Genomic DNA, 72,089 nt, shown 5'->3' with positions numbered 1-72,089 from the left:
TGACTTTCTTTAGCATTCAAAATATGTCATTGATTTAGAAATAGCAAGAATAATGAACTTTTACTTAATGATACTATGGAAAGAATAGGATTTATTAAAACATTAGGGGACAAGTAATTATCGATGAGCAAAGGTGGACATGCACATAAAATGCTGATTCTCTGACTGAGAAAAATAATATACGGATATAAAATATGTAAGATATTTATTGAACTCTGACCATTGGGTACATTTAAATTCTTTTGAGTAGGATATGAATGAGACTTATAGTAATGAATATATCAGTTTCTGCTTTTTAACTGAAGTATAAACTTCTTAAATTTTCTCTAGTTAGGCAAGAAACTGTTAATAAAATCAAGTTCTGAAATAGTTTGCTACAAAAATATCTTCAGACAACGAATAGTCAAGAGAATATCCTACTGGGAATATCGAAGCCTGATGCTGTTTTGTACAATGGCTATATTTTACAAAAGTAGTTTTGACCAACAATAAACAATGCTTGTGAAATGATTGCTTACATTTTAATTTGCTAGCTAGCACTTTGTTTACAGTCTTCGAAATGGTAGGTTCCAAAGCCCCTTTTCAAAATGTGCTTAATGATCTGAGAGAACACAGATTTGGCTATTGTAACAAGCTGTGTAGCTCTGTGATAATTAGAGGCAAGAGTGATCTTGTGATAATCTGCTATTTACTGTAGACCAAAATATGTCTTTGAGGAAAACTGCCATTATTGCCTTTACTTACTTCACAGATTAAGTCCAGTATCCTTGAAGCAAAAGTTATATCTGAAGAAGCTATATATGGACCCCATTCAAAGCAAGTAGACAAATAAGATGCCAGAAATCAAACACTGGCATTACGAGAAAAATTACTTAGTTTTCTAACATTTTTCTTGTGGCTTATGAATTTACAAATAGATTGAGGCAGTCAATCTATGTCATCTAATTGAAAATAAAGATATGTGCCTTAGGTAATAACACGGCTTATTTCAGAAAAACACTTTCAAACAGGGTTGAATAGAACTGAAGCAAAATACCTTATAGGGAAGAAAGAAAGAACATGGGCTAAAAGAAAAAAAAAAAAACAAATAAAACCAAAATCAAAACAAACAAACCTACCAAAGGAAACTAAGACAAAGAAAAGATAAAGCAATCCTAGGAATAGTAAATTTACTAGAACATGATAGATTAGGAAAATTAGATTACAGAGATTAAGCAGAAACAAATACACAAAATAACAAAAGCAGGATTAAACATGAACTTCTTATGGATCTTGGGAGCCCAGTCATTTCTGCTACTCTATACCATAATGGCATTGATGGGTGTGCTGGGATGTGGTAGGGAACTGAGATGTTCCCACCACTATATTAAAAAGATGATTAATTTTCATCACCAAAACATTGAACTAAAGACCCACATGATTGAAGAGGAAACAAATGAGGAAAAAAACTGGCTTTTAATTCTTTACATGTATGAGTGGAACAAAGGTAGACTAATACCCTAATTTAGTCTATCTAAAGTGAGAGTTCTGCCCAGGGGTGGCCTTTCCTGTGTTCCAGTTTCTGGCCAGGAGAGCAACTGAAGGAGGAGTCTTTCCTCAGTGTGGGCAGCAGTCTGCCTCTAGTAAGTAAAGCTTTTATCCTGACCTTCCAAACAGATTTTTTTCCCTAAGGAAACAACTGGAAATAAAAAATACAGTGTCAATTTTAAGAAATTATTTCAGTCTTTAATTTGCTATATTAACGTATTCAGTAAATTTTGAAAATGAGTAATAATGTATACTAAACGTATCTTTTCATTTGAATAATTCTACTTGCTTGGTTGTTATTTATAAAAGTACAAGAAACTGTATAATGCACTTGATTAAAAAAAAAAAAGTACAGTAAAAATCGCAATAAATGAGCTCCCTAAGCCTAAAACAATGTTTCAACACAAGAATATTCAGCATGGAAATATTGCTTCTGGCAGATGTGATGGAGCAAAAGTATGTTTTAAACTATATTTAATAATCTGCTTACTAAATTTGTTACATGGTACACACAGCATTTTCCCATTTTGTTTAATAACCTGGATATTTTGAATAAAAGCTTCTAATTTTATTCCCTGTTTTCAAAATATTTCTTTTTTGCTGTTAAGAAGTTTCACATTGAACTGTGTTTATCTTCTAGCATTTTTCTCAATAATGTAGTTTTAGATACATTTACTGAAATGACTTGGTATACTTTATAATATTGCTTGTATTGAAAAAATTATTTTCACTATTCTTTTTCTTCAGTTACATCATAAGACTGTATTATAATACATGAAACTTGGTGGTAAAAACTTTATTTTTTTCTTGAAAAACAATCATTGTGTATTTTATTTTTTCAATGCATGGGCTTTTAATTTGATCATTATCACATATTACTTTTTTTACTTGAATTTTAATTAATTAATTTTTTTATACAGCAGGTTCTTATTAGTCATCAATTTTATACACATCAGTGTATACATGTCAATCGCAATCGCTCAACTCATCACACCCTACCCCCACCCCCTGCCACTTTCCCCACCTTGGTGTCCATACGTTTGTTCTCTACATCTGTCTCTCAATTTCTGCCCAGCAAACCGGTTCATCTGTACCATTTTCTAGGTTCCACATATATGCGTTAATATACGAGATTTGTTTATCTCTTCCTGATTTACTTCACTCTGTATGACAGTCTCTAGATCCATCCACGTCTCAACAAATGACCCAATTTTGTTCCTTTTTATGGCTGAGTAATATTCCATTGTATATATATACCATATCTTCTTTATCCATTCGTCTGTCAAAGGGCATTTAGATTGCTTCCATGACCTGGCTATTGTAAATAGTGCTGCAATGAACATTGGGGTGCATGTCTCTTTTTGAATTATGGTTTTCTCTGGGTATATAGCCAGTAGTGGTATTGCTGGATCATACGGTAATTCTATTTTTAGTTTTCTGAGGAACCGCCATACTGTTCTCCATAGTCGCTGTATCAATTTACATTCCAACCAACAGTGCAAGAGGGTTCCCTTTTCTCCACACCCTCTCCAGCATTTGTTGTTTGTAGATTTTCTGATGATGCCCATTCTAACTGGTGTGAGATGATACCTCATAGTGGTTTTGATTTGCATTTCTCTAATAATTAGTGATGTTGTGCAGCTTTTAATGTGCTTCTCGGCCATCTGTCTATCTTCTTTGGAGAAATTTCTATTTAGGTGTTCTGCCCATTTTTGGATTGTGTTGTTTATTTTTTTAATTTTGAGCTGCATGAGCTGTTTATATATTTTGAAGATTAATCCTTTGTCCATTGATTCGTTTGCAAATATTTTCTCCCATTCTGAGGATTGTCTTTTTGTCTGGTTTATGGTTTCCTTTGCTGTGCAAAAGCTTTGAAGTTTCATTAGGTCCCATTTGTTTATTTTTGTTTTTACTTCCATTACTCTAGGAGGTGGATCAAAAAAGATCTTGCTGTGATATATGTCAAAGAGCATTCTTCCTATATTTTCCTCTAAGAGTTTTATAGTGTCCGGTCTTACATTTAGGTCTCTAATCCATTCTGAGTTTATTTTTGTGTATGGTGTAAAGGACTGTTCTAATTTCATTCTTTTACATATAAGTGTCTAGTTTTCCCAGCACCACTTATTAAAGATACTGTCTTTTCTCCACTGTATATCCTTGCCTCCTTTGTCATAGATTAGTTGACCATAGGTGCGTGGGTTTATCTCTGGGCTTTCTATCTTGTTCCACTGATCTATGTTTCTGTTTTTGTGCCAGTACCATATTGTCTAGATTACTGTAGCTTTGTAGTATAGTCTGAAGTCAGGGAGTCTGATTCCTCCAGCTCTGTTTTTTCCCTCAAGACTGCTTTGGCTATTCAGGGTCTTTTCTTTCTCCATACAAATTTTAAGATTTTTTGTTCTAGTTCTGTAAAAAGTGCCATTGGCAATTTGATAGGGATTGCATTAAATCTGTAGATTGCTTTGGGTAGTATAGTCATTTTCACAATGTTGATTCTTCCAATCCAAGAACATGGTATACCTCTCCATCTGTTGGTATCATCTTTAATTTCTTTCATCAGTGTCTTATAGTTTTCTGCATGCAGGTCTTTTGTCTCCCTAGGTAGGTTTATTCCTAGGTATTTTATTCTTTTTTTTGCAATGGTAAATGGGAGTGTTTCCTTAATTTCTCTTTCTGATTTTCATCATTAGTGTATAAGAATGCAAGAGATTTCTGTGCATTAATTTTCTATCAGGCAACTTTACCAAATTCATTGATTATCTCTAGTAGTTTTCTGGTGGCATCTTTTGGATTCTCTATGTATAATAGCATGTCATCTGCAAACAGTGACAGTTTTACTTCTTCTTTTCCAATTTGTATTCCTTTTATTTCTTTTTCTTCTCTGATTGCCATGGCAAGGACTTCCAAAACTGTGTTGAATAATAGTGGCGAGAGTGGACATCCTTGTCTTGTTCCTGATCTTAGAGGAAATGCTTTCAATTTTTCACCATTGAGAACGATGTTTGCTGTGGGTTTGTCATATATGGCCTTTATTATGTTGAGGTAGGTTGCCTCTATGCCCAGTTTCTGAAGAGATTTTATCACAAATGGATGTTGAATTTTGTCAAAAGCTTTTTCTGTAGCTATTGAGATGATCATATGGTTTTTATTCTTCACTTTGTTAATATGCTGTATCACATTGATTAATTTGAGTATATTGAAGAATCCGTGCATCCCCGGGATAAATCCCTCTTGATCTTGGTGTATGATCCTTTTAATGTGTTGTTGGATTCTGTTTGCTAGTATTTTGTTGAGAATTTTTGCATCTATATTCATCAGTTATATTGGTCTATAATTTTCTGTTTTTGTAGTATCTTTGTTTGGTTTTGGTATCAGGGTGAAGGTGGCCTCATAGAATGAGTTAAGGTGTGTTCCTTCTGCTGCAATTTTTTGGCAGAGCTTGAGAAGGATGGGTGTTAGCTCTTCTCTAAGTATTTGATAGAATTCACCTATGAAGCCATCTGGTCCTGGACTTTTGTTTGTTGGAAGATTTTTAATCACAATTTCAATTTCAATACTTGCGATTAGTATGTTCGTATTTTCTATTTCTTCCTGGTTCTGTCTTGGAAGGTTATACCTTTCTAAGAATTTGTCCATTTCTTCCAGGTTGTCCATTTTATTGGCATAGAGTTGCTTGTAGTATTCTCTTAGGGTGCTTTGTATTTCTGCAGTGTCTGTTGTAACTTCTCCTTTTCCATTTCTAATTTTATTGATTTGAGTCCTCTCCCTCTTTTCCTTGATGAGTCTGGCTAATGGTTTATCAATCTTGTTTATCTTCTCAAAGAACCAGCTTTTAGTTTTATTGATCTTTGCTATTGTTTTCTTTGTTTCTATTTCATTTATTTCCGCTCTGATCTTTATGATTTCTTTCCTTCTGCTAACTTTGGGTTTTCTTTGTGCTTCTTTCTCTAGTTCCTTTAGGTGTAAGGTTAGATTGTTTATTTGAGATTTTTCTTGTTTCTTGAGGTAGGCTTGTATAGCTATAAACTCCCCTCTTAGAACTGCTTTTTCTGCATCCCATAGGGTTTGGATCATCGTCTTCATTGTCATTTGTCTCTAGGTATTTTTTGACTTCCTCTTTGATTTCTTCAGTGATCTCTTGGTTATTTAGTACCGTATTGTTTAGCCTCCATGTGTTTGTGTATTTTACGTTTTTTTCCCTGTAATTCATTTCTACTCTCATAGCGTTGTGGTCAGAAAAGATGCTTGATATGATTTCAGTTTTCTTAAATTTACTGAAACTTGATTTGTGACCCAAGATGTGATCTATCCTGGAGAATGTTCCGTGCCCACTTGAGAAGAAAGTGTAATCTGCTGTTTTTCGATGGAATGTCCTATAAATATAAATAAAATCTATCTGGTCTATTGTGTCATTTAAAGCTTGTCTTTCCTTATTTATTTTCATTTTGGATGATCTGTCCATTGGTGTAAGTGAGGTGTTAAAGTCCCCACTATTACTGTTTTACTGTCGATTTCCTCTTTTATAGCTGTTAGTAGTTGCCTTATGTATTGAGGTGCTCCTATGTTGGGTGCATATATATTTATAATTGTTATATCTTCTTCTTGGATTGATCCCTTGATCATTATGTAGTGGCCTTCCTTGTCTCCTGTAACATTCTTTAATTTAAAGTCTATTTTGTCTGATATGAGCATTGTTACTCCAGCTTTCTTTTGATTTCCATTTGCATATACTATCTTTTTCCATCCTCTCACTTTCAGTCTGTATGTGTCCCTAGGTCTGAATTGTGTCTCTTGTAGACAGCATATATATGGGTCTTGTTTTTGTATCCATTCAGCAAGCCTGTGTCTTTTGGTTGGAGCATTTAATCTATTCATGTTTAAGTAATTATTGATATGTATGTTCCTATGACCATTTTCTTAATTGTTTTGGGTTTGTTTTTGTAGGTCCTTTTCTTCTCTTGTGTTTCCCACTGAGAGAAGTTCCTTTAGCATTTGTTGTAGAGCTGGTTTGGTGGTGCTGAATTCTCTTAGCTTTTGCTTGTCTGTAAAGCTTTTGATTTCTCCATTGAATCTGAATGAGATCCTTGCCGGATAGAGTAATCTTGATTGTAGGTTCTACCCTTTCCTCACTTTAAGTATATGATGCCACTCCCTTCTGTCTTGTAGAGTTTCTGCTGAGAAATCAGCTGTTAACCTTATGGGAGTTCCCTTGTATGTTATTTGTGATTTTTCCCTTGCTGCTTTCAATAATTTTTCTTTGTCTTTAATTTTTGCCAATTTGATTACTATGTGTCTCGATGTGTTTCTCCTTGGATTTATCCTGTGTGGGACTCTCTGTGCTTCTTGGACTTGGGTGGCTATTGCCTTTCCCATGTTAGAGAAGTTTTCGACTATAATCTCTTCAAATATTTTCTTGGGTCCTTTCTTTCTCTCTTCTCCTTCTGGGACCCCTATAATGCAAATGTTGTTGCGTTTAATGTTATCCCAGAGGTCTCTTAGGCTGTCTTCATTTCTTTTCATCCTTTTTTCTTTATTCTGTTCTGCAGCAGTGAATTCCACCATTCTGTCTTCCAGGTCAATTATCCGTTCTTCTGCCTTAGTTATTCTGCTATTGATTCCTTCTAGTGTAGTTTTCATTTCAGTTAATGTATTCTTCATCTCTGTTTGTTTGTTCTTTAATTATTCTAGGTCTTTGTTAAACATTTCTTGCATCTTCTTGATCTTTGCCTCCATTCTTTTTCCGAGGTCCTGAATCATCTTCACTATCATTAATCTGAATTCTTTTTCTGGAAGGTTGCCTATCTCCACTTCATTTAGGTGTTTTTCTGGGGTTTTATCTTGTTCCTTCATCTGGTGCATAGCCCTTTGCCTTTTCGTCTTGTCTATCTTTCTGTGAATGTGGTTTTTGTTCCACAGGCTGCAGGATTGTAGTTCTTGCTTCTCCTGTCTGCCCTCTGGTGGATGAGGCTATCTTAGGGGCTTGTGCAAGTTTCCTGATGGGAAGGACTGGTGGTGGGTAGAGCTGACTGTAGTTCTGGTGGGCATAGCTCAGTAAAGCTTTAACCCACTTGACTGCTGATGGGTGGGGCTGGGTTCCCTCCCTGTTGTTTCTTTGGCCTGAGGCAACCCGACACTGGAGACTACCTGGGCTCTTTGGTGGGGCTAATAGCAGACTCTGGGAGGGCTCACACCAAAGAATACTTCCCAGAACTTCTGCTGCCAGTGTCCTTGTCCCTACAGTGAGCCAGAGCCACCCCCTGCCTCTGCAGGAGACCCTCCAACACTAGCAGGTAGGCCTGGTTCAGTCTCTTATGCGGTCACTGCTCCTTCCCCCGGGTCCTGATGCACACACTACTTTGTGTGTGCCCTCCAAGAGTGGAGTCTCTGTTTCCCCCAGTCCTGTCAAAGTCCTGCAATCAAATCCCACCAGCCTTCAAAGTCTGATTCTCTAGGAATTCCTCCTCCTGTTTGCAGACCCCCCAGTTGGGAAGCCTGACGTGGGGCTCAGAACCTTCACTCCAGTGGGTGGACTTCTGTGGTATAAGTGTTCTCCAGTCTGTGAGTCACCCACCCAGCAGTTATGGGATTTGATTTTACTGTGATTGCGCCCCTCCTACCGTCTCACTGTGGCTTCTCCTTTGTCTTTGGATGTGGGGTATCTTTTTTGGTGAGTTCCACTGTCTTCCTGTTGATGACTGTCCAGCAGCTAGTTGTGATTCTGGTGTTCTCACATGAGGGAGTGAGAGCATGTCCTTCTACTCCTCCATCTTGGTTCAGGGCCTGGTCCACATGTTTGGTGGTAAAAACTTTTCACTCACACTTTGTCATGTCCTAATAGCTGAAGAGACTGTAATCTTACAGTTTTTAAGTTACATTTCAGCAGTGAATGGAGGTATATATGTGGGACATTGAGAATTACTGAGTGTGATGAGAGGGGCAAATCAAAGATTCTGGAACACATAAAGCCTCTAATGAATGTCAAGATGGATAAAGAGTCTCATGGCTGTCCTCAATATCTTCTAGAAAGTTTATAGCTCGACATCAATTACCTTTGAGATGATTTGGACTTGTGTACACATGACTTAACTCCATGCAAATTTTGCTTCTGAACCATACCCCCTAGGAAAAGTATTGAACCCATATAATCTTAAAGGGGCAAAGTAAAACATGGAGAAAAATAATTCCACTCGTTCTCTTTTCCCATTTACAAATGTTACAACAGCTTTTCATGTGCAATACACATGGATAAGAGACCCCACCCACACCCTCAATATATGTTTTGATTTATCCGAGATACTGACTCATTCAGCCTATCCTCTCAAAGCTTTCCCTGACTCCTAGCTCCCTGATATGCACCCTGCTTCAAGTTAACCTGTCCTAGGGTAGGGTTATGCAAAAGTGCAGGAAATCTCAGTTCTTATAGGCTAACAGTCTTTTATATTCCATGTTTAACCTGTTGGTGAGGAATAACTTTTATGAACAAGCTGTGTTCTTCCTGGTAAGGAAACAATTTTTCCTGTTTTGACCATCACAATCAATGGGTGTAAATCTTCAGGGCTGCACCCTACAGGCCTGTAAGCCTTATAATTGCCCAGCCCCGAAGGGCCCAGAGGCAGCAACAGAGACATCAGTGATTTACTGGGTAGGGGATCTTACAAGTTTGAAAAAAAGGTCCTGAAGAGACACCTCACTGTGGACAGCAGACAGCAGGCAGGACACTGCAGCAATCTTCACTACTCAGGGAGAAGGAGACTACCATTTACAGGGGGAATTCATGTCAGGTTGGCTTTTCAGTTACCAGGAAAACCAGAGACTGGGGCAGGGGGCAAGCATGTAGACAGTTACTAATTAAGCCTTATAATTAAGAGGATTGGATAGTCATGTGAGTGAAGCAGGGACTGGTCAAGCAGGAGATGTACAGAGAGCAGAAGAGCAGCCATCTTGAATATTCTGACCATACAGTAACAAATGGACATCCAAATCCCGGTATTTCTTTATCTCTTACTCCAGGCTTTAAACAATCTCAAAGTGCCATATAACTTTAGTTCTTTATGGAAACTGTTGTGTAGATTTCTTTGGAGCTAAATAATCTCTCTAAATCTAGCTTCTCCACTGACTTTCCTTGTGTAAATTTGGTGAATTGCATCATTGAATTTGTAAAATTTATTCCATCTGGGGGCAAGCTCTCTAGGGCCCATAGTTGCATAGAGCTCTCAATTTGTTTCTGAATTGAACCACCAAGCTCTGTGCTAGGAATCTTGGCTTCAGGAGAGCTCAAAGCAGAAATTCCCAGCAGGGGTTTTATGCCCTTCTAATCTCATAGGCAAGTCAGGCTATCTAAACTCTTATGCTAGATAAAAATCATTAATAAATAAAGTGACCTTGGGGGTTGCCATGGGAATTTCTGATTTCAAAAAGAACAACTTAAATCCCACCATCCTTATGCTGGCCAAGAGTCAAAACCAGACATCCAGCCCTTCCCAGTGAAGACAGAGCTTTTTTTCAATTCAGCTGTCAATCACCTCTATGCTATACAAGTGTTTGTTAGTTTATAAGTTAAGATTTCACCAAATACATTTTATACTTTCTAAAGAAATCTTAGTGTTCTGTCCTACATTATCAATTTGACAGGGTTACAATTATTTCTATGAGGTTATAACATACAGTCATACTCTGAGAACACAAAATTTTATATATATATATATATATATATTCAATAATATAGTAATATCCTAACCATAGAACTTAGTTTAGGTTTAAAACGTTTCAGTCGGCTCTTATTTTTCTCTAAATTTTATGAGTTATTAATATAAAGTTAATAATTTAATAATAGAAATAAAATTGGGTCTGTGCTTATTGAAAAAGTGCCAAATGTACAGTAATTTTGCTTTGAAGAGTTTAAATGCCTCATTCAATTTTTTTTTCCTAATTTTTCTGATGGAAAGATGCCAGACTAGATCTGAGCATGGTCAAAACGATTTAACTGCACTGAAATTCTCAGTTTTTTCTTACTATATTATTTTTGCCTTTCTCTCTGAACAAACCACCCACCATCACAGAATGTCATTGGTAAGCTCAAAAATACATGAAGTGAGGTAAATGCACCCCATATGCAATGCCAAATACTCATTAAACTCAAAATCCATTAAACTCAACTGTGGTGGGAAGCTGTGGAAGTAAAGGTGAAATGTTAGCTATTTCAGTGGAATAAAGCTGAAATGCTGAAAACACAGGAGTCCTTTTATCACAGATGAACTGCCACAAGGATAATTGGACCTACTCTTATTTAATTGAAAGGCTTTGGAGGTGAGTTTCTTTAAATGTAAACTGATGACACTGAAAACTTTGCAGTCTGTGGAGTTGATTGAAGTTTATCAGAAAGAATGCAGTTGGCCCATTTATTAAGTTACACTGGATCACCTTCCAGAGTTTTGTGTGTGTGTGATAGATGATTTTTATGAAAGAAATCTTACTATTTGAATTAATATGTTTGAAAATTCACATATGTCTGCTTAAAGTGATAAATAAGAATGAAAAAACTGAATTTTAAATTGAACATCTTTACAAAAATAATGTAGCTAAATTCCATCAATATGAGATGTTAGATACCAACATGCAATGTTTTATATCTTCCTATAAAGAGAATAAAATTTTGTATAAATTAAAAAAATACTTTACTTTCAATGATGACATTTTATTGCTCAGTCTCCAAAGAATGCTTTGAAATGCATAATTATTTTTAAAACCGAGCTTAATGTCAACCATTTTATTTCCTTTCCATGGAAAGTGAAAGGTCCAAATCTCAAAAGAGTTTTGGAACATTCGAAATAGTTTTGTCCATTTATAGTTCTGTTGCTATTATGTCTATGGAAATGTATTTCAAGTTTAAATAACAAGCCACATGAATGAGTCAGATGCTAAGTGAGGATTACTGCTTGCTCTGACTGTATTTTAACCTAAGAAGAAAAAGTGTCTCTAGAGGAGACTGATGTGGGAAAGCAGGAGTAGGGGTTTTAAATTTATTATTCTACCAATTTGTTTACTGATATTCAACACATGTTAATCTGCTTTATGACATTTTCATGTGGGAAAATTTTAACAGTTAAGATACTAATTGGTTCAATGAGCATTGAAGTGTAGAAATTACAGTTGTGTTCCTTTATTTTTTTTAAAGTAAATATATCTTTTTATTCTACAATTATAAGAGGAAGTAAGTGACTCTCCCAAGAGAGAGGCCAAAGTATATATCAAACTACAGTTTTTGTATTTGCTACTTGATTTTACAATTATTTGTGTAATTGCATGTTTTTCAAGCTAATATGTACTTGATTTGGCTTAAGAAACTCGTCATTTGTTCAGTCTTCTCCTATGAATGATTTTTTCATAAACAGATTACATTTCTTAATGTTTATGTACTTTTTTAGCATGATAAGACAATGTAATAATACAAAAACTTAAAGGTTGATATTTGTTTTGACAAGGAAATGAATCATGTAAAGGTGTTTCTTATATGGGCAATTGCTGCTTTTTTTTTTTTTTTTTTTTTGCGGTACGCGGGCCTCTCACTGTTGTGGCCTCTCTCGTTGCGGAGCACAGGCTCCAGACGCGCAGGCTCAGCGGCCATGGCTCACGGGCCCAGCCGCTCCGCGGCATGTGGGATCTTCCCAGACTGGGGCACGAACCCGCGTCCCCTGCATCGGCAGGCGGACTCTCAACCACTGTGCCACTAGGGAAGCCCAATGTAAATTTTACATGAAAGCTTCCCTCGTCTTCACAAACTCTGCCCTGCCATGTAATCAAATCAGTCCTCGGTACGTGATTGCAGACACTGGCGGCTTTGCATATAAACGTAGCAGGGTCCTGATGCGGGGGTTCTGAGCCTGGGATCCTCTCTTCCTCTGTGGTCCTGGCTTTTGTGCCTTATGTGGTCACTGGGCCTTGCTCCATCTACTTTAGAAGCAATAAAAAAATGGGCAAGATTTGCAGATGCTTCCAAGTTTCCAAGGACCAGCAAAGATAGCAGTCTGTTTAGAAATTTGAATTTTATTCATATGTCTATCGTAGGACTATAGTTATCATTTTCTGGGTTTTTTGTTTTGTTTTCGTTTTGTTTTTTATTGGAGTATAGTTGCTTTACAGTTGTGTTCCTTTAAACAGATCTTCCTTTGCTTTTTTTGAAATTGAGTTTTATTATTCCTCCCAAGAGACATAAATGAAGAATATTTTTAAAAAGTGAACTAAATTGAGAGAAAGAGACTCGCTTTTTTACCCTAAGTATCCTCACAAACTCTATTATTTTTATTACACCCATAAGAAGGAACCCCAGAACTGTGAAGACAACAGCCAAATGCAGTGAATAAAAGAGTTGTAGTCATATGTGATAATAATAACATGTGCACTGTGCTCAAAACATTACCTCAGTCTTCACAACAACCCTGTTTAAAAACGCAAAACAAAACAATGCAGAACAGTTGCTTTTTTATCCCCACTTCAAATGTCAACAAACTGACATTTAGAGAAGTCTTGATATTTTGTCCTATGAGGCATCTCCAGTAAATGATGTTGCATTAGTATTCTGACAACTATTTCAGTGATTTTTAAGTTTCATAATCGCTAAATTAAAAAAATACTTATATAAAAATATAAATTAAATTTTTAAATTATAAAAATATTAAAAATTATAAATTATATATAGGGAGAGGAAGGCTGGGGTTAAGACTTTGTTATATACACTTTCAATAGAATGGTTTAACTTTAAAATGAATTTTTAAGAGTGAAAAATTAGGAAGTAGCTAATCACTAAATTAAAATTCATCTCTCAAGCCAGAACTCTCCCCTGAATTCAGGGTTTCGAGGTTATATATCTCCCTGAAAATTTAGCACATATAAAATGATTTGTTATAAATGTTGCACAGAGAATAAAACTAGATAATGTGAAAAAGAGTTACCGGAATGGTTTGCGATTTGAGGTAGGATGTTCAGGAAAAACCTTTCTATGATGTGATTTGAGCCAACACCTGAAGGTGGTGATGGAGCAACCTCTAACAAAAATCTAAAAGAGCATTCCAGAAAGAGTACTTAGCAGGTTCTGAAGCCTGGGGTCAAGAATATGCTCAGCATTATTTAGAAAAAGCAGAGCAGCCAGTGTGGCTGGACAAAGCAAATGAGAATTTGTAAGAGTTAGAACTGAAACCTCATGGGAACAGTGTTGTGGTAAGAACCACACGTATGTTGCGGTTAAAAATTTGGGTAATATTCTCAGTGTAATGAAATATTTGGAGGGGGGGTTGTTGTGCTGAGAAGAAAAATAATGACTTGATTATTCCAACTGATTGTGAAGAATAAGATATAGAGAAACCAAGAGTGGAAGCAGGAAGGGGAAGTTTGGAGGCTCCTGTAGTGCTCGCATTGAGAGATGATGGTGACAAGGTGATTAGCAGTGAATGTGGTGATACATGATCCAGGATATATTTTGGGATTAAAGCCAAAGGATAATTCTTGATGATGGTTAAGATGTGACAAAAAGAAAGCATTTAAGGATGATTATAAGATTTTTAGTTCAAGCAACTGGTACAGTTTACTTACATGACGAAGCCGGCAGAGCAGCAGATAGAAGTGGAGTTCAAAAATAAAGACATTGATTTTGGAAATGTTGGGTGTTCATTTGACATACAAATAGAGATGTTCACTAGTCAGTTGGAGGTATGCTTCTAGAATTAAAGAAATATAACTTTGAATTCCTGATTATAGATGGCAGTGAGGCCATGGGTATAGATGAAAGCAAGGGAATTATTATAAATAGGGAAGAGAAGAGGTCATAGCACTGACCTCTGGGATGTTTCAATAATTTGGATAAATCGAGCAAAAGACAGTGAAAAGCAGGAGACCAATGAGGTAGCAAGAAAACCAGAGTGTGTGAACTCTGAAGCCAAGTGAAGAAAGGTTTCAAGAAACAGGGGGTAATACACTATGTCAAATGATGCCGCTAACTCAGGTGAGATAATGACTTAGTGACCACTGGATTTAGGGTTTTAGTTTGTTTTCAGAGTTGCCAAGAGGATTACATAAAATGCAAAGATAATTAACAAATAAATAAGATATTTAATTTTACTCTTTTCAATGTGAGAATAAAATCTAAGATACATGGGGAAGCCATCATTCCTAAGATACTTATGGGAGCCATCATATAAAATTTAATGTTTGAGAGAGTATTTGAAACAGCCCTCAAGAGACAAGTAAGATTTTAACAGATAGAGTTAGTGTGGAACAAAAGCAAAGGGACAGGGAATAATGAACTGTTTGTGTGGAATAGAGTATAGGAGATAGTGGTTGTGATAGATTGTCTACAAAGACAGCCACCAATAATTCCTTCCTTCTCTAGATCCACTGTAGAGAGATAATTCTATTACCTTCTCCCCTGACTTGCTTTGCTCGTCTTGTGACTTGCTTTAAGCTTTAAGTAATAGAACGTCTGTGTCCCCTGGGAACCCCGAGCCACTATGGAAAAAAGTCTCACACCCCACTCCCCGCCACATACCTACTGGAGAGAGAAGACACATGGACATGTCTTAGAAGATGTGAGATTACAAAGAAATAGAGGACTAGTCAGTGTCCAGAATTTTTGTCACCTCTTACCAACCACCATGCATGTGAGGAAGGCCATCTTGGATTCCTAGTCCCAGTTAAGCTGCCCTAGCTAACATCACAAGGAGAGACGAGGCAACCCAGAGGAAGCCTGCTTCGCTCCTGACCCACAGAGTCATGAGCAATAAAATGGTTGATTTAAGCTACTAACTTTTGAGCAGTTTGTTTTGCAGAAGGAGATAATTGATCCAGTAGTTGATTCTAAATTAGATTAAAATATTAATTGTATCATATTTTGTGAGTGTATGAATGAGGCCTAAACTCAAGGTGTATTTCTTATCAAGATGAGCTTTGAAGATAGTTTTAATGAAAAATGAGAAAATTAGTCAAGGGAATCAGCTTATACTATATATCTCTGCTTATAAAATAGTGAGTTAAAAAATATCCTGAAAGTTTTTGAAGACAGAAAAGAGGAAAAATCACAATAAAAATCAACATAACTGGGGATGCCCAATTATTTTAAATTTGTGTTAAGTACAATCAGACTTAATTAGGACAACAACATTAAAAAATAGTCCACAAAATTTTGGAAATTGAGGGTGAAGTGTAATCCCTATTTAGCTTGTGACAATAAAACTAATTGAAATTTTTAGTATCTGTAAAGTGTTTTAGGTTTCCCATATAAAATAAACTCATTTTATTATGGTCAAATACAGTTATTGCTTTTTGAAAAGCAGAAAATCTATTGAAGATGATTACCTATACAAAAAATGCAAAAATGAGACTTTTATGAAAATTTTAGTGTAAATAAATCAGACTTTTAATTTAAGCAGATTTTATTGAACTACATTTGTTGAATGTCACCCTATGAGTAAATTTCACAGAGGATTTCTCTTATTTTCACTTTTCTTCATACAAAATGGCTCTTCTCCAAAACTGAAAAAAATATTTTTTCCTACACAGCATGTTGGACTGATATGCAGCCTTTGCTTCCTGAAAGTATATTATTTCCTACAATTGTACTGCTCTAAAATCTGCAATTTTTATGTGTTATTAAGTCATGCATCTTATAGAACAGCAAGATTAAGCATAATCACAACTTAGGCTTTCATTATTTTTGTAAAGAATCCCAATATGCTATCTCAGAAAAAAAGCTTTTATAAAAATAATGTGAAAACTTACACTGAAGTGATCATCTAACCAGAGGGAAGAAATCAATGAGATATGATGAAAACATCATGTTTCATTTTCCCCCCAGACTCAATGCTCCTAACATGTTCTGACAATTGGATTTTTATTTTGAACAAATAATTCAGTCTTCATAAAGAAAACAACTCAACTGAATAAGAATAAAAGTTAACTTTAGTGCAATTTTTAAGAATCGATATGATCCTTCTGGCAAAGAGGGAACAACCCACTCACTCTAGCAAGGTGCATCAAACTAGGACACTTTTAAATAAATTGCCCTTGTCGCTAAGGAAATGACAACAAAATGATGTCGGGATCTATGGAATCATGGCATTGGCAAGGAGAACATAATTAGGAGGGTAATTTTTCTTTGCTTATCTGTAAATGGGCTTAGAGCTGGGTAAAATTGGAGTATTTGGGGGTAAGGGAAAGAGCAGAGGTGTTCTGCCCCGTAAATCATGGCTTTCATTTTCCACAACAAGAATGATGTCTTCTATGAATGTCCTCCATAGCATCTTCTTCAAAGAGAAAGTTTTTTTGTCTACGTTGAAAAATGTGTTGTTTAGTTTAGCCACCCTCATTAATGATCTTAGCTAGATGTTCTGGACAACTTGCTGCAGCTCCCATATCAGCAGTTGCTGCTTCACCATGCATTTCTATGTTATGGAGATGCTTCTTTCCATAAACTTTATGAACCAGCATCTGCTATCTTCACACTTTTCATCATCTGCAGCTTCCTTACCTCTTTAAGCCTTCATAAAATTGAAAGAGAATTAGGGTTTTGCTCTGCTTTAGGCTTTGGCTTAAGGGAATGTTATGATTGCTTTGATCTTCTATCCAGACCACTAAAACTTTCTCCACATCAGCAGTAAGAATGTTTTTCTTTCTTATCATTTCTCTATTCACTCACACCCTCATGTGTCATTTGAATCTTGAGCAAAGTGTGTTCTCTTTTCTTATACTTTCAAATGACATAACCTATTCATTGTGAATTATAAATGACAAAGTGATTATATAAAATTATCAACTCACAAAATGAAATCATTTAATGATTTGTAATTGTACCATTTGGATATTTCCCTTTGGTGCATAGCTCATCTACTTTTAAAAATGCCAATCATAGCTTTTTATATATTATCTAAAATCCTCCATGGGTTGATGTAGAATTTGGATTAAGTCCAAACTGCCAGCTCCCAGGCACTACAAGTCATAATGGCTGCCTCATTCTTCACCCTCAAGCCACTGTCCATTTGCTTACTATGGTCCAACTATACCAGACTTTATGTTTCTTCAATATACTATGTGTATTTCTAATTAGGACCTTTTGCTCCATAGATCTTTCTGTGGTGAATGCCTCAATTAAAATATTATTTCCTCAGAGTTGAATTCCTACAGAGAGGATTTCCTACAAATTAATGTGCCTCCTCAGACACTTCATTACCATCTTTTGTTTTCTTCTTATAACTTATTCCTAACTGAAATTACCTTCATCACTTATTTGATTATATATTTACTATATGTTTCTCTTACAATAAATTGCAGTCTTCACTGGAGCATGGATCTTGTCTGTCTTATTTCCCTTGCAGTATCAGCAAACTTAATGTTTCCAGACATACAGTTAATGCTAAAAATATGAGTTAAGTGAATTATGCAGAAAGTCAAAATAAGATGATCATTAAGACACAGAGGAGTTAAGAAGTGAAACTGAAACACTGAAAGGTAGCAAAAGAAATCTCCCAGTATTTATAATTTTTGTTTTTGTTTCTTTCGGTACGCAGGCCTCTCACTGTTGTGGCCTCTCCCGTTGCGGAGCACAGGCTCCGGACGTGCAGGCTCAGTGGCCATGGCTCACGGGCACAGCCGCTCTGCGGCATGTGGGATCTTCCCGGACCGGGGAACGAACCCGTGTCCCCTGCATCGGCAGGCGGACTCTCAACCACTGCACCACCAGGGAAGCCCTATAATTTTTGATGAGCCACTCTATGCTACTGGATTTATTTTCTGAGCTTTATATGATGTTATAAGAAATTACGTGCTTTCAGATGCTAACAGTGAGTACCACTGAGAGATAAGGATTAATTGTGTATAATAATATCTTATAAGTTGAATTATGGTCAAGTTCTGAGGCTCAAAACTAGAATGAGTTCTATCAAAATAATTGACAATTTAGGACATTGGTCCACTAAGCCTATTGCCCCAAGGATCTCTTGGACTAAACTCATGGGTGACAGATATGATACATCATAATTATTCAGAATAGATATTCACTCATGTGTTTATAATTTTAAGAGTATCTGAGTAGACTACCCTAGCAATATTTGGCCCTACATGAACTGACAGAGGTCTACTATTAGATATTAACCCCTTATATTTAAAATATTTTCATCTTTAGCAGTAATATTTGAAAACTGTCAGTATTTGTGGATATAGAAACACATTACATTTAGATCTAATATTAATATCATAAGATATGATGAAGAGCACCAGGTTAGCTGAGAGAAGAGCTCCAAGAGAATGAGAACTTGGCAAGGGGAACTGAAAGTAATTTGAGAGTATTGATATTTGGCTTCCTTGTATGGGTGGTTCCAAAAATAAGGTGGTAGCATAAAGGTTCCTGAAAGGTGAGCACACATCTGCTCAAAGATGAGTAGGTTATCAGCAGGAGGAGATGAATATTAAAATATTCAAAATAAGTGATTGCAATAATTCTAATAGGAACAAAACAGGATACATTTAGGGCCAAAAGAGAGAGCATATAATTTATCTTTTGATTTTAGAAGTGAATACATTAAATATATTTATGGAAACTCATAGTTCACAAAATAGTCTATTGTGATTTATAATTATTTCATTGCAGACTCACAATATTCTGTCAAATAATATTATATCCCTGTTATAGAGTTAAAAATATTTAGATTCCTAGATATTAAACACTTGGCCCAATTTACACCATTAATGTCTCTAAACCATATGTTCTATACTACTCTATTTTTTTAGTTTTGGAAAACTATATCTGATGTAACTACAGAAGGAAGAGAAGGAAGCTTTTAGTTCAATTGAGGGAGATAAGGATAATTCCGAATTGTGACTTTTGTCTTTGTATTGGTGCTTACTATCTCTACTTACTACTTTGAAGAATAATATTCAAAGTAGTTACACTGTAAAAATAAAGATAAGAAATCAATACATATAAGTTTTAAAAAATGAAAGGCTGTGAAAGGAAATTCCATGAAAATGGTTCATTTATTGAGTAACTCCTAGTCCTGTAGGCACACAGAGACAAACTTCATCAGAGAGGCTTCTCTTTTCTTATAAAATAATAAAGGCATCTTAGTGGCGCTTTGGGGCTTACCCTCTCATTTGGGATATAGTGATCAAACTAATCATTGTTTTAAAATTATAATATTAAATGATTTCTAGGTGAATTACCTTAATTTATTATTTAAGAGATACATTTCAATTATGTAAATGTATTTTTAATATGCTATGTTTGATTATATGTTCTTATTTAGGATATATTAATTTTATATAAAGAAAAATACATAAGGGTATGGAAACAGGAGATAAATCAGCTTGAAAACAGTAAATTAGGACAATTTAATACCTTTTTAACAAAAAAGATCCAAATGTAAAACAGATTATGCTTAAGAGTTGGTCATTTATTTTCTTCATTTCTTTAGGGAAGAGGGAAAACTATAAGGAATTACACACTAACTGTAAAATTAAGATACAACAAAGAAAAAACCACAATTAAACAAATTAAAACAAGGTAAGACACTGGTAAGGATGATTGGTTTATAAACCTTACAGTGTCATAAATAGTGAAAGAGTTGTCACCATATTAAAAGCCTGTTTGAACAGGTGTGTGTTGTGAGGAGTATTCATTTGACAATGTATTTTGCAAATACACATTTATGGTAATGTCCTGTAACCATCCCGGGATGGATTTAATTATTGAGCCATTAAGGCTTACTGTTAATACTATGTGTTGATATTATTAACAAAAGTCTGGTTGTATCATTACAAGATATTTTTTAACAATTTGAAATGTTTCCTAAACAGTGTATGGTAAATTAAGTTAAAGCTGCAGTCTTGGGCGCTCTTTAACATAAATCATAGCAATATTCTTTTGGATCTGTCTACTAGGCAAAGGAAATGGAAGCAAAAGTAAACAAATGGGACCTTCTTAAACTTAAAAGCTTTTGCACAGCAAAGAAACCATCTTCAAAAAGACAACCTACAGAATGGGAGAAAAATTTTGCAAATTATATGACTGATAAGGGATTAATATCCAAAATGTATTAATAGTTCATACAACCCAATATCAAAAAAAAAAACCTAAATGAGAAATGGATGGAAGACCTGAATAGACATTTTTCTAAAGAAGACATACAGATGGCTAACAGACTCACAAAAAGATGCTCAACGTCACTAATCATCAGAGAAATGCGAATAAAAACCACAATAGGATATCACCTCACACCTGTCAGAATGGCTATCATCAAAAAGACCACAAATAACAAATGTTGGCGAGGATGTGGAGAAAATGTACCCCTTGTACGCTCTTGGTGGGAATGTAAATATGTTCAGCTGCTGTGAAAAACGGTATGGAGATTCCTCAAAAACCTAGAAATAAAACTACCATATTACCCAGCAATTCTACGGCTGGGTATATATCTTAAGAAAATGAGGGCTTCCCTGGTGGCTCAGTGGTTGAGAGTCCGCCTGCTGATGCAGGGTACACGGGTTCGTTCCCCGGTCCGGGAAGATCCCACATGCCGAGGAGCAGCTGGGCCCGTGAGCCATGGCCGCTGAGCCTGCGCGTCCGGAGCCTATGCTCTGCAATGGGAGAGGCCACAACAGTGAGATGCCTGCGTACCGCAAAAAACAAACAGACAAACAAACTGCAGTCTTTTTTCTGCTTTAAGTCAAAGTTTATAATAAGGAGAGTTGCCTAATATTTTGTAATATTGCTTAACAGAAAAATCATACTACATGACCTAGAAACCTCTAAGAAAACACCTGTAAATTTAGCTGCAATATATTAGTCTCAATAAGAAATAAAAGCATGACAAGAGTTACTATGTGTCTCCTTATTTTTAAAACTTTAAGATGAAAAAAAAAAAAAAACTTTAAGATGGTGTGTGTACATTATGTGTTAGTCCTACAATATGTTGGCTACTAGGTGAAAGAAATCTAAACTTACTTTTGGATAATTAAGGTGTTAACAACTTTAATCAACATATAAATTCACAATAGTAAAAGGGAATGAGGGAATTATTATGTTCAGAAATAAAATTCTATATAAATAAATCCCAATTAATCATTTTGCACATATCTCTTTTTTGCTAAGGTATTAAAATTGTATTTAAATTTAACAATTTAACTTTTATATTAAATATATAATACTTATATGTCCCTTGATGTATCCCCAATACACCCCAACTGTCGTTATTATCATTATTCAATGGCAAATCATTTTTAGAATATATTAGTGTTAAATCACTTTTGATTATGTGGATTTTTTTTCTTATTGAATCTGCATCTCCAGTATGATATTACTCTATGCCAAGATTTTGTAAAATGACTAAGCTAGACTTATTGGGTCAAACTTATCAATAGAAACATTTAGTAAATAACTCAATATCAGAAAAAAGAAGCCCCTTATTGGCCTGTTAAGGCTGAAGGATTTTTCATCTTTTTCTATATTTGTATTTGATTAAGTGTTGATGCTGCTAAATCTGACTCTATCTGATTTTAGCTCTTTTTTTCAGTCTCATTCTGTACTGAGACACAACTCTTCATCTGTGGGGCTTTATAACCCATGGTTTCACAACTGTCTAATTCATAAAAAAAACTCCATGTATAGTTTTCTTCCAAAAGAAGTCTTGCATTAAATACTAAGTGGTCATGTTAATATAATCCTACCACACCCTTTCATCACTTATTGAAATCCTTAAATGCTTTTTTAGAGTTAAAGTGGTACCTCCTCTGAATTGTCCATGACTCTTGTCTGTCCATGATGCAAAATTCACTTTCGTGCTTCTACTTGGGTTTTCTTGAAAATACTTTCGTAGATATAATCTGAGAGGAGCTCACTTTCTAGCCTAATCTAGCCACCAATCCACCCTAGTGATGGGCTGCACAGATACTCACCAGGCAGAAGGAGGACATTGGCTGCTGGTTTACTGCCAGCTACTCCTCTCAGGACATTTATTCTTCCATCCTCTTCTGCCTACGCACTCGACTAAGGCAAAAAACAACACACAGCCCCCTGTTACCTTGCAGCAAACCATTGCTCTCACATAGGCTTGCCAGGAATATTAAACAGCAAAACATATGATGGTTATTATGATCTTACCAGTGTAAACATGGATTAATCTTAACCAAAAATGATAAATATGAACAGGTAACAACATTATCCTAGGCACAGAAAGAGAGATAACAGGTTGAAATGTGTGAACTGTATTAAATAACTATTTCCTACATATGTAATTTGGGACGTGTAGAGTAAGTTTAAAATATATGGTTAATACTATCAGTTATATGTAAGAAGATGCAATATCCATAAAAGACATGACTTTAATTATAAAAACTTAGGAAAACATATACCAAAATATCAATAGTAATTATCTCTGAAAGTGATGACAAATGAAAAATATCCTTTTCAATTTTTACTAGATACATTTCAATATACATTTGTTTTTGTTTTAGTATGCTTTAGGTTTATGATAAAATTAAGGATATCTTAAAAAATAAGAACATCTGTTCATCATAAAAGAAACACATCAGAGGTCTGGAGATATATTTTCAATACTTGTGACTGAAATATGTTGGCATGCTAAATATAGAAAAAATTCCTGTAATCGAAAGCAACAACAAAAATAAAATGACAATTCAATGAGCATGCATATCATTGAAGAGGAAATTAATTGCCACTTACTGTGTAAATGCATGTCTTAATATACGATATAATATAATATATATGTATATACACATTTACTGACAGTTATTTTTCACATATAATTATTCATATTATGTTATATAAATGAATCAATATATATTATTTATATTATATGTATAACATATATATGTAATAGAGTGTGTATATATATTGTACACTATTATATATGTAATATGTTATATATAATTGTGAATATATACTGTACACAATATACTATATATTATATATATTATTATTATATATATTATATATTATAGAGCCCGTGCTGCACAACAAGAGAAGCCACCACAATGAGAAGCACCAAGCACTGCAATGAAGAGTAGCCCCCACTCACTGCAACTAGAGAAAGCCCGCGTGCAGCAAGGACCCAAAGCAGCCAAAAATAAATAAATTAAAAATAAAAGAAGAGATGAGTGGTAGGTACATTTATCCTTAATTTATATAACTCATAAATTCTATCTATTACATTATACTTCAAAAATAAGAAAATACATTTTAATAAGTACATCAAACATAAATAAACATAATTAATTATTATTGACTAAGAGGGTTATAGTTTTCTCAGTAACTTATTAAAGACATTTTAAGTTGGTTGTAATCCATTGTATGCCAGTTATTCACCAGAGATATCTGATGTTGGAAACTAGTAATTATGCTATTATTCCTGTATTACTTTCCATCTTTGCATAAATATATTTAATGATTTAAAAAATACTTTCTGTTCATTTGGATGCAAAGGTGAACAAATTATTGGAATAATATCACTTGACAAGAATTTCTACATGTTCCCAAACCAGCATTATGAAAACGTGCCATTATCTCACATAGTATGCTTTCTGTAAATGTCAGAGAGAGAAAATAAACTTGAGGTCATATTCAGCTTATATTTTCCTAATTATTCATTATTTTCATAAATATTTTTGAACCTTTTCAAGTTGCAGTTTTATAAACTATGTAAAACTAAATTATGCATCCATATCCTCTACCAGGAAGCAGGAAGATATATAGGATGTTCCATATCACCCTACAATCTGGTACACCCTATGCTATTGGAGGTTTTAGTCTTAGGGAAAGATACAGTAATCTATTTATGGCAAGCCCCAATGGGAGGAAAAATATGTAAGATCTGAGATTGTGGAGTAAGTTTATACTATCTTCAGTAGATACTTGTATGTCCTTTTAAAACTCTTGGCATGTCAAGGCCTTGGCAGAAAGAGAACATTTGATCATGGAACACCAAGTGGCCATACACCTAAAACTTCTGATATGGGTTCTGTGGGTCTCACCAAGTCATAAAAATGGACATATCTAGCAGTAGTCCATCACAAGATGAAACTGGTATACCCAGGATTGAGTCTGATCATGACCAAAAGGCATGTGTAAAATATAAGAGCAGATGAGTAGATCAGACCCCCATGTCACCCACCAAAGTTGTACCAGTTCCCCTTACTGTTTGTTCCTGTCCAGTGGGGAGGTTCCATATGGCCAATTGAAGGAGGAAGAAAAAGCCCAAGGTTGATTTTCAGACTTTTTTTTTTATCAAAGGGTAGTTGATTTACAATATTTTATTAGTTTCAGGTGTACAACATAATGATTTGAAAATTTTGTAGATTATTTAAAGTTATTATAAAACATTGCCTATATTCTCTGTGCTGTACAGTATATCCTTGTAGGTTATTTATTTTATATATAGTAGTTTGTACCTCTTAATCCCCTATTCCTATCTTGGCCCTCCCAATTTCCCTCTCCCCAGTGGTGACCACTAGTCTGTTCTCTGTATCTGTGAGTCTGTATCTGTTTTGTTATATGTATTCATTTGTTTCAATTTTTAAATTCCACATATAAGTGATATAATAGAGTATTTGTCTTTCTCTGTCTTAACTAATTTCACCAAGAATAACAAGGTCCATCCATGTTGTTGAAAATGGCAAAATTTCATTCTTCTTTATGTCTGAGTGTATACATATGTACACACATACACACAAACCACATACACACACACACACACACACACACACACCACATCTTCTTTATTTATTCATGTGTTGATGGATACTTAGGTTGCTTCCATATCTTGGAATACACAATAGTGTAAATCATATTTCTATGAACATTGGGGTGCGTGTATATTTTTTAATTAGTTATTTCATTTTCTTTTTTTTTTTTTCTTTTTTTTTTTTTTGCGGTACACGGGCCTCTCACTGTTGTGGCCTTTCCCGTTGCAGAGCACAGGCTCCAGACGCGCAGGCTCAGCGGCCATGGCTCACGGGCCTAGCTGCTCTGCGGCATGTGGGATCTTCCCGGACCGCGGAACGAACCCGTGTACCCTGCATCGGCAGGCGGACTCTCAGCCACTGCGCCACCAGGAAAGCCCTCATTTTCTTAAGATATATACCCAGCTGTGGAATTGCTGGGTAATATGGTAGTTTTATTTCTAGGTTTTTGAGGAATCTCCATACTGTTTTTCACAGCAGCTGAACATATTTATAGTCCCACCAACAGCATACAAGTGTTACCTTTTCTCCACATCCTCGCCAACATTTGTTATTTGTGGTCTTTTTAATGATAGCCATTCTGACAGGTGTGAGGTGATATCCCATTGTGGTTTTTATTCGCATTTCTCTGATGATTAGTGATGTTGAGCATCTTTTTGTGAGTCTGTTAGCCATCTGTATGTCTTCTTTAGAAAAATGTCTATTCAGGTCTTCCATCCATTTTTCATTTAGGTTTTTTTTTTTGATATTGGGTTGTATGAACTATTAATATATTTTGGATATTAATCCCTTATCAGCCATATAATTTGCAAAAATGTTCTCCCATTCTGTAGGTTGTCTTTTTGAAGAAGGTATCTTTGCTGTGCAAAAGCTTTTAAGTTTAAGAAGGTCCCATTTGTTTACTTTTGCTTCCATTTCCTTTGCCTAGTAGACAGATCCAAAAGAATATTGCTATGATTTATGTTAAAGAGTGTTCTGCCTATGTTTTCTTCTAGGAGTTTTTTGGTTTCCAGTCTTACATTTAGGTCTCTAATCTATTTTGAGTTTATTTTTTTATATGGTGTGAGAAAATGTTGTAATTTCATTATTTTACATGTAGCTGTCCAATTTTCCCAGCACCACTTTAGAAGAAGCTGTCTTTTCCTCATTATGTATATTCTTGCCTCCTTTGTCCTAGATTAATTGACCATAAGTGCATAGGCTTATTTCTAGGCTTTCCATTCGTTTCCATTGATAAAGATATACATTTTTTAATAAATTTATTTATTTTTGGCTGCGTTGGGTCTTCGTTGCTGCATGCAGGCTTTCTCTAGTTGCAGCAAGTGGGCTTCTCATTGCCGTGGCCTCTCCTGCTGTGGAGCACTAGCTCTAGGCGCGCAGGCTTCAGCAGTTGTGGCACATGGGCTCAGTAGTTGTGGCGCACAGGCCTAGCCGCTCTGCAGCATGTGGGATCTTCCCAGACCAGGGCTGGAACCCATGTCCCCTGCATTGGCAGGCAGATTCCCAGCCACTGTGCCACCAGGGAAGCCCAAGATATACATTTTTAAAACATATTTTCTATTTTTTCTCAAAGCCTTGATGAAACTGCTAAGTGGTGTTTCAGAGGGCTCTGAGGAGCTCTGGTTCTTTATGTCTCAGCACAGAAAGAATTCGGTGAGAGGCAAAGTGATAGATAAGAAGTGATTTATTAGAATAGGACGCTTGTGAGGCTTACAAGTGGGCAGGCTAGAGGGTGCCACACCCGGAGAACTTAGTGGGCTACAGTTTTATAATCAGAGGAAAAGTGGGGAGGGGGAGAAAACCACTTTCTTCCTCATTCTTGAGGAGACGTCAAGCTTCCATCATCAGCTCCTCCTCCATGTCAGGCGGGGAAGTTTTCTTGTCCCTACATGGTCAAGCTGGGACTGTCACTGTGCAATGGAAATGAGTAAAAAGACAGTGACATATGTTAAAAATGGTAAATCATCTCAGGTTACAGTATAATGTCACCCTTTCCTTGTATTTTTGTTTTTAGTGTGCACAAAGGAGCATGTCCTAGGAATCATTAACTTACCGTGCTCACTGGCCAGGATGTGGTTCTCATGCTACCATTGTTTATGGTTTTGGGGCAAGTCTCATGCTTCTGTTGCATGATTTTGTTGCTAAGCATGCCTGCTTGGTTTTGTGGTTAAGCAAACCTGCTTTCTTGAGTGATCATTAACTTATAGGGGTCTCCCATACTTTTTTCTTTACCTACAATCCCTTAGTAAGATTAACTATTTAATTACCTACTTTGTCTCTTTACTCTGTCCCTATCATTACTTATTATTAAAATAAATTCAATAGTAGTAATAGCCTCAGATTATCATCCAGAAAAAAATTAGTATAGGGTAAGCCAGACGTTAAGAACAAAAATATTAGCTATTATTATGTCAAATTTTTATTCTTAATATTTCCATATATTTTGTCTATAATTCAATTTCTCTGGTTTTAATTATTTTAGTGGAAATATCCTCATGCCCTTTTAAAAACACAAATAATAGGAAGAGTCCAAGTTACTGAACTGGATTTTCTGGACTAAGTAAACCAACTTTGTGAGCCTGTTATACATAACATTTTTTTTTGCAAGTCACATTTAAAAAAATGTTTCTAACATGTACGTTGCCATTTTATTTTCTTAGCAGTTTCTTTTTGTGAGCAACATTTTTTTTAAAAACCTGACATTGTATAAATTATCATTGAAACTCTCAATTCTTTTGCCACTTTGTTGAAAATCAATTGATCATATACATATTTCCTTCTAGATTCCATGATCAATTTTCCTATTCTTCCACAAATACCACACTCTTTTGTGTGTGTGTGTGTGTGTGTGTGTGTGTGTGTGTGTGTGTGTTTTGCGGTACGCGGGCCTCTCACTGCTGTGGCCTCTCCCGTTGCGGAGCACAGGCTCCAGACGCGCAGGCTCAGTGGCCATGGCTCATGGGCCTAGCCGCTCCCGGCATGTGGGATCTTCCCGGACCGGGGCATGAACCCTCATCCGCTGCATCGGCAGGTGGACTCTCAACAACTGCGCCACCAGGGAAGCCCCCACACTCTATTTTTATTGTTAATTCTTAGTCCCCTCCTCCCCAAGCCCTCACTTACTTTTTACTTCCCCTCCCCCTCCTCCTCTTTTTCCTTCTTTTATTCCTATAACTTCTAACTTTTCTTTTGGAGAGAACTAAACAAGGTAACATAGCAATTCATCATAAGATATTTTCCTACAAATATCTTAATGGGATAAACATTATCAATTCCTCTACATGAGAAATAATATAAAATATAAATTATAAGTTTGTGCTGGAATTAAATTGCCTGGATTTGAATTCCAGCTTCAACATGTGCTAGTTGTAAATTATGCCTTACTGCCTTTTTCTGTATTTTTTTATATTATTTATAAAGTGGGAATTATTATAGTAACCACCTTATAGGGTTGCTTTGAGATTAAATAATGTACTTAAAGACAGAGTACAATTCCCGACACAGAAAAAGTTCTCAGTGAATGCTAGCTATTTTTGTTTAATACTCTTAGAGTCTTCTGTTTCTTTGGCGTTAATAAGCATATGTAGAAATAAAAAAGGCCTGCTTGTCAAAGCCCATTGGTTATTGGTGGATTATTTACTGTGGTACTGAAAATAAGCAGCAGTTAATTTTTAGATGGAAATTCTCTTTTCCTGCTTCTTTCCTGAACTCCCATGATATTGTGTCAGACTTCTTTCTGTGCTTTCTAAAGCAATTGGGGAGTTTATTTAAAGAACAACACACGAAAATAAGGCAACCAGATCATGGATATTTGATTTTTTTCCCACAGGATGCCAGGACCAAAACAAATACCATTGTTTTCCTAAGCAAATGGACTCTAGGACAGCTGCTAACAATGGAAAGAAACACTGAAGTTATTCAAATTACTGAAGTTCTCTGGTGATCAGATTCTCTTGCTTTTCAGAAACAGCAGAGGATTTTTTAAATTTCTATCTAATGCTGTGAAATGTCTGCTTTTTCTGTTTTTCTTGCAGACTTTCAACTTGTTTCTACAAAATAGCTTAAGAGACCCATTGCATCATATCCAAACACTCCACGTCACAGTATCATATTATCATATTTGTTCAACTGTAATGACTTATCTTCTATGTTCAGAGCTTTCCCCTCAGAGACTGCTGGCTTGTTTATAGTTTAGCTGCAATTGGGTCAGGTGATGACTCTTAAAACAATGACAGCACAGCCATGTGGTACCAGCATGATGCCTTACAGATGGGACTGTAGTCAGGATGCTTGTCAATTTTTATGGAAAGTATCAAGGCCAACCTTATAGTCCAATAATTTTAGAAACAATATAGTATAAAGTTTAAGGAGGTATGTAGTTTGACTGGGTTAGAATCTTAACTCTGCCATCTTCTAGTTGCTGAAATTCTCTATCATTGATTTTTCTCATCATTATAAATAGACATACTGACAGTACTTATAACAATAAATGTACTTTTAAAAACAGTTCTCAGTAAGCATTAGCTATTATTACTATCTGTCTTATGCCTACTGTTAGATGCAAATGCTAAGTTCTGATGCCTGATTTTCCTACCAGGTGGAGAAATACCCATAGAGTAAAACTCTTGACCCTTCTAAACCTATTCACACACTCCTCCAGAGAAGAGGAGTGAGTTGATTGGTGAGTTTAAGAGCAGGAGCTAGTCATGAAAAACAAAACTCCTTCCTTGTTTTCTCACATGGAATCTGGATGCCTTCAAGAAACAGGTATCATACTCTGTTACTCTATTCTGCAAATTTTTTTGAGAGAAGGCCACTCTAAGCGAAGCCTGCACTTTTTCAGAACTGCCTAATGACTAGTCAAATTAGTCAGTATTTATTAGATCAGTGAGTCTGTGGAATTTTTTGAATCATTCCTAAAATCTCAGTTTTGCCAGTGTATCACCTAAGTCACTTGTTCCAATATCAGCTAATCTCTTCATTTTGAAATTGGCTAGAGGGAAAAAAGAAGAGTGAATTTTAGACTCCTCAAAGCTCAATATCTCCTACTCTACAGTATACTTTTAGAGGACCAGGTTTTTTTTTTTTTTTTTTTGCGGTACGCGGGCCTCTCACCGTTGTGGCCTCTCCCATTGCAGAGCACAGGCTCCGGACGTGCAGGCTCAGCGGCCATGGCCTACAGGCCCAGCGGCTCTGCAGCATGTGGGATCCTCCCGGACCGGGGCACGAACCCGCGTCCCCTGCATCAGCAGGCAGATTCCCAACCACTGCGCCACCAGAGAAGCCCAGGACCAAGTTTTGATTATCTTTGATTCCCAGTTATCTTTGAATGACAGCTAAGTTTCCTGGTATATAATATATTTTGTAGTTTATATATAATATTTTGCATAATAAGATCCTATATCCAGGTAGGATACAACCATTTAGCTTCAATTAGCACTCTCTTTTTTTCATATGACCTAACTGTATTGTGATCTGTCACTTCGTACTTGTCATCAGAAAATAGCACCACCTAGATACATTGAACTAAATATCTGCTCTGTCTTCAGCTCATTCTTAGAGACACTGCTCAGAATTCAATTTCTCTTTGAAGTTTCCCTGAGCAGTGGAGTCGGCAAATATTTATTGAGCATTATATGTCTCCTGCACTGTACTAAACACTGGGTAAAAAAAAAAAAGTTGATAAATATGACAATGTATTTCCAGCATAATGGGGTAGACAAGCCCATTATAAACATACTTATGATCTAAACCAATACGTATTTGTAATATGCTGATGTAAGTTGAAGGAGAAAATGATAAATCCTTAGTGGTTCAAGTACAACTGATGGAGGTTGGAAAATATTCAGAATAAATATAATTGGCTTTGAAAGATGTTTTAGAGACAAGAGAGATGTATGGTTGTGAAGCATTTCAAGATGTCCAAGTGATTGTTAATGGCAGAATATAAACAAGATTAAGTCTGAAGAGACTTCCTGAGATCTGGAGTTTTAAAGGTTCACTGAAAACAATATTGGAGGGATAGGGTAATGACAGGAAAGGAACAGAGAAAGAACAGAGAGCTCTGAGAAGTGAGTGGCAGATGAATAAGAGGAAACTTGAAGAATTTTGAATAAAAAAGCGAAGACAGATTTGTTAGAGGGAGATGTTGGAAAAAATATTTTTGGGATGGGCAAATTTGAACGTATTTATTGACTGAGAGAAAAATTAAAAATTAGAAAAGTGTGTAGTAAATAATTTAATCGTATCCAAAGAGAAAAATGGCTTTTGCCCTAAGCTTCTGAGAGTTACACTCTAAGCTCTTGAAATCTCCTGTCTTACAGGATTGTCTTTGTTGGCCTGGGGCATTGTTATAGTCTAACAATGTGATTTAGGATAGGGCCTTGAGTCACACATCATCACTTTGACCTCCAGAGGTATTGTAGAGTGAGGTTGCCATATAGGTAGTTGACCCGGAAGCCTCAATAAAAATCTTTGAACATCAAAGCTCAGATAGACTTCCCTGGTTGACAATGTTCCATGTGTTTTGTCACACATAGATGTCAGGAAAGGAATACTCTTCCACAGACAGAGGACAATGGAAGCTCCGTGTTTGACACTTTCCTGGATTCTGCCATTTATGCTTCCTCCCTTGGCTGATTTTGATTGTATCCTTTCCCAGTAATAATTCATAACTTTGAATATAACAGCTCTCAGTAAGTTCTATGAGTCCTTCTAGTGAATTATGAAACCTGAGGGTGGTTTTGGGAACCCTCCATCCCTGAACTTACAGTTGTTGTCAGAAGTGAGGATAGTCTTATAGACTGTGTGTGCTCCTTCTATCTTTGTAAAAAAGATGTTGAAAGCTAATAAGAATGAGGATATAGCAGATCAAGGTGGTGAAAAGAATGCAATAAGGATAAGAATTACAGGGCTTATATTTGTCCAGATGAGGGACACCACATCTTGACACCTTGAGGGTAAGGGAACATGGTATGGGTGTAGATGTGTGTGGGTGCAGAAGTAAAGGAATGGAAAGCTCTGATTCATTCATACTAGAGGGACCCATTGTTCTTCATGAATGGAAGAGAATTTGTCTAATAAGTGGTTTTAAATAAAGGTTTAAATAAGTGTGACTTTTTCAAAAACCTGCAAAAGGAACTAAGAAGTGTTGTGGTCAGCCAGAAGAGCTCAGAAACAACCAAAAAACTGTAAATCAAGCAAATCTAGAAAATGTGAATATTTACCCACAATATAGCTTTATTCCTCCTTTTCCATTTCTGCATAGTCAGCTGTGAGCTTTATCAAGGTCTTCTGCCAGAGCAGGAAATCATGGCAGCAGTGGGAAGGAAGAAGGCACTCTGTGAGCAGAGTGCTCTTTGAGAGACACTTCTTCAGAGGGGTAGAGAGGCATTTAGATAAGAAGCACTTGGGCCTTGTTTTCAGATAGTTACAGTTACTATGCTGATACCACTGAAAGGGAAAAAACTAGATAATTGATTCTAACTAGTTACGGGCAATAATATGGCTACTACACAATGGACAGGGAAGAGGATGTCTGGACTTAGTGGATTTTCTGGACTTCATCCAAAATTAGAAGTAAAAAGAAAACTATAACAAGCCAAAATAAGAATAACCATTAATGACACAGCCTTCTTAGGAGTGCATGTTTAGGTCTGTCTGCCAAATAAATATGTCCAGCTAAGGTGCTGGATGAGGGCAAAGCAAACATTGAGTAGGAATTGGAGAAAGGAAGTTATGACTCCTAACTCCAGCCACATAACCAGTTGCAGGCAGGAGGACTATAGTAACTATACGTATTTTTCTTCCTTGCCTTGATATTTAACTGTATGAAATATTTTCTTTTTCCATTCCCCACTATCTGATAACAGATATAAGTTGTGTAAATAACATTCAGCTCTATAATTCAGCATTTAAGTTCTAGTACATAAACTATTGTGACTAGGCAAAGAAAGAAAGAGGTTACCCCTTTTAGGAAGAATGTAAGCATGTGTGTGGTTGTACAAAGAACAAATACATCACATCAGGCAGGCATGGTGCTGTTATCCTCTTCATTCAGAAGTGAACTGCGTGTCAATGGGTCGCATATAAATACAGAGTTGAGATGGTGTAGACTATGCTGGGTTGTCTGTCATCAATTTATTCCCTTCTCAGGTCTCCTCTGTCTCACAGAAAATAGCACAGAGCTTAATTTTGCAAAGTTCCCTTCCACATATGGTTTCAGGCTAGAATTTGACATTGCACAACATTCACGAGTGATTTACAAGGTGAAAGACAAAACTACTCCCCAAGGACAGTTGAATTGAAGTGGCTTCCTGGCAGGCTTTTGAGAAGACACAGCTGCCACAGACTGAGGTAGATGGTGAGAACTTAGCAAAGATTCTTAAAAATTGCAGTAACTTTGTTTATTTATTGTTTTAAGAAGATGTTGGGGGTAGGAGTTTATTAATTAATTTATTTATTTTTGCTGTGTTGGGTCTTCGTTTCTGTGCTAGGGCTTTCTCTAGTTGTGGCAAGCGGGGGCCACTCTTCATCGCGGTGTGCGGGCCTGTCACTATCGTGGCCTCTCGTTGCGGAGCACAGGCTCCAGATGCGCAGGCTCAGTAGTTGTGGCTCACGGGCCTAGTTGCTCCGTGGCATATGTGATCTTCCCAGACCAGGGCTCGAACCCGTGTCCCCTGCATTAGCAGGCAGATTCTCAACCACTGCACCACCAGGGAAGCCCTGCAGTAACTTTATTTTGAGCTCTTGAGAACCACACTCTTCAGGACTTGAGGTGGAGATATTTATTAGAAGCTTTTATGTTCATCATTCCTCAGCTATTCCCAGTTGTGTGAGCTCGTAATTCCCATATTAAACTCTTTATTTCTGGAATACATGTCCTTGCTTTTATTTTCCTAACCAAATCCTGACAGAAACAGCAGATAATCTCATTATGTAGATGTGGAAATGTGCTAGAATCTTCTTTAGTGGGTTTTTGTATGAATTGAACCATGTGAAATTTGTCCCAGTGTTTAAGAAAATTAAGTTTATTTGAGATTACTTAAAAATATTTATGTTGGTCATTCACTTGGCTTAATATTGAATTCTCCTGTGATGGCACAGAATTATTGGCAAGCTGACTGCCTTTATGAGTGTTAAAAAAAAGCAAATTTCAAGAGAAATCCAGAAAAAAATAGGTAGTGTTTATATAATATATATGCATATATGACATATATATTTAGCATATGAAATCCTTTCAAAGTGTAAAAATAATGACTTCTGGGAGAATGGATTCTTAAAAGCTGGAAAGCTGCTATGGTTGTTTTTAAAGTGGGTGAAATTACTGTGCCTTAAAGATCAGCACTTCTTACTTATACATATGTCCTGCCTGAAATACAGGTGGGGCCGGCAATTCTCAGGGATGCTCAACCAGTACCTCTTTCTCTACCAACTCCTCTGCAGCTCCCACAGGTTGAAGAAGCAAAGTGGGCACTTGCTCTGCAAACCTAGACTTGTTCCCCCTCCTCCCATGCATGCTGGAATGTTCTGATGCTAAGTGTTTTGTTAGATTTGGAGTGAGTAGTATAAAGACCTTCAAATTGTTAATATTAGCTGTGTGCTTCATCTCAATATTTACTTGAAAATCCTGCACTGAGGTGTGTCTGCTACTAGCCTAGTTATTAAGAAAGTAAGGCATTTTAAGAAATTGAATAGCAGGTTAACTTTTAAGTGGAAAAAAAATAGAATCTATAGCATGGATAAACTTTTTGATTGTCTATACCATTAGAAAAAAAAAATACTGGAGCAGTCTTAACTGTCATCAATAGCAATGTGGTTAAACAGAATAAAGAAGATGCATGATATAAAATCCTACTCAGAGGCCAACCATAAGGAAAGATTCATTTGAACCAATATGACAAAAGCATAAAAAAACACTGCTAAATTGAAGAAGTTTATTATGATTCATTAAGCACAATATCATACAATTTTAATAAAATCATACAGCACAATGATTTATGAATATGTATGTTTGTGTGTCTATGTACAGAAAAATAATGGACGCATACAGAGCATAATGTTAATAGTTGTATTCTCTGAAGCTATCGAATGAGTCATGTATTTGGGGAGGTGTTGTTGCATTACCTGTAATGTAGATGTTTTTGAAACAGAAAATATGTATATGATATAGTTGTGCAAATAAGTGTAGTTTCTGATTAAAAGAAAGAGACAACAGCATGAAATTATGTAAACTTTTAACAATCATCATCTCCAGCTACTGAGATTATGGATAATTTATCATTCCTCTTTGTATTCTCTGATTCTACACCCAACCAGGGGGAGGGGAGTTCCCACAAGTAATTTTTGACACCATCTGGGTGTCCTAAAATTTAATGCAATTTTGGTATTATTTACCTGGAGGTAGCATCAGATCCCACAGGTTAAGAACTCAGTCCTAGGGTTTCCCTGGTGGCGCAGTGGTTGAGAGTCCGCCTGCCGATGCAGGGGACGCGGGTTCGTGCCCTGGTCCGGGAAGATCCCACATGCCGCGGAGCGGCTAGGCCCGTGAGCCATGGCTGCTGAGCCTGCGTGTCCGGAGCCTGTGCTCTGCAACGGGAGAGGCCACAACAGTGAGAGGCCCGCGTACCGGAAAAAAAAAAAAAAAAAAACTCAGTCCTAAAAGAATGCCCCCCACCCCCCTTCAGCCAGCCAGTTGCAAGTCCAGGTTATCACCTGTGCTTCTGACTAACTGGCTATAAATAGGGGTTTCCAATGACCCTCGCTAGAGCAATTCACAGAACTCAGAGAAATATTCTACTTACCAGATTACTGGTGTATTATAAAAGGATATAACTCAGATACAGCCAGACTGAAGAGACGCATAGACGAGACATGTGGGAAGGAGCTCAGAGTGTCCACGCCCTCTCCCAGTGCGCCACTCTCCCTGAATCTCCACATGTTCACCCACCCAGAAGTTCTCTGAACCCTCTCCTTTGGGGATTTTATGAGGCTTCATTACATAAGCACTATTGTTTAAATCATAGGCCATAGGTGACTGATCTCAATTTCTTCTGCCTCTCTGCACTCAGTAGGTGGATTGGAGGGCTGGGGAATGAAAGTTCCAAGGCTCTAGTCATGTGGTTGTCTCCTCTGGTGACTAGCCTCCATGCTTAGGTGATGTAGGGGCTTTCTAAACTAAATCTCATCAACAGAAGAAAAGACACCTTCATTGCTCTCCTCACAAGAAATTACAAGGGTTTTAGGAGCTCTGTGCCAGAAACAGGATGAAAACAAAATATATATTTCTTATTATAAATCACAATATAACATATCCTTTTAGAGATTACCTGGAAGTTTTCTTTGTCAGTGCATAACACACACAAACACACACACACAAACACATTTCCTATTCTTTATCATTTATATATTTACCATTCACGTTTTGAGTTGAAAATATTTAATCACTAAATTTGACGTGTCTATTTACTCTTTCAAATGATTAATTTTATGTTTTCTTTGTTCAGAAAGCAAAATTCTTATCTATTTCAAGGCTTGAATAGATCGGGTACCTTTCTGATACAAACCAATGTTCTTAAAAAAGTACTTTTATCTACTCTTAAATGTACTTAAGAATTCTGGTTTCATCTCTGACATGTCAAGAGCTTGGAAGTGGTCATTCCAGTCAGTAATATTTTTCTTCCTTACAATAAGAAAAACCTGAACAAACTCAAAGGTAATGACTTTTATTGTACCCATCAAACCATTGAGAACATAGAGCAAACTGTCACCTTGAAATCTGGGGAGATAGGTACATCCAGGGAGTCACGGCCGAGATCAGTTTACCTGGAACAGAAGCTGCTGGAGTCATAAGCTGGTAGAACACTTAAGTGATAATGACAAATTGCTGGAGGCTGAATGTGGACTGTCTTAATCTTGAGAAACTCCTAGGGGAGTGTGGTCTTAGGGGTCCCTAACACATTTTTGGGTTCTCCCAGTGAATAGTGAAAATACCCTATTGTTTCTGGCAGGAGAGGGTGGGGGAAGTAACTATTTTCAAGATATGATCTATTGTCTATAAGAACCACTTTATATATAAAGACACAGGTTAAAAGCAAAGGAATACAGAAAGATGAGCATGCTAACATTTTTTTTAAGGCAATAAATAGTAAAACAAAAATGTAGTTGCAGGGATAAATTAGACAAAAGTCAAACAAGACAAAATAACTACATCCCAAGATTTTCTCCAGTCAGAACTTTCTTATAAGGCCTTAATAGTTTTATTTAAATCTGCAGAGTATAAAATGATATGTTTAAACTACTATGTGATCATATCCTATATTTTCTTACACCATAATTACTTGGCTTTAATGGACTATTAATTCCTATAAGTTTTCAGAAAATGTAATTACTTGAAGATCATAATATAAATAAATATTCAAATTTACCAAGTCTCAAATGAATTAATGCTTTCCTATGCACTAAATATTTAAAATACATCTAAATAAACAATGTGATGGTAACATAATTGTGTCATAGCATGATAATAATATGAGGTATGGCTTGTAAAATAATTTATTGTACCCATGTACATGACAACCAGTAAGACATCCCACTTTTTCCTGTCTTCAGGCACATCGGATTTTTTTTTAATTTTTATTTATTTATTTATTTATTTATTTATTTATTTATTTATTTATTTATTTTTGGCTGTGTTGGGTCTTCGTTTCTGTGCTTGGGCTTTCTCTAGTTGCGGCGAGCAGGGGCCACTCTTCATCACGGTGCGCGACCCTCTCACTGTCGCGGCCTCTCTTGTTGCGGAGCACAAGCTCCAGAAGTTCAGGCTCAGTAGTTGTGGCTCACGGGGCTAGCTGCTCCGTGGCATGTGGGATCTTCCCAGACCAGGGCTCGAACCCGTGTCACCTGCATTGGCAGGCAGATTCTCAACCACTGCGCCACTAGGGAAGCCCCAGCACATCGGATTTTGATTATGACCCCTAAAGTCACAAAAAATAATTTTCTATCTCATAACGTGTAATTCATTTGTAAAATGTTAATATATTCTATTGGGTTTTGCCACTGTTGCTAAGTTTATTCAAAAGAGTTATCAAATTATAATTAAATGAACAGGGATCTGCGTGGCCTGTGTAAATATTGTAATTGGTTCATACATATGTAATGCCATTAATTAATGTGCAGTACCAGGTAATTTTGAAATAAGTATTGTCGTCTCTAATGGCCATTTTATACATAAAATATTTTATCTCCCAAGAATATATTCTGAAAAGAAATCCAAAGTTTATTTGAATAGAACTTTCCTTGAAAAGTAAATACTAGGAAAATACTAGAAATTATATTTCATAATGTGGATGAAAATTGCCAACGACTTTGATGCATCACTCTTAATAGAACTGTTCTCCTTTACCACCATAGTTGATGAGGAGGTGCTGCCAGACTTTCCACTCCTGTGAAATGGCTACAACCGTACCCCATTAGAAATACCCATGGGAAAAAAAAAAATGCCCACGGAATGTGACAAGTTGTACCCACTCTCTGTCAATTACATTTCTTTACGTCAAGTTAAAAAATTTCTCTTCACGAAGAGAGTTGATTGGTCTTCATTTAGAAACACATAATACACATTTTTCAACTTAGAAATAGACTACATAAAATAAGACCTCACATTAACTATAAACTTGTAATTCACATTTACCCCTTCTCCTTTTTTCATCTTGATTTTTATCCAGTTTACTGCTAAAATGTTACATTATCATCATTTACCTTTTCATTTCTATATGTTCTAAAAGTTCTTTATGAGCAAATTAACTTTCAATTTAAAAAGATTTAAGAATAGGATGTTTTATTAATTGACATCTATTGTCTGTTCTCTTGGTACAGATGTTAAGAGAGCAAAGTGACAGATGGATGCATATTTTCTTCTTTCATGGAATCACTAAAGATTTTATCATAAAATGTAACCCCTTCATACACTGTTAAAGCCATTTGACTTTCAGCAAGCCTGCTCATTCATGACTCTTCATCTGTTTTTATCCAATATTTCAATTAGCCCAACAGAATAATAATTCATTGATTTCAAAAATAATGAATTGTGTCCTCATTAAATTGTTTGACTAAGAGTATAAAGTGAAAAGGGGGTGAACAAATAAATATGTTAAATTCAATCATTAAATAGATGAGGTAACAGAAACTTTGGGGATTGAAGATTAATTTTCCTTTAGGATCATATCTTGGCAATTTAGAATAAGCAAATCTAACCAGGAAACTTCTGACATTAATATAGTACCTATAAATTATTCATTCATTTGCAGATTTCATTTATGTCAAATCTTGTTAGAACAGTTAATTTTACATGAAAGTTTTTCTCAGAGGAAGCTCTTAACAGTTGGACATTAGCATTTTTGAATGAGTCAGCATTTTTCATGTAACAAGATTCCTGTCTTGTTATATTTGCATAATTTAATCATTGCACAGTATAGCATAGATCTAAGAATGTCATTTTTCTTGGATTAAATATTAAAATTATGTGCATAGTAGGGTGGTCACTTATAAGAGAATGAAGAACAGGACATCAGTAAGCATATATAATCAATTTGTTTTATTAGAAAATTAACAGGACTGAAATATGGCCTTAATTAAGCCACTGGTTTGTAATCAAAATGTTAAATCAGTCATAGGAAGTGAGAATTCTATCATCTAAACATACAGGTGAATAGCATATATTATTTAAAATACTTTCTTGACTATAGTGACATTTTATAGTTAGTATTGTAAATTAGTATAATAATTTACCTTGCAAGATTACTCTTCCATTAAATTTAGATCTATGTCCTCTGGTAATACAAATGTTTGTCTTAGTTCAAGAATCTTTTATATTTAGCACCTAATAAAAATCTAAAGATTTCCTTTGGTTTCTTAAAAAAAAAAAAAAGATAATGAGGGTTAATGCTCAAAGAGTTTTAGCAAATGGTTCTGTGAGTCTGTCTTCCACCTCTTCTTTTACTAACTCCAAACGTTATCCTCTTCTCAGATGCTTGTTTGATATTAGATGGGAATTCAGTCCTGATAAAGACAGCCTTAACACCCACAGCTTGACTGAACTTTAGACAGGCTTCTTCTTGCCTCTAGACCCCTGACCTTCCGCTAGCCAGGGCTTTACAAAATTCAGATGGCTAACCACAGAGGCCCCTCCCCTCCCTTTTCTTAGAGTATTTACTTAGAAAACTTGTAAATTTTCTCTCTCTCTCTCTCTCTAAATATATATATATATTATATTATTATATTATATATATTTAAATATATAAATCATTTTAAAAAGCTTCTTGTTGTTTTATAACCCAGGACCTGGGACTTTCTCAAGGACCTGAGAACCATCCCTTTGAAATGTAATCATCGAAGAAGAAAGTGTCCGTATCTCCTATTCTCAGTAGAAAGGTAAGAACCTCTTTTAGGTGGGCACCTCCCTCAAACTTGTAAAACTACATCCTGTCATGAAGAGATGAGAAAGTTTACTTTTCCTTTGGGTAAAGCCAATGAGAAAACAGATGGCTTAGTATCTCCACCCCAGCTCTTACAAACTCCCCTACCTTTTGTTTAGGGAAGTTGAGTTCATCCTGTGTTCGTTTCTCGTCCTTATTTCAGTAGCCTTGAATAAGGTCTTCCTGATAATATCTGGTATGATTTTTGTTCTGACCAACACAAATAGCTGTCTTTGTTCCCCTTGGAACCACACATGACAAGACTTGCAGATTGGATGTGCTAAATCACTCTTGTACCTCAGTGTTGGAAAGCACAGTGATTAGAGAAGAATGAATTTTACTGCAAGAGACTTCAGCCAGACTTGAGACCTTTTTACTCTACACAGTCGGCTCACGGTGGGGAGAGACTGATTTCCTTTCTCCACTTGCGGGACTGAAGATACCTAGAGTGATCCATAATAAAGACCCGAGCCTTAATGTATAAATAAATACATGAATAATTAAACAAACATACAAATAAATAACTGCCCTCTCACAGGGCCTTGCAGCACAATAAAGGGATATCAGATGGACAAAAACAAGCCACAAAAATCCATAAAGTAGAGCTACAGTACAGAAGCAGATGGTAACATGATTTCTCAGGAAAACAATTTAATGAGTAAATTGATGCTACCTTTAAGTAGTACTTAATAGTAGTAATATTTAGTACATTAAATACTGTACTACAGTTAATGATCTGAAGTAGTAGACTAGAATATCAAATGGGAGAATTTTGCTGAAATAAGAAAAAAATTGAAAGAGAAAGAATATATGTGAGAAAATCTTAGCAACTTATTTGAAAAATACAAGAGAACTAACATGGAAATGAAAAAATTTTTTAAATGAAAATGTAATATATGAGAAAAGGAATTTAGTTAATAGAAAAATATTGTTTTCATCTGGAGAAAGATTCATGTCTAAGCTTGAAAGTTTCGTGGAGTTCCTGGAAAAATAGCAATTCTAAGGTAAAAAGAAAACATCATGTTTCCAAAATTGAAATAGGTAAATAAGAAGGAAGAAGATATTAAAGTATCACCACCAGACATTCTGAAACACTTGAAGCAAAAGACATTAGAATATTATCTACACTCTATTAAGAGAAATTTGATGAGTAGAACTCAACAATCCTACACCCAACCAAGACATCTTTTCATTGTTAGTGTGCAAGATAGATATTTCTGAATATGCAAGAATTTAGAGTACACCACAAGTTTTCCAAGACAGAATGCTCATCAAACAATGACTCCAAACAAGAACAGAAAGGAATTGAAATATAAATCCATCAAAGTGAGAAAAATTTAGAAGGAGAATTGTGTTGAAATATATTGGGTTGGCCGAAAAGTTCTTTTAGGTTTTTCAGTAAGCTCTTACAGAAAAACCCGAATGAACTTTTCGGGCAACCCAAATAAAATTTTCACATTACTGGAAGAAATGTGAAGTGTTACATCCTCCTTGAAAGCAGCCTTGTGACAGAAGAAGTGATGGGATACTATATACAACTCTACACACATGAATTTGGCAACTTAGATAAAATGAACTATTTTCTTTTAAATAGGAAAATATCACAACCCATCCAATATGAAAAGATGATTTAAGTAAATTGATTCTAAAAGACTTTACTTTTTTAGAGTGGTTTTAGGTTTACAACAAAATTGAGAGGAAGTTACAAAGATTTCCAATATACCTCCTGCCCCCACACATGCATAGCCTCCTCCATTATCAACATCACTTATCAGAGTGGTACATTTTTTAACAAGGATGAACCTACACTGACACATCATAATCACCCAAAGTCTATAGTTTACCTAACAATTCACTCTTGGTGTTGTACATTTTATAGATTTGGACAAATGAATAATAACATATACATCATTAGACTACCACAGAGAGTATTTTGAATTCCCTAAAAATCAGTTGTGTTCTGCCTGTTCATCTCTCTCCCACTACAACCCTGGCAACAACTGATCTTTTATTGTGTCCATAGTTTTGTCTTTTAATCATGTCAAAACAGTTGGAATCATACAATATATAGTCTTTTCACACTGGTGTCTATCACTTAGTAATATGCATCTAAGGTTCTACCATGTCTTTTCATGGCTTGATAGCTCATTTCTTTTTAGCACTGAAAAATATGCCATTTTCTGGACATACCATAGTTTCTCCATTCACCTACTGAAGGACATCTTGGTGTTTTCAGTTTTGGCAATTTTGAATAAGGCCGCTGTAAATATCTTTGTGCAGGTTTTTGTGTGGACATATGTTTCCAGCTCCTTTGGGTAAATACCAAGAAGGGTGATTGCTGGACAGTATGGTAAAAGTATGTTTAGTTTTGTAAGAAACTGCCAAATGGTCTTCCAAAGTTGCTATGTTGTTCAGCACTCCTACCAGCAATGAATGAGAGTTTTTGTTGCTTCATATTCTTAACAGCATTTGTTGTTTTCAGTGCTTTGGATTTCAGCCATTCTAATAGATCTGTAGTGGTATCCAATAAGTGTGTAGTGGTAGTTGGTTTAATTTTTATTTCCCTGATACGTATAATGTGGAGCATCTTTGCATATGCTTATTTGCCTTCTATATATCTTCTTTGGTGAGGTGTTTGTGAAGGTCTTTGGCCCAATTTTCATCTAGGCATTTGTTTTCTTATTCTTCAGTTTTAAGAGTTTTTTTGGTATATTTTGGGTAAGAGTCCTTTATCAGATGTGTCTTTTTCAAATATTTTCTTCCAGTCTATGGCTTATCTTCTCCTTCTTTTGACATTACCTTTCACATAGCAGAGGTTTTCAATTTTGATTAAGTCTAGATTATCAATTATTTCTTTCATGGATCATACCATTGATGTTGTATCTAAAAAGGCATCACCATATCCAAGGTCATATAGTTTTTCTTCTGTGCTATCTTCTAGGATTTTTATAGTTTTGCATTTTACATTTAGAGCTTTGATCCTTTTGGAGTTACTTTTGAGGAAGCGTGTGTCTACATTCATTTTTTTGCATGTGGATGTCTAGTTGTTCTAGCACCATTTGTTGAAAGGACTATCTTTGCTCTATTGTATTGCCTTTGATCCTTTGTAAAAGATAGTTGACTGGTATTTATAGGGGAGTATTTATGGGTTCTTTATTCTATTACACTGATCTATTTATCTATTCTTTTGCCAATACTACACTGTTTAGATTACTGTAGCTTTGTAGTGAGCCTAGAAATTGGGCAAAGTCAGACCTCCAGCTTTGTTCTTCTCTTTCAATATTGTATTGGCTATTCTGCGTCTTCTGTCCCACCATATAAGCGTTAGAATCACTTTCCTGATACCCGTAGAGTAATTACTGGGATTTTGATTAGGATTGCATATAATTTACAGATTTGGGAAGAACTGACATCTTAACAATATTGAATCTTCCTATCCATGAATATAGAATATCACTATATTTATTAATTCTTTAATTTCATTCATCAGAGTTCTATAGTTTTCTTCATAAAGATTTTGTGTATATTTTGTTAGATTTATGCATAAGTATTTCTTTTTTGGAGTGCTAAAGCAAATGATTTTGTGCTTTTAATTTCAAATACCTCATTCATTTTTGGTTTTGTGTTTTTAATTTCAAATACCTCATTATAGAAAAGCAATTGACTTTTGTATATTAATTTTTTATTCTGAAACCTTGCCTTAATCTCTTATTGGTTCCAGGATTATTTTTGTTTCTCATATTTTCTGCATATATGATCATGTTATCTGTAAAAGAAGACAGTTTTATCTCTTCCTTTCCAATCTGTGTATCTTTTATTGCTTTTTCTTGTCATATAGCATTAGCTAGGAATTTCAGCATGATATTGACAAGATGAGAACTTGGCCTGGCTGAAACCTTGAATTTCACCTTGTAAGATCCTCAGCACAGAATCCAGCTCAGTCAACTCAAACTGCTGATCAACAGAATAATAAATAATGAATACATAATGCAATAATAATTAGGTATGGTTTTAAGTTGATTAGTTTGTGGTAATTTGTTATGCAGCAAATAAAACTAATACACTGATAATAAATCAGCTTTTACTTACAGAAATGGCAGTTTCATATGGTTAATCAAATAGATTTGCCTGTTAATCCCAATATTGACCAAGGCAATAAAATATTTCATGTATTATCCCAGGATATTCCTTATGAATATCCTTAATTCATTAAACTGAATTATGCTGTTGCTCTTTTGACTCTTAACTACTAATTTAAAATTATTTCCAAAATGTCATGATAGACTTTTTAACAATTTCTTAATGTAAGGTGGCTACAGTATTGCAGAATATATATATAATATATATATTTTACATCTTTATTGGAGTATAATTGCTTTACAATGGTGTGTTAGTTTCTACTTTAAAACAAAGTGAATCAGTTATACATATACATATGTTCCCATATCTCCTCCCTCTTGCGTCTCCCTCCCTCCCACTATCCCTATCCCACCAATACAGGTGGTCAAAAAGCACTGAGCTGATCTCCCTGTGCTATGTGGCTGCTTCCCACTAGCTATGTATTTTATGTTTGGTAGTGTATATATGTCCAGGCCAATCTCTCACTTTGTCACAGCTTACCCTTCCCCCTCCCCATATCCTCAAGTCCATTCTCTAGTAGGTCTGCGTCTTTATTCCCGTCTTAACCCTAGGTTCTTCATGACATTTTTTTTTCTTAGATTCCATATATATGTGTTAGCATACAGTATTTGTCTTTCTCTTTCTGACTTACTTCACTCTGTATGACAGACTCTAGGTCCATCCACCTCACTACAAATAACTCAATTTCGTTTCTTTTTATGGCTGAGTAATATTCCACTGTATATATGTGCCACATCTTCTTTATCCATTCATCTGATGATGGACACTTAGGTTCTTTCCATCTCCGGGCTATTGTAAATAGAGCTGCAATGAACATTTTGGTACATGACTGTTTTGAATTATGGTTTTCTCAGGGTATATGCCCAGTAGTGGGATTGCTGGGTCATATGGTAGTTCTATTTGTAGTTTTTTAAGGAACCTCCATACTGTTCTCCATAGTAGCTGTACCAATTCACATTCCCACCAGCAGTGCTAAAGTGTTCCCTTTTCTCCACACCCTCTCCAGCATTTATTGTTTCTAGGTTTTTTGATGATGGCCATTCTGACTGGTGTGAGATGATATCTCATTGTAGTTTGGATTTGCATTTCTCTAATGATTAATGATGTTGAGCATTCTTTCATGTGTTTGTTGGCAATCTGTATATCTTCTTTGGAGAAATGTCTGTTTAGGTCTTCTGCCCATTTTCAGATTGGGTTGTTTGTTTTTTTGTTATTGAGCTGCATGAGCTGGTTGTAAATTTTGGAGATTAATCCTTTGTCAGTTGCTTCACTTGCAAATATTTTCTCCCATTCTGAGGGTTGTCTTTTGGTCTTGTTTATGGTTTCCTTTGCTATGCAAAAGCTTTTAACTTTCATTAGGTCCCATTTTTTTATTTTTGTTTTTATTTCCACTTCTCTAGGAGGTGGGTGAAAAAGGATCTTGCTGTGATTTATGTCATAGAGTGTCGTGCCTATGTTTTCCTCTAAGAGTTTGATAGTTTCTGGCCTTATATTTAGGTCTTTAGTCCATTTTGAGCTTATTTTTGTGTATGGTGTTAAGGAATGTTTTTAATCTCATACTTTTACATGTACCTGTCCAGTTTTCCCAGCACCACTTTTTAAAGAGGCTGTCCTTTCTCCACTGTACATTCCTGCCTCCTTTATCAAAGATACAGTGACCATATGTGTGTGGGTTGATCTCTGGGTTTTCTATCCTGTTCCACTGATCTATATTTCTGTTTTTGTGCCAGTACCATACTATCTTGATTACTGTAGCTCTGTAGTATAGTCAGAAGTCAGGGAGCCTGATTCCTCCAACTCCGTTTTTAGTTCTCAAAATTACTTTGGCTATTCGGGATCTTTTGTGTTTCCATACAAATTGTGAAATTTTTTGTTCTAGTTCTGTGAAAAATGCCAGTGGTAGTTTGATAAGGATTGCATTGAATCTGTAGATTGCTTTGGGTAGTAGAGTCATTTTCACAATGTTGATTCTTCCAATCCAAGAACATGGTATATCTCTCCATCTACTTGTATCATCTTTAATTTCTTTCTTCAGTGTCTTATAATTTTCTGCATACAGATCTTTTGTCTCCTTAGGTAGGTTTATTCCTAGATATTTTATTCTTTTTGTTGCAATGGTAAATGGGACTGTTTTCTTGATTTCACTTTCAGATTTTTCATCATTAGTGTATAGGAATGCCAGAGATTTCTGTGCATTAATTTCGTATCCTGCTACTTTACCAAATTCATTGATTAGCTCTAGGAGTTTTCTGGTAGCATCTTTAGGATTCTCTATGTATAGTATCATGTCATCTGCAAACAGTGACAGCTTTACTCCTTCTTATCTGATTTGGATTCCTTTTATTTCTTTTTCTTCTCTGATTACTGTGGCTAAAACTTCCAAAACTATGTTGAATAAGAGTGGTGGGAGTGGGCAGCCTTGTCTTGTTCCTGATCTTGTCTTGTTCCTGAAAGCATCTGGAAATGATTTCAGTTTTTCACCATTGAGGACTATGTTGGATGTGGGTTTGTCATATATGGCCTTTATTATGTTGAGGAAAGTTCCCTCTATGACTACTTTCTGCAGGGTTTTTTTCATGAATGGGTGTTGAATTTTGTTGAAAGCTTTCTCTGCATCTATTGAGATGATCATATGGTTTTTCTCCTTCAATTTGTTAATATGGTGTATCACGTTGATTGATTTGCATATATTGAAGAATCCTTGCATTCCTGGAATAAACCCCACTTGATCATTGTGTATGATCCTTTTAATGTGCTGTTGGATTCTGTTTGCTAGTATTTTGTTGAGGATTTTTGCATCTATGTTCATCAGTGATATTGGTCTGTAGTTTTCTTTCTTTGTGACATCCTTGTGTGGTTTTGGTATCAGGGTGATGGTGGCCTCGTAGAATGAGTTTGGGAGTGTTCCTCCCTCTGCTATATTTTGGAAGAGTTTGAGAAGGATAGGTGTTAGCTCTTCTCTAAATGTTTGATAGAATTCGCCTGTGAAGCCATCTGGTCCTGGGCTTTTCTTTGTTGGAAGATTTTTAATCACAGTTTCAATTTCAGTGCTTGTGATTGGTCTGTTCATATTTTCTATTTCTTCCTGATTCAGTCTTGGCAGGTTGTGCAATTCTAAGAATTTGTCCATTTCTTCCAGGTTGTCCATTTTATTGGCATAGAGTTGCTTGTAGTAATCTCTCATGATCTTTTGTATTTCTGCAGTCAGTTGTTAATTCTCCTTTTTCATTTCTAATTCTATTGATTTGAGTCTTCTCCTTTTTTTTCTTGATGAGTCTGGCTAATGGTTTATCAATTTTGTTTATCTTCTCAAAGAAACAGCTTTTAGTTTTATTGATCTCTTCTATCATTTCCTTCATTTCTTTTTCATTTTTTTCTGATATGATCTTTATGATTTCTTTCCTTCTGCTAACTTTGGGGTTTTTTTGTTCTTCTTTCTCTAATTGCTTTAGGTGCAAAGTTAGGTTGTTTATTCAAGATGTTTCCTGTTTCTTAAGGTAGGATTGTATTGCTATAAACTTCCCTCTTAGAACTGCTTTTGCTGCATCCCATAAGTTTTGGGTCATTGTGTCTCCATTATCATTTGTTTCTAGGTATTTTTTGATATCCCCTTTGATTTCTTCAGTGATCACTCCATTATTAAGTAGTGTATTGTTTAGCCTCCATGTGTTTGTATTTTTTACAGGTCTTTTCCTGTAATTGATATCTTGTCTCATAGCGTTGTGGTTGGAAAAGATACTTGATACAATTTCAATTTTCTTAAATTTACCAAGGATTGATTCATGACCCAAGATATGATCTATTCTGGAGAGTGTTCCATGAGCACTAGAGAAAAATGTGTATTCTGTTGTTTTTGGATGGAATGTCCTATAAATATCAATTAAGTCCATCTTGTTTAATATGTCATTTAAAGCCTATGTTTCCTTATTTATTTTCATTTTGGATGATCTGTCCATTGTTGAAAGTGGGGTGTTAAAGTCCCCTACTATGAATGTGTTACTGTTGATTTCGCCTTTTATGTCTGTTAGTATTTGCCTTATGTATTGAGGTTCTCCTATGTTGGGTGCATAAATATTTACAATTGTTATATCTTCTTCTTGGATCGATCCCTTGATCATTATGTAGTGTCCATCTTTGTCTCTTCTAATAGTCTTTATTTTAAAGTCTATTTTGTCTGATATGAGTATTGCTACTCCAGCTTTCTTTTGGTTTCCATTTGCATGGAATATCTTTTTCCATCTTCTTACTTTCAGTCTGTATGTGTCTCTAGGTCTGAAGTGTGTCTCTTGTAGACAGCATATATATGGGTCTTGTTTTTGTATCCATTCAGCCTGTTTGTGTCTTTTGGTGGGAGCATTTAATCCATTTACATTTAATGTAATTATTGATATGTATTTCCTATTCCCATTTTCTTAATTGTTTTGTGTTTGTTATTGTAGGTCTTTTCCTTCTCTTGTGCTTCTTGCCTAGAGAAGTTCCTTTAGCATTTGTTGTAAAGCTGTTTTGGTGGTGCTGAACTCTCTCAGCTTTTGCTTGTCTGTAAAGGTTTTAATTTCTCCATCAAATCTGAATGAGATCCTTGCTGGGTAGAGTAATCTTGGTTGCAGGTTTTTCTCCTTCATCACTTTAAATATGTTCTGCCAGTCCCTTCTGCTTGCAGAATTTCTGCTGAAAGCTCAGCTGTTAACCTTATGGGGATTCCCTTGTGTGTTATTTGTTGTTTTTCCCTTGCTGCTTTTAATATGCTTTCTTTGTATTTAATTTTTGACACTTTGATGAATATGTGTCTTGGCATGTTTGTCCTTGGATTTATCCTGTATGGGACTCTCTGTGCTTCCTGGACTTGATTAACTATTTCCTTTCCCATATTAGGGAAGTTTTCAACTATAATCTCTTCAAATATTTTCTCAGTCCCTCTCTTTTTCTCTTCTTCTTCTGGAACCCCTATAATTCAAATGTTGGTGCGTTTAATGTTGTCCCAGAAGTCTCTGAGACTGTCCTCAGTTCTTTTCATACTTTTTTCTTTATTCTGCTCTGCAGTAGTTATTTCCACTATTTTATCTTCCAGGTCACTTATCCGTTCTTCTGCCTCAGTTATTCTGCTATTGATCCCATCTAGAGTATTTTTAATTTCATTTATTGTGTTGTTCATCATTGCTTATTTCATGTTTAGTTCTTCTAGGTCCTTGTTAAATGTTTCTTGCATTTTGTCTATTCTGTTTCCAAGATTTTGGATCATGTTTACTATCATTATTCTGAATTCTTTTTCAGGTAGACTGCCTATTTCCTCTTCATTTGTTACATCTGGTGGGTTTTTATCTTGCTCCTTCATTTGCTATGTGTTTTTGTGTCTTTTCATTTTGCTTATCTTACTGTGTTTGGGGTCTCCTTTTTGCAGGCTGAATGTTCGTAGTTCCCATTGTTTTTGGTGACTGTCCCAGTGGCTAAAGTTGGTTCAGTGTGTTGTGTAGGCTTCCTGGTGGAGGGGACGAGTGCCTGTGTTCTGGTGGATGAGGCTGGATCTTGTCTTTCTGGTGGGCAGGTCCACGTCTGGTGGTGTGTTTTGGGCTGTCTGTGGACTTATTATGATTTTAGGCAGCTTCTCTGCTAATGGGTGGGGTTGTGTTCCTGTGTTGCTAGTTGTTTGGCATAGGGTGTCCAGCACTGTAGCTTGCTGATCGTTGAGTGAAGCTGGATGCTGGTGTTGAGAAAATATCTGGCAGATTTTCGCCGTTTGATATTATGTGGAGCTGGGAGGTCTCTTGTGGACCAGTGTCCTGAAGTTGGCTCTCCCACCTCAGAGGCACAGCAGTGACTCCTGGCTGCAGCGCCAAGAGCCTTTCATCCACACAGCTCAGAATAAAAGGGAGAAAAACTAGGAAGAAAGACAGGAAGGAAGGAAAAAAGAAAGAAGGAAAGAAAAGAGGTTAAAATAAAATAAGGTAAGATAAAATAAAATCAAGTTATTAAAATAATTATTAAAAAAAAAAACGGACGGATAGAACCCTAGGACTAATGGTGGAAGCAAAGCTATACAGACAAAATCTCACACAGAAGCATACATATACTCACTCAAAAAAAGAGGAAAAGGGGAAAAAATAATAAATATTGCTCTCAAAGTCCACCTCCTCCATTTGGGATGATTCGTTGTCTATTCATGTGTTCCACAGATGCAGGGTACATCAAGTTGATGGTGGAGCTTTAATCCGCTGCTTCTGAGGCTTCTGGGAGAGATTTCCCTTTCTCTTCTTTGTTTGCACAGCTTCCAGGGGCTCAGCTTTGGATTTGGCCCCGCCTCTGCGTGTAGGTCGCTGGCCGGCGTCTGTTCTTCGCTCAGACAGGACGGGGTTAAAGGAACCGTTGATTCTGGGCCTCTGGCTCACTCAGGCCCGGGGGAGGGTGGGGCGCAGAGTGCGGGAAGAGCCTGCGGCGGCAGAGGCCCGCGTGACGTTGCATCAGCCTGAGGCGCGCCGTGCGTTCTTCCGGGGGAGTTGTCCCTGGATCCCGGGACCCTGGCACTGGCGGGCTGCACAGGCTCCCCGGAAGGTGGGTGTGGATAGTGACCTGTGCTCGCACACAGGCTTCTTGGTGGCGGCAGCAGCAGCCTTAGTGTCTCATGCCCGTCTCTGGGGTCCGCGCTTTTAGCCGCGGCTCGCGCCCGTCTCTGGAGCTCCTTTAAGCAGTGCTCTTAACCTCCTCTCCTCGCACACCAGGAAACAAAGAGGGAAGAAAAAGTTTCTTGCCTGTTTGGCAGGTCCGGACTTTTCCCCAGACTCCCTGCCGGCTAGCCGTGGTGCACTAACCCCTGCAGGGTGTGTTCACACCGCCAACCCCAGTCCTCCCCCTGCGCTCTGACCGAAGCCCGAGCCTCAGCTCCCAGCGCCGCCCGCCCCGGCGGGTGAGCAGAGAAGCCTCTCGGCCTGGTGAGTACCGGTCGGCACCGATCCTCTGTGCGGAAATCTCTCCTCTTTGCCCTCCACACCCCTGTTGTTGCGCTCTCCTCCGCGGCTTCGAAGCTTCCCCCTCCACCACCCGGCGTGTCCGCCCGCGAAGGGGCTTCCTAGTGTGTGGAAACCTTTCCTCCTTCACAGCTCCCTCCCACTGGTGCAGCTCCCATCCCTATTCTTTTGTCTCTGTTTATTCTTTTTTCTTTTTCCCTACCCAGCTACGTGGGGGAGTTTCTTGCCTTTTGGGAGGTCTGAGGTCTTATGCCAGCGTTCAGTGGGTGTTCTGTAGGAGTTGCTCCATGTGTAGATGTATTTCTGGTGTATCTGTGTGGAGGTAGGTGATCTCCACGTCTTACCCTTCTGCCATTTTCCCCCTCCCAGAATATTTTTTAATGTAGGAAAAATTCTTATAAGCAATGAGGTAAATAAAATGTCAGTTACGTTATTGCTCAGCCTACGTATTCATCATAAGTTTTGTCTTGAAAAGTAGGATAAAACTGCTCAGTTAAAACTGGGTAAAAAGGGGGAATGACTAAAGAGATATGAAAAGTGTGACATTTTCTACACTTTTTTGTTCAATTTACTTATAACCCTCTAGCAGTATAGTCGCTAAGACTATCTAATGGTAAGATAAACTAAAGGGAAAGCTGAACCTGTGCCTTATGATGAAACTTGGTTTTGCCTGGTAAAAGCAAAAGGAAAACCTCCTGCACTCTGGGCAGTTAGGTCCCACAGGTTCACATTTCTAGGGAATTTTTTAAAAGTAGCTCTTCAAAATTTATTCTTCATTGGTTCAGCACCGATTATAAAAATGTGTTTCTTTGATAGTCTTAATATTCACTCTGATAACTGGTATTTGTCAGTTTAATAACTTTCATTATCCTAGTGTTTCCATAAGTATAAACAGAATGAGTGGATACAATTGTATTGTAAAACAGGTGGTTAAAACATAGTCTTGATACAATGAAAGACTTCATATGCACAAGAACTAGCCCTTTAAGGAAAGAATTTTAAGTAATAAAAATATTACTTCCCATAGAAATTATTTGATTTGAAAATAAATAGTGAAAACTAAGGCACTTATACACACTTTATGACTTTGCCACTCTTACTTGGCAATATGGCTGAATTTTCAATCCCAAGTGTTATTCTCTTTTGCTGAGAGGATAGATGGAGAAAACCTCTTTTAAAAGATCAGTTTTCTTTGCTTCTTCAATAGCATTTGTTGATTACATTTTCCATCAATCATTCACTGCTCTATGGAATGTTTTATCGTCCAATAAGTAAAACATCTTTGTCTCTAAAATGTAATTTCTGGAAAATGCTCTCAAGATTTGGCTTCCCCATAGCTTACAAAAACTGAGGAGATAGAACACAAGTGTAGTCTCTTTTTCCCAAGTGGATTTCAATACAATTTATTTTAATCATCCCCTGTAGGCTTGCTCATTTATCTTGTTGATTAGTGCAGTTGACACTTCTATTCTGGAATATCTTTTATGGTTTACTATACCTTCAGGCTTCACTCCAATTTGTAGGATATCTATTTTGTCAAGACAATGGATTATAAATAAAACAAATAGTGCTATATGAATTTTAAAATAGTCTCAGTCTAGTGTCAGTTCAAAGCAAAATGATTACATTCCCCAAACCATAAAATATATTTTAGAAGTTCTCAATAACTATTTGTTAAGATAGTTTTAAGCTATTTTACTGTAGACTTTTAAATAAGATTCTAGCTGCCGACATAAATGAGAGAATACAAAAAAAAGAGGTAATTGATTTTTTTGCAAAGCATGGGCATATTTTCCATCCATAGGGAACACACAGACAACTCCCAGAGATACCAGTTCAAGAACAGAACCAGCAGCAGGTAGTGAGGATGTCAGCCAACAATGCTGAAACTAAAATTGACATGTCTAAAAAACCCCAAATATCAAGTAGAATCAAAAATGATATTATACATTGCATTTTACCCTCTGAAGTAAAAATATTTTTCTGACCTGAGCAATTTGCTGATAGAGCAAAGTATGTTTGAAGGAATTTTTTTGTTGGTATATATTTTTCATTACTTTTTTGATTAAGAGTTAGCTGCACGAACAGTTACTGAATACCCAGCATCTAAAGAGGGAAGCAGGGAACAGATGTTTAAAAATTTATTCTTATAATTCTCTATCATGAAAGATTTTGGTTACTTTTCTAGCATTAAAAAAAAAAAAGAAAGAATGTACCAAATGCCACTGAATGGCATTTTTAAATTGGTTAAAATGGTGAATTTTCACTCTAATGGTGAATATGTGTTTTGCCACAGTAAAAATAAGTTAGTTCATATGCCTTTAGTGAACACACGTTTTTCCCAAGTTCAATAAGGAAAAACTCACAAGTTATACCTATAGGCCTCTCTTAGGACTGAAATCTGCACTGTCGAAAACATTTCCACCAGTGGCCACATGTGAATATTAAGCAATTAATATGTGGCTACTGCAACTAGGCAAGTGAATTTTTAAATATTATTTATTTGTTTATTTATTCATTTATTGTTATTATTGTTTGTTAATTGTCTGCTCTGGTACATATCTACCCTCTTAACTATGCAACTGGAATATGTAGTGGGTTGGTTAATGGAAAAAATCAGTTAGGGGCCTCCCTGGTGGTGCAGTGGTTGGGGGTCCACCTGCCGATGCAGGGGACACGGGTTCGTGCCCCGGTTTGGGAGGATCCCACATGCCGCGGAGCGGCTGGGCCCGTGAGCCATGGCCCCTGAGCCTGCGTGTCCGGAGCCTGTGTTCCGCAACGGGACAGACCACAGCAGTGAGAGGCTCGCGTACCGCGAAAAAAAAAAAATCAGTTAAAGAAGAGAATTATAAAAAATGAAGTATACAAGCACAATTTAATAATTTATTTAAACTTAAAACATAAACATATACTCGTCTATTTGTTGGTTGTTGGTTGTAGGAACTAGGCCTTTTCACCATAATGCACTTTCTACCACTACTAATTTCAGTTTCTTTAAAGTGAAGTGACAGGTTTTTGAACAAATCCAAGAGCAGGATCTTTAGAGATTTTTATGTTTTCCTCAGTTCTTCACTGTTTTCTCATCCATACCTAATTCCATTTTTAAAACTCAAGTGTTTCCAAAGCATTTCGCCTTTTTTCTCCTCTTGAACTATCAGTTAACCTAATTTTTAATGAATCACACAGCTACAATTAAAAGTGGCATGAACATTTTGGTGACACACCTGATTAACTCTTGGTGTGCCCACAACCCAGTGAGGAGATAAATGTGAGTCCAGCGACAGCACTAAATAGGAATAGGCCAGGTCCATAGGCATCAGTACTCTTCCGAGTGCTGGCAAAGAGATGGTTAAGTGGAGGCTGGCTAAGATAATTTCTATGTCCTAACAAGGAATGACAGGCATTGGCATTTGGACTCCAGAAGGTAGGAGGGAAGATTCTGAAGCAGGAATGCCTGGATGAGGCACTGCCATGGCCAGTAAAAGGGTACCATGATCAGAGAGTTTGTCCCAGCAAGGAGTGAAGGGGCACAGAAAACTTGTTTATTAAGCACTTCTCTTGTGCCCACCCCCTTACAGGCATTATTTCATAGAATCGTCACAGTGTCCCTCATTTTCAGATGAAGTCATTGAGCATATTCCCAAAACATGTAGATCTGGAATTAGGAAACTATTCTGTCAAATATCAAAACCAGTCTGTTCAACCAGTATTTGTTGAATGTGGCTATGCTCACCAAGTGATTCTGATGCAGAAGGTTCATGAAAACACAATGTCACCTTCACAAGGAACTACCGAGTTGGCCAGCCAGAAAGGGAGGAAGCACTGCTGAGTAGGGAATGGCGTGGTTTGAGAGGGCTGGAGTGATTTGCTGGAGCCAGCTCATACCACCTTGCAAGAGCCAATTGTTAAATCAAAGAAATTTTATGAGTTGCTTCTTAAATACAGTCATTATTTACAAAAAAACTTATATAAACCTGCAATTAAATACATTATACAATGAACAAAGGCAATAAACACTCAAAATTCATCACTTCTTAATTATGTTAATTTTTCCACATAATTATCTTCTATGTTCTTAAGGTTATTTGTGTCTATTGCATCTGTATGCGGGAGATGCTATATGCATTAGTTATCTGGTGTTGCAAAACAAATTACAGTGGCAGCTCAATTATGAAACCTGTCTGATGGTTTCAGGTATAAATCGATTATTTCTTTTCATCAGAGTTTTTCACTAGTCAGCTTTTCCTCCCTACTAACTGCACCACAGATTGTAGTTCTTAAGGATTTGTTGCAATTGGCTTTTCTAGTTAGAGCACTGGAATTAGTAACAGAGTATTAAAAATGCATTAAACAGGACAGTAATTTTCATTTACCCTTTGCATATTTCCATCTTGCACAGTATGCAACAGTTGTGTTTCATAACAGAATTCTTACTGAGCAGATACAATAGCTACCAGGGAAGCAGGACTAAGAATTCACAGTTGAAATGACACTGTTGTAATAATGTTTACTGAGTTTTGTTGAAATAGGGAATAATTTGTCTTAGAACATGCAATGCATATTTTCCTTTGGGGGGAAGAAATTGAGGAGTGATTTTTATAGTATTTTTTTATTAGCATAGTTAGTAATCATTGAAATGGCTATGATTGTCAAAGTAGGCAAAGAAAAAAGTTAAATCAATTATCTGACTCCTTTCTACATAATGAGATCAAGACTGTATTCACATTGATTTACTCTCCAGGATTAACTAAAAGCCCCAAAGCAGGTCTCTATGTATACCTGGATCGGAAAGCCACTTTCTCTTATAAGTGCAAGATAATTTCCTCATTAAAACTTCAAAAGAACAAGTTGTAGAATTATGTCTGGTCGAGAGATGTTTTTTCTCCTTGTGCACAAAATAATTTTCCATGTACTGTCAGAGGTTCAGTGATACTACAGTAACATGGAAATGATCAGGATTATTCCAGGGCTTTTCATTTTAGTCTTTCTTAAAAGAAAAAGTCTGCCAAATGTCAAGTACTGTTTCTGCTGCTAGGATGGCTTTGTAAAATTTTAACAAAATTATTTTCTCATAAATATAAACCCTGGACACACACAAACAAAAACTACCAGAGGGATTTGGAGAACAAAACAAAGTAGACACATTTTGGATGGCAGTTGAATCTTGGGGGAAAGGTTTGGTGAGTGACTAATGGTGGCTAATGACCCAAGAGAGAAAAAGTCCATCATCTTTCTGGCCTGAAAAGAGTGAGAGAAAATTTTGGGGACTCCTTGGCCCATGCAGAGTGAGAGGGGTTACTGATCAAAAACAAACAACAAACAAAAACCCTAAACTATGGTAGTCCCAAATTCTGTATATTAACTTTACCTGTCTCTGGCTGACCACAAGCCAAGCATGTGCAGACAGACTCAAAACACTGAGTATAAAAGGATTAATGAGTTGCCCCTCCACCATCACCACCAACGTAAAACAGATTTTGCCTTGAAAACAGTTTGAATATAACCAGGTTAATGGCTTGCTTAAATAAAAATGTGACAATCTTCACAAGAATATATCAGAATGCTGATTCTCCATTACATAATATTGACAATGTCAGTGTTACAACATAAAATCAATAGGCATACAAGAAAAAAAAATGACCCATTCTGAAGGAAAAATAATATCAACAGAGGCCAATGCAAGATGACTTGATGTTGAAATTATCAGAAAGCAGCTACTAAACTTACGCTTAATGAGGTAAAAAAAAAAAACACAATAAGGAATGAAAAGACAAATTTCAGTAGAGGAACACAAAAAACAAAAGAGAACTGAGTGCACATTTTAGAACTGAAAGTTATAATATTTAAATTTAAAAATATCTGGCTGGAAAAATGGAGATATACATGCTGAACAACCACTATGGTGACCACCACAAAATAACTGCAAAGTGACTTCTAAATTTAAAAAAAAATTCTAGAAAACTCAAAACATAGAAAGAGAAGAACAACAACAACAAAAAAAAAAAAACAAAGGGGGAGAATGCAGAAACCAAAAATGTCATTTCACACCATCCAACATACATTCTACAGTTTTTACTTTACATTTTATCACTATTCTCATCCTCCACTGGAATGTAACTTATGTGAAAGCAGGGATCTTTTTCTGTTTTAATGTATTTATTTATACATTTTTAAACTAATTTCAATTTTAGATTCTCTGAATACCTGACACATATTAGCTTCTTAACAACTATTGGTTGGATAAATGAATAAGTTCCAGATTTAATGTAATTTTTATCTATTAAGGTAGAACTAATAATCTAATGTGAGCCAAATATACCCATTTAAGATAATAAAGGAAAATCATTTATATTCTTCACCTGAGTGCTAAATTCAATTGCATGTTTTCTGAAGCTTCCTATTATTATAATCACATATTCTTAATTTTTGAATTGTAATATGATTTCTGGATAGTTGGCAGCTCAAGTTATCATTTTAAATCTTATTAAGAAAAGCCTGAGTAGAGATGAGTGACCCTCAGTGGAGTCTGGTAGAACTCAGATTAGCAAGGGTTCCAGATGCTTTATGCTGATACAAATGCTGTATGAATTTCCTAAGCTTGTTCAGTTGAGCTACACAGTTCTTGAGGGACCCTTGTTATAATATTTTGACATTCTAACATGTGGTCCCAGAAGCAAAAATTCAATTGCAGGAGTATCTTAAGAAGTTGAGTAGGAGGGTTACTTGAAGTTGGTGATTTTGTGTGTATTCATAATTACTGGTTTTATTATTCTGACATTTAGAATTGATGCATATGTTTTACATTAAATAGTATAAGTATATAAAGTACTTTTCAAGGTATCTGTCACATTATTTGTCTTAAAATATAAGTAAATAGATAAATAGCACTAGATGAAGTTAAAACAGTGCTTTAATTACTTCAGACTAGCTTTATCTGTTTATGTGGACAAGCAAGCCTTAAGATTACCTCTGGGTTTGCTAAGGGTCTTGATTGGAGAGAGAGAGAGAAGACAGAGAGAGACAGACAGAGAGACACAGAGACAGAGACAGAGAGTTTGAGAGAGACAGAGACAGAGAGTTTGAGTGAAAATAGTTTCCAATATTTATTTCTACGTTCCAACAGATTACCACAGTGCAAGAACACATATGACTAAACTATTACAAGGTGTGCAGTCAAGCCACCAGCTGTAGCTTCTGTGTATCTGGAAAAATTAGAATAGATAGAGAATGAGAATGACCCAAGAGAAATGGATTATTCCTACAACCAATCATATATTAAGCAGTTCCCTGAAATGACTAGTTTTCACTTTTTAAAATAATTAATTTATTTATTTTGGGCTGTGTTGGGTCTTCGTTGCTGTGGGTGGGCTTTCTCTAGTTGCAGTGAGTGGGGGCTATTCTTCATTGTGGTGCGCAGGCTTCTCCTTGCGGTGGCCTCTCTTGCTGCGGAGCATGGGCTATAGGCGCGCGGGCTTCAGTAGTTGTGGCACATGGGCTTCAGTAGTTGTGGATCACGGGCTCTAGAGCTCAGGCTCAGTAGTTGTGGTGCACAGGCTTAACTGCTCCACGGCATGTGGGATCTCCCCAGACCAGGGCTCGAGCCCATGTCCCCTGCACTGGCAGTCAGATTCTCTACCACTGTGCCACCAGGGAAGCCCTAGTTTTCACTTTTATGTAAGACAAATTTTAATAAGTTAAGAAATGGAGGAAACATCATGGGAGTTCAACCATCTCACTGGATCTTTACCAAAACCTTTGTGGGGGACCAGGGGACAAAAACAAAACAATAAAAGTCTATCACACATGGCCTACATCTTAAGAAACTCAAATGAAAATTTTTACATTAAAAAATAAGAGACAACCATTCATTTAGTAAAGAAACATTAACAAGGCCACTTGGGAAGTTTCATTACACAAGTCAGAAATCTTCCTTAAAAAAATAAACTACTTTAGTAAGTTAGTTCTGAAAAACTTATTCATTAATTTAAACATGGGTCTGGTGGAAACTGCTCATCTCTCTCAAAAGTTCAACTGTATGCCTCACTTGGGTACCAAAGAACTCACTTTCAGGATTGATCATTGGCATGGCCACCATGTGCTGCCTGCTATGGGCACGATGCTCAGAGGCAAGGCACTTCCACTGTTCTCCAAGGTGTCTCTGCAGGCTACTTGGGTTTCTGCAAAATCGGGTAGCTTGGTTACAATCACAGGAAGGCAGAAGGATATATCTTTTTTGTGACATTGCTTCAGAATCACATGGAATCATTTCTGCTGTACTTTCTTGGTTGAACTAGTTAGAAAATTCTGCCCAGTTTCAAGGGAAGAAGATATTATCAACCCCTAATGACTCAGTAGCAAATGGGACTGTTAAAATTAAAGTAATTGATTCATATTTAACCCATTTATAGAAAAATATCCTAGAAAACAATTTCAATATATGTTTTCACCAGTTGATTTTACAAGGTATTTTATACTGACTATTGAAAAATTAGAATATTTAGTTCTCTTGATTTTCTATATTTAATTCAAATGTTAAAAGTAATTTTATCTTTGAGAATAGCTCTCAATTTTCTTCTCTATTTCATAGTGTACTATGAAACCCTAATTCAATAACAATTTCTGTCAGCATTTTATGCTAAAACTAAATCCAGATTATTCAAGTATCCATTTGGTATGGTAAGTATTTAAAATTATACCAGATTCTTCTACCAGATAACATGCCTTGAGGCTTTCTTAACAGATTATAAATTCTGGAGCCAGCCTACTTGGGTTTAAATCCTTGCTCTACAATTTCCTGTCACCTTAGAAGCAACATTTTACCAGTCTCCTTCAGCTACTATCTATAAAATGGTGAGAGTGAAAATGGTACATCACTTATGATATTGGTCTGAGAATTAAATATTTTATCTAAATGTTTAGCATATGATCTGTCTTTTAAAAAGTATATATGTTACTTTTTTAATGATTTTTCTGCCCAGGACCATTAGGACCATTTGTTCAGGTGATGCAAATGATTTTAGAGTTGGTCTTATCAAAAATAATTGTTAGCGATGTAAATACTAATTTTCTACAAAAATTAATTCTCTCAAAAGCAAATAAAAATGACATTTAAATTTTCCTTTTCTTAATGTTTTTTCTGTAACTTTCCTATATTAACTTGAAAGAGGAAAAGCATCACTTTATCCCATTGTTTCTGCCTCAAGAGCACTGACTTTCAGAGTACAGAAAAAAGATAACTGATTGCAGATTTTCTAGCGATTCATTTTACTGATTCAGCACACTTATTTGATAATAAGCACATATTTATTTTCTGTTTGCAAATTTTATAGTGCAGTTCTCTAAGTACTCTACATGAGACATCTCAATATAATAAATGGCTTTTAAGCAAGCACATCAAAGCACAACTGACTTTTTTCCTTGTATTTATTCATTTACTTATCCACTAGAGGGAAATAAAGCACCCGATACCTGTCCATGGTGCATTTCAATGGTTGGGTTACTAGACCTTATCAAGGCTCTTTACTATCGCATTATTCTAGTAGCTATGTTCTTCTCTCAGACTCAGAGTAAAGCCAAGAGATAATATTCCTTCAATTACATGGTTTTCAGTATGCTGATAACTTCTAATCTCAGCTAGATTGTTGATAACTAAAAAAAGAAAAATTAAATCCAGGGCATAGATTCACTTTACAAATGTCCATTTTGGATAATGAGGGAGACATCTCATATACTGTACTTTGAAATAGTCTCAATTATTTTAAACTAAACTAGTTTTATATGATTACTGATTTATATAAATTAGTCTAAAAAATATGAGAATAATAATTTCCAAGTATTTATAATTCTTTGTTAATTTATGTATTCTACACATCGTATTGTGTATTATGTTCAGATGACTCTGCTACCCGAATGCTGTGAGATAGGAGAAAAATAATATTAGCAAAATAATAACATAGTTTAGATAAAGGACCAAATTAGTAATAGCTTTTTTTCCTTACTTTTTTGTTTCTTAAAAGGAAAGATTGAAAAGGATTTAAATGATTCAGTGCATACCAGATAAGTCAGGCCTTAAGAAATTACTGTGCTGTCTTCAGTAAAACAAGGTTGAAAAATGTCATGACAATGGGAATGATTAAATCTCTTTTTCAGTTTTAGATGTGTAAGTTTAGAGTAGCACACAATCAAACAAATGAAAATAATTGGCAAATAAATATACCACGCTGGAGTGTATTTTGTAAAATCTATATTCCTTTTATAATATATGTTTATTATTGAAATTTTGAATGACATTATCACTTTTCAAATGACAATATCACTTCCACTTTACCAAATAACTTGACTTTTTGAATGTTGTAAGAATAATAATTCCTAAATCAATTAGAGGTACTCAAACATGTTGCTATGCTAATAGCAAATGTACATTTTCCTTTAATAAGTACACATACACTTAGATTTGAAATGTATTAATTCACTGTGCTGCTTCTCTTATCTAATCCACCAGCCCACTAATTTCAGCTCAAATATATGTGCCCCAAATGGTTTATCATTTGTATTTGGAGATATATGTTGTTGTCACTTTTGTGTTACAAATGATGTCTTTTATACGAAATTCTACCATCACATAATATTACAAATATGACTTAAAACTGTTAGCAAGGATTTAATTTTAATCGCTTTGTCCATATTGCTATTATCTCCCTGCAGAATTATTGTTACTACAGTTAACAGTATAAGAATATTATTTCCAGAATGCTTCTGCTCATAAGTGTCACTTTGTGTGCTGATTAAAATAATTGTTTTTATCAGATTTCTAATATTTTAATTTTTCATTGTGATGTTTCAAACATAGAAAAAACAGCAGAAACAAATATTACATATACCTATCAGTTCATTATTATGATTAAACACACATATTACCTGTAGATGATTTTATTTCTCTTTTAGAAAAAAAACTTGCAGACATAGACTCTAAGTCCACATACTATTCTTTTCCTCTTTCTCATTCCCCAGAGTTAATCAAATTCCTGAAACTGGTGAATATCATTTCCATATTTCTTACTATTCTTTTATTGTGTATGTTTAATATATAATATACACATGACATACAGAATTGCTTTACTTTGCTTTGCTTCTTGAAATGTTACAAAGAAATGGACCCAAGAAGCTATCTTATGTAGGATTTTACATATCAGTGTTGAAGAAGTGAAATTGGTCAGTACTATTCTGTCCATGTATTTCCCTTTTTGGTGTTAGTAAAATAAAACTACACTAAAAATATATATTTGAGGTTCAGGTTCTGGATAAGATGTATATACACACTACCTGTGTGTCCTAATGAATACTGAGAACGCTCATAAGCAAATAGAACAGGCAGAATAGAACAGAAGATTAGAATCCAAAATACCATCAAAGCTGCAGTGAATCTAGTATTTTTTTCTCTTCTGATACCTCATGGTTTGAAACTTAAGCACCAGAATATGCCACTGGGGCACAAACAGAGAGAGCTCAAAGAGAAAGCCTCTAGTCTGGCTCAAGGAGTGTGAAAAGGAACCCATAACACTCAGAGAGAGTATATAATTTTATATCTTTTGTTTTCTTTCTTCCATTCCCCTTCGCTCTAGCCCTTAAGCAATCCCATTGTGACAGCAGCAGCTGGCAGCAATAAGCTCCTGCAGGAGCCAAAATTCTAATGGAGAGGAGCCTTCTTTTTCCTTCTATAGAACTGTATTTCCAAAAGAATGGGTGGAAATCCATTTTTTTTCTTTGTTTGGTTGGTTGGTTGGTTTTTTTCTCTGTCCTTGTTTTGCTTGGCTCTGCATGCAGGAGCAGTTTTGGGAGTGCCCAGCAAGGCAGAGTATATAAAACACCAGATTTCTGAATAGAGTTCCAGAGAGGAGCCCAAAGAAACCAGGAAGTACAAGGGACATTGTGGAGAGGAAAGTGCTGAGGAAGGAGATACACTAAGCTCTTTATGACTTTCTGGGCTCATCCTCAAACTCCACATGTGTGCATCTGATCCCATTCAGTACACCAAATACTTTGAGAATTGAACAGAGAGACCATCACCCAGGTCTGGATATTGACTGGTGCACACATGGAACAGTTCCGAATAGTGCAAAAAGGGTTGGAATCAGAATTAACTTTAAAACAGTAACCCATGGAAGGCTATCAACGTTCGCCACAGGATTTAATCAAGACCCAGAGTCTCATTGTATAACATTTAATATGTCTAAAGTAAAATTCAGAAATCCTTGGAATTTGAAGAACCAGGAAAATCTCATTTCATATGGAAAAAAAAAATCAAGACACACCCATGATGAGATGACACATATATTTGAATTATTTGGCAAAGACTTGAAAGAAACTATTAATTTCACAAAGCTCCAGAAAACAATTTAAAAGGTATTTGAAACCAAAAGGAAAATTTGTTTCAGCAAGGAAATATAAGGTACACATTACTTGGGGAAAAAAACACCTCACTATATACAGGGACTAATTGGCAGAATAGAGATAACAGAGGAAATAGTCGGTGAAATTGAAGATAAAGATACATTATCCAATCTGAACAACAGAGGGGAAAAAAAATAATGACAAGAATCTTATGTCATGTAACAAAATATTTATATTATTTGTGTCTTTGGAGTATCAGGAGAGGAGATAGAGCAAAGTGTGGAAAAAATTTTGAAAAAAATCACAGAAACTTCCCAAACTTGGTGCCAAGATATAAACTTACCAGTTGAAGAGCTTAGTGAATCCCAAATAGGGTAAATACAAAGGACTCCATGACCAGATACTACTGAAAATGAATGATAAAGAAAAAAGTCTTTAAAAAATTCTTAGAGAAAACAAACAGAAAACAAAAAAAAAACCACTGTCTATAGGGAACAATAATTTCAATGACTGCAGATTTCTCACTAGATACCATGGACTCCAGAAAGTAAGGGTACCACAGTGCTAAGTGCTGAAAGAAAAAAGCTTTAAAACCAAGTTTCAGTATTCAGGGCAAATATTATTTAAGGATAAATGTAAAATAAGAGCTTTCTCAGATGAAGCAAAACTAAAATAACTCATTGCAGCAGAACTGCTCTAAAAAAATTACTTAAAGGAATTTCTTCAAAAAGAGGATGTTATGGGTTGATGTGTCCCCCCCTCCCAAAAAAAGGTATATAGAAGCCCCCAGATTTCTTACAGAGAGAATCAAGTGAAAATGTGGTCATTGGGGTGGGCTGTAATCCAATGTGACTGCTGTCCTTACACAAAGAAGAATTTTGGACACAAAGAAAAGGATAGAGGGAAGACAATGTGAAGACCCAGAGAGGCATGGAACAGATGTTTCCTTACAGACCTCAGAAGGAACAAACCCTACCAACAACTTGATCTTGGACATCTAGCAACTAGAACTGTGAAACAGTAAATTTCTGTTTTTGTAGGCCAACCACCAAGTTTATGGTACTTTGTTATGGCAGTCCTAGGAAACTAATACAAAGGGGAAATGATAACAGAAATTTGGAACATCGGAAATGAAGAAAAAAAGCAATTCCTTAAAAATGTTAGGAGTGACAGGGAGTATAATGACATTCTGAAATGATGGAAAATAGAGAATTTGTTGCCAGCACACCTGCCCTAAATGAATAGCTAAAGGAAGTTCTCTAAAAGAAGGAAACTTGGAACATCAGGAAGGAAGAAAGAACATGGAAATGGCAAATATGTGGGCAAATTCAGTTTCCTTCTCAAGTTTTATATTTGATGGCTGAAGTAAAAATTGGAACACTGATACATGTAAAGGGAGTAATTAAGATAATTATAGAGTGTGAGCAGGCAGCAGGCAGCAGGAGAGCAAGTGGGAGGAAGGAACTGAGGGTGGGACTCAGCAAGCTGTGTGTGAGCCAAGCGAGCGCAGCCACCTCCAGGGAGCACTGAGATTCCTCTAGTCCCTCTGACGCTACCCACCATTCAAAGGTTGATTCTTTCAGAGAGCAGATCACAATTGAGGCAGAAGACTTGGTGGAAAACATTTTCTCAAAGAAGTTGTTAGAACTTGACAGTTTTTTGAAAGGACCAATCCTAAACATATATAACCTAACTCAGATCCACTCAGACATGAGTCTGCTGGTCCCTGACTATTCTTCTCACCAATAGCCACAATGGACTGGAAGATCCCACTTCCAAGAAGCGAAGATTGGGTGAGTGTGGAGGCCTTCCAAGGAACCATGGTATTTGTGATGCCCAATGTGATGCTAAAAAGCAACCAGGAGTTAGTGGAGAGTTTTGAGACAGTGAAACATGAGATCTGGCCGCTGATCCTGAAATGAAGCACCATAAAAATGTGGGTACAACTCCTAATTCCTGTGTTAGAAGATGGGAACAACTTCGGGGTGTCCATTTAGGAGAAGACAATTGCAGAGCTAAGAATGTTGAGAGCTGCATCTCATCTGGATCAGATTTCTAGATATTATGTTACAAGAGCCAAATCGGTTTCCAAAATAGCTAAATATCCCCATGTGGAGGACTTTCTTGCACCCTGACAGGTATTGATGAGAAAGAACATAACAGCTTTTAGCTCATCATATCAGAGCTAAAGAATCAATATGTCATTCTACATGACATGATCCTGAAAAATATCAAAAAGATCAAATGCAGAGACACTGTACAGAGGCCAAGGCCAGGGGACTCTGTGAGTCTGGCTCAAGACCCACATCACCTTAGTTTGTTACATGACTATGGTGATGGGGAAACTGGCTGGAAATAGTAATCACACTTCTCTGTGTTTTTAGTTAGAGTTTAATGAAACTGTCATGTAGTTCTGTGACAGACTTACCTCTTTTTTACAGGCCTTCTATTTCCTTCCCCAATACCTCATAATAAAATAAAATCAATAAACCTGTCCTAATTTCTGGAGAACTCCAGGTTTGTGTGCCCAATATGTTAGCACAAGAATACATATGCTTTCTCTCTTCCACTTTTCCTTCCTTTAGGGGAGACAAGCTAATATCTTGGGCTTCGTGTTTTCTTCCTTTTGATGGTTAGTTGGTTAGGAACTGAGGGAACTAGAAGAAAATGCTAGGTATTTTTTAAAAATTGGAGTCAAGTGGATCAGCTCTTCTCTTCCTGAGGAAAGATTAGTGTCTCTTGCCACTGTGGGACATTGGATCCTGCCTGCCGCAGTTGCCCTGATGATGACTTAGGGTTTCCCATCTACATACATTCCACTTTGAACCTGAACCTGAGCATGACAAAAAACACCTTGGACCTTCAGCCAAATCCCTAGCTCCTTCAGATGTTTTTATAACTAAGATTTTTACATGCACATATATCCATAATACACCTACACATAGTCATGCACGCACATGCCTTCCTACTCTGTTAGCTGTCACCTCCTCCCCCCTGCCCTGGTAATTTGGAGTGGGGGGTGTCTGCAGCTGTGAAGGTCAGCTGCTGCCATTGTTGCTGCTCCTTGTGGGCTTTCTTTTTGGAATTTTACTTCTAGGGAAAGCAGGCACTTGTGTGCATATGTGTAAATGCCCACACGGGCATGTACATATTCTGTGTATATAGAAATCTGTCAGGCAAGTCAAAACCATAGAAAAGTTGCCTCTATATCTCAAATCTTCCAGAGATATCACTTGTTACAGCTTTTGTACTAACCCATAACACCCCCAGTTTTTTATTCTACCACTACTGGAGAGTCAATATCTGCTGTCAATCTGCTGGTGACTCTCTCAGTGTCTATTTCTGACTTTTATTCTTTCTTTGTCTCTGTCTTCCAACCCCCAATCATATTTCCACCTGAATGCATCTTTTTTTTACTCCCAGTATGGTGTAGAGAAGGAGTCAGGATGCTGTTTTCCCATGAAGAGTATTCAGTAACAAAGCAATTGCATTTTAGTTGTGCCCCTACCCACTCTCCAGACCCCTTCCAGCTAAAAGCCTTCCCTCCTCCTACCATGTGTCTCTCAATTTCTTTTTTGTTTGTTGGATTGTTCCACTGCCCCTCCTCCTCACCCTACCACCTTTGGATTGTAATGTAAAATTATTTTACCATGTCAAGAAATTATCAAAATTACAGGTACTTTTACTTCTTTCTTAACAAAAAAAGATAATTATAAAGCAAAATAAACCAAAACAAGCAGCAAAATGGTAATAAAAAGGTAAGTGCAGAAATAAATGAAACAGAAAACAGAAAAGCAAAAAGGAAAATTAAAAACCTACTTTTTGAAATGATCAATAAAATTAATAAACCTCAAATATTGACAAAGAGAAAAGACACAAATTACCAGTGTCAGGAATAGAACCAAATGGGATATCACTAAAGACCTTGTAGATGTCAAAAGGATAATAAGGGAACACTAGAAACAACTTGATGCTCATAACTTTAGCTTTTGGTGTAGTAGACCAATTCCTTGGAAAGCACAATCTTCCACAACTCATCTAATATGAAATAATAATTTTGGTAGCTTCATAACTATTAAGGAAATTGAATTCACTCATTAAAACTCCCCCCCAATAAATCTCTAGGCCCATGTGTTTTCACTGAAGAATTCTACCAAATTTATAAAGAAGAATGAATATTGAATCTAGACAATTTCTTCCACAAAATATGAGGGAAACATTTCAACTCATTTTATGAGGCCATCATTACCCTGATACCAAAATCAGAGATATTACAAAGGGAACTATAGACCAATATCCCTCATGAATATAGATGCAAAAATTAACAAAATATTTGCAAATATAATTCAGCAATATATAAAAAGAAATATATACCATTACCAAATTTATTTATTCCATGGATACTAGGCTAGTTCATTATTTGAAGATCAATCACTAATCTCCACCATATTAATAGGCTAAAAAAGAAAAGCCACAGAGCATATTTTATTGAGAAAATTCAATACCCATTCATGATAATAACTGAGCAGACTTGGAGGATTCTGATTTGATAAAGGGCTTATACAAGTAAACCTCATTTTATTGTGCTTCACGATATTGCATTTTTTACAAATTGAAGGTTTGTGGCAACCTTGCATCCAGAAAGTTATTGGTGCCATTTTCCCAACATTTTCATGTCTCTGTGTCACATTTTGGTAATTCTTGAAGAATTAGACATGGAGCCTGAAGTTGTGACTGAATTGCTGCAATCTCATGATAGAACTTTAATGGATAAGGAGTTTCTTCTTAGGGATGAACAAAGAAAGTGGTTTCTTGATCAGGAATCTACTCATGGTGAAGATGCTGTGAAGATTGTTGAAATGACAACAAAGGATTTAGAATATTACTTAAACTTAGTTGATAAAGCAACAGCAGAGTTTGAGAGGATTGACTCTGATTTTGAAAGAAGTTCGACTGTGGGTAAAATGTTATCAAATATTTCCAAGCTATGCCTGTATTAAAACAGTACAGCAAGTATCACACCTAAAAATTAGTAATTTTCCCCTTGAGGTTGGGAACATGGCAAGAATTTCTGTTCTTCACATTCCTTTTTACCATAGTACTGCAATTTCTAGCCAATGGAATAAGGCAAAAAGGAATGACTGAGTGAATGAAATAAAAGGTAAGCAGACTAGAAAGGAAGAAAAGAAACTTATTTACAGACAACATAGTTTTCCATGGAGAAAATACCAAGGAAACTAAGAAACAAGAATAACAACAACAACAGCAAAAAGAACTTCTAGTACTAAGTGAGTTTAGCATGGTCACAAGATACAAAGTAAACAAACAAAATCTATTGTATTTCTACATAGGAGCAGTGAACTCTTGGACAAAAAAATAAAAAGGTTACCACACCATTTACAGTTGTTCTAAAAATGAAATACTTAGATGTAAATCTAACAAAACATGTAAAGGACTAGTATGCTTAAAACTACAAAATCATAACTAAAGAAATAAAAGATTTAAGTAAATTATGCTGTATTTAAATAGAACATACACTGTTCATGGATTGAAAGATTCAACAAAGTAAAGATACAATTCTATCCAAATTGATATATAGATTTAATTCAATTCCTATAAAAATCCTAGAAGATTCATTATAGAGATAGGCATATGTCCTAAAATTTATGGGGAAAGGCAAAGGAAATGGAAACTTAAAATAGCTGAAACAATTTTTAAAAAGAAGAAAATGAATGGATCAGCATACCTAGAATTAAGGTTTACTATATAACTGTGGTTATCAGTTGCCATTGGCTGAATATTGCCAGAATTGATCAATGGAACAGAATAGAGACTCTAGAAATAATCCCTCACAAATATCTGCAAATGAATAGAGAAGGAGCAAAATCAACTGAATGATGGAAGGATAGACTTCAACAAATTGTGCTGGAGCAATAAGACTCCCATAGTCCCCCCTGCCCTCCAAAAGTCTTAACCTAAATGTCACATTTGATACAAAAACTAGCTCATAACACAATACTATGCAAAATACAATACTATAAAAACAAAAACTATAAAGCTTTTAGGAAAAAAATAGGTGATAATCGTCAGCACCTAAGAAGGGTACATTAAGCATTCTTAGACTTAACAATAGAACAGGATCCATAAAGAAAAAATATATATATAAATCATACTTAATAAAAATTAAAATTTTGCCCTGTGAAAGGTTTAGTTAAGAGGATGAAAAGACAAGTTCTGACTGGGAAATAACATTTGCAAGCCACTTATCAGACAAAGTAATAGTACCCCAAATATATAAAAGAACTCTCAATCTTATAAGAAAAAGGACAAAAGACATAAACTGACATTTCACTGAAAAGGCTAGTTAGGTAGGAAAATCTAATCTAATAGGAAAATAAGCATACGAAAAACCATTCAACATCTTCAGCCATTAGGGAAATGCAAATTAAACTGTAATGAATTATAAATACATGTTTATTAGAATATCTATAATCAGAAGTAATGACAACACTAAAGGCTGGCAAGGATGTGGAGAAACTGGGTTGCTCACACGTTGCTGGAAGGAATATAAAATGGTTCAGTTGCTCTGTAAAGCAGATTGACAATTTCTTAAAAACCTAAACAAGCAATTACCATCTGAACCAGCTATTGCACTCCTGGGCATTTATCCCAGAGAAATGAAAATTTATGTTCACACTAAAACCTGGGAATGGAAGTTTGTTCAAAGCAGCTTTGTTTGTAATAGCCAAACCAGGAAACAACCCAAATGTCACTTACGGGTGAATGGTTAAACAAACTGTGGTATATACCTATCATGGAATACTACTCAATGATAAAAAGGAGTAACAATGATAGCAACACCTTGAATGAATCTCCAGAATATCATGTTGTGTGAAAAAAAACCCAATCCCCAAATGTTACATGCTATATGATTCCTTTTATGTTGCATTATCACAATTTTATTATTATGTAACGGAGAAGATTAGTGGTTGTCAGGGGACAAGAACAAGGATACAAGCAGTAGGTGTAGTTATAAAAGGACATGAGAGATTCTTGCAGTAATTGAATTGTTCTATATCTTGACTATATCAATGCACATATTCTGGTTGTGATATACTATAATTTTGCAAGATATTACCATAAGGATATTAGGTAAAGTGTACATATGGTGTCTCTCTACTACTTCTCGCAATTTCTTGTGAATCTATAATTATCTCAAATAAAAATTGTTAAAAATAATACTTTTGCTCACTATACTCAACAAAATAAAAGTCTAAGATTTAGAATTTCAGTGGAGAAATGGAAACTGAAACATTACAGGTTTAAAAAATAGAAATTGTAGACCTGAAAAAAAAAACAATAAGTAATATTAACCAGTAAGTTGATAGGTTTAACAACATAACAGACAGAGATGATGAGAGAATTAGTAAGAGCTTGAGTAAAATAGCCAAAGTGACACTTGGAGAAATCACAGGATAGAAGAGACAGATGTGCAAATAGGAAGTAAAGAAGATAGAGTAAGAAATCCTCACATATATTTAACTGGAACCCTAGAGGAACTAGTAAGGAATAATGGAGCAGAAGTAATATTAGAAATGATGATGAATAAAAAAATCTCCAAATCTGATAAAATATATCAAGCTACAGATTTAAAACTCTTTAAATTGAAAGATGGAATTATAAAAAGTCATCTACATTATAGGAGATCATAGTTTAACAAAAAGACAGAGAAAAAATCTCAAAACAACTACAAGAAAAAACAAAGTTTACATTCAAAAAAGTAATGAGTAGAACTGATCATTTTGTTTCTCAACAGAAACAATTCAAATAACTATAAAAAATGAAACAAAACCTATCAATAGTAAGTAAA

The 72,089-nt window shown here is 35.9% G+C and overlaps 1 pseudogene; it reads left to right on the top strand.

The window, feature by feature from the left end:
- Window positions 1-56,465: 56,465 nt before the first annotated feature.
- Window positions 56,466-66,578, top strand: LOC132417917 (proteasome activator complex subunit 3-like; annotated as a pseudogene).
- The last annotated feature ends 5,511 nt before the right edge of the window (window positions 66,579-72,089 follow it).

The sequence above is a fragment of the Delphinus delphis genome, chromosome 2 (genome assembly GCF_949987515.2).
Source record: "Delphinus delphis chromosome 2, mDelDel1.2, whole genome shotgun sequence".
Classification (NCBI taxonomy): Eukaryota; Metazoa; Chordata; class Mammalia; order Artiodactyla; family Delphinidae; genus Delphinus; species Delphinus delphis.
This window is presented reverse-complemented; position numbering and strand designations above follow the sequence as displayed.